At 35.0% G+C, this 60,948-nt stretch overlaps 1 protein-coding gene across 1 annotated transcript; it reads left to right on the forward strand.

The window, feature by feature from the left end:
• Nucleotides 1-6,200: 6,200 nt before the first annotated feature.
• Nucleotides 6,201-57,853, forward strand: LOC149531770 (nudix hydrolase 25-like). Its single transcript, XM_089810516.1, has 6 exons — nt 6,201-6,593; nt 6,727-6,777; nt 9,831-9,923; nt 21,974-22,068; nt 57,197-57,311; nt 57,412-57,853. The coding sequence occupies exons 1-6, from the start codon at nt 6,294-6,296 to the stop codon at nt 57,493-57,495; spliced, it is 738 nt and encodes a 245-aa protein (XP_089666642.1). The 5' UTR covers nt 6,201-6,293; the 3' UTR covers nt 57,496-57,853.
• Nucleotides 57,854-60,948: the final 3,095 nt, after the last annotated feature.

Raw genomic sequence — 60,948 nt, forward strand, 5'->3', positions numbered from 1 at the left:
TGTGTTGTGTTATGATTTTTAGAAAGCTGAGCTTTATTTTGCACGGATTATGGGTTGTTGTTACCATTTTGTCCTTCGAATGCGGTATTATTTTTGGTAGCAGTGTGTATTAGGTGTTTCAGAGAGAGAATTCTAGTGACATTAAAGGGGTGAATATGGGAGGAAAAAGGAAGAGTGGAACCTACAAGTTGCAAGGAGTGAATGAAGAAAACAGAGGTCTGGGACATTTTAAGGCACAAGAATTTCACAGGTTATATGGAAAGGCTCAGAGGTAATAATCTTGCCATTACTTAGCAATTCATTAAAACTTGGAGGGATAGTTCTATCATGGTTGGAAACCAGCATATGGAAGTGACTGAAGAGGTGATAGTAGAGGCTACGAGGTTGGATATGGATGACATCAACTTTTATCAGGATAGGAAGTTATTAGACAGGGCCATTGATGAATTTGTGGAGTCAAAAAAGGAGAGAAATCGACTGGTGAAAATAGGTAATTCTTATTTCAACACAACCTCTATTTCTTGACCTTGGAGATTCATGTTGTTTTTCATTATGGAGTACCTTACTTTGGATGGTAGGTTTACAAAGCTAAATGGGTATCATTTTATGTTAGCTAATCACTTTAGGCATGATGTGAGGATCAATTTCCCCTTTTATTTGAGGCAATCTCTGAGTGTCTCTATCTAGGGAATTCAAAATGATTTGAATGGAGAACATGTGTGTCATGAGGGCCTTATGGTTCCTATTATGAATGTGTTAAAATCTAAAAAGGCTATGAAAACCAGGGGTAGCTTGAAGGTAGTGGAATATGACATGAAGGGAAGTCTCCTAGAGAAAGGTTATGACTCGAATACTCAAGATGCTGCAGAGGGGGGTAACGAGAGTCTAAAAAGAGGTTCTGGGTGTAGCTCTCAGAAGAAGAAGAAGATTGTTGAAGGGAGTAACTTTGATTGTGAAAGTGATTTTGTGGAGGAAATGGTGAGAAATTACCAGAAGAAGAGGAGTGGTGGTAAAGGAAAGGGCTTCAAGGGTCACAATGATCTTAGGGCTTCTACTCCATCTGATGATGAACCTCTAGCTCACAAAATGGGGAGGAAGCAAAAATCTTTGAGGCTTCAAGAGGAGAAGATTCAGAATGTTGTGAAGAATGTGGAGACGAAGAAAGAGGATGAAGGGGATTAGGAGCAAAATCTAAATTCTAATGATAACACAGAGGGTGTGATTGGTTCTTCCAAAAGTTTGTTAGGAAACCCTGGGACAATTCTAAAGGAAATTGGCATCCTGAAACAACAAATGCAGTTTATTGGTAAGGAAGTGGAGCAGGTTAGCAAACTAGCTAGGGGAGAGCATACCTCAGGACAACATATTGACCTGCTCTCAGAGGTAATTGGAAATGCTGAAGAGGTTAAAAACCTTGTGCACAAGATTCTACAGCTCGAAGTTGAAAATAGGGTGATGGAGAAGGCTAATAGTGATAATCAGGGGAAGGTTACTAGATTGGAAGCCAAATTGAACAATATTGAAAAGATGATCAAGTAAATGGTTGGAAATAATAGCAAATCTCTAAAGGCTATGACAGATAATGTGGGCAATCTTCTGAAAAAGTTTGAGCAAGACAAAGGACAAGATTCCCCTTCGGTGGTAGAGAACCAAGGTCCTAGTAAATGCACTCAGGCTCACTCTAAGAAGAATGAGGAAGTGAACAAGATGGAAGAGGTGAAGGCCACTGTAGAGAATATGCACATTTTGGTAGACTAGGCTGCTGACTTGATAAAGACTATCTAGCTGGTTGGGTGCTATTCTTTTGCTATCTTTTTGCTATCCTTAACAACTCTATTTTTGGTTGGCCTACTGTTTTCTCTTTTTGGAGGCCTGTCTTATGTTGATTTGTGCTTTTATACTCTGTTGTTAGCTTTTTCCCTATCTTTTTAGACTTTTGTTATTATGTAAAAGATTTCGGGTCCTTTAAAACCTATTTTTACTTAATCAAAACAACCCATTGAGGTTCATCTCCAAAGCTTGGATTAAGTTGCACCTTGCCCAAATATGCAATCACCATATTTCTCATCCATATGTTTGTAGAATAATGGAAGAACAAGAAGTAGGGCTATGCCATGAATCAGCTTGGTAGATCTAAAAAGAGTTAATAATTTATACCATGAATGAGTCCAATCAAATAAAGCCAATCTTCATTGGGATAATCTTTACGAATGACTTCTGTTGTTTGGAGAAGATGTTCAATTTGGGGCTCGTCAAGATCAGGATTAGATTCATCAACAAACTCATTCAACAATTCACAGCATCCCCATATTCTTCATGCTTACCATATTCTTCATGCTTGCTTAAAACCTACAAAAGGTAAAACAAACAACCAACAATTATACAACAAACAATATAACAAACAACAATCTCCAATAAAACATAAATAGCAATCTCCAATGGCAAGCTCAAATGGCTCTTGTGCATGTAGAGCTCATCGAACAAACTAACTGTGAAAATGAAAATGTTTTCATTTTTTTTTTACAATTAAATCCGATTTGGTCAAAATTTTGACCAAATTGGAAAACCCTAATTTGGTCAAAATTTTGATCAAATCGAGCAAAAAAAGAAAAAAAAAGATTTCAAAAGCCAATTTAGCCTTTGGTCAAAAATCTTGGTCAAAAAATCAGTGTGAATGTACTTGTGTGTGCGTGTGTGTGTGGGGTAGAAGTATCCTCCATATAAAATGCACTTTTAGAAATACAAAAATTCACAAATTTTTATAAAAATTTCAACATATGATCTTGATTACTTGCATCCCTTGTTGTAAATCCACAAAAAAAAAAAAAATGCTAAAAAATGATGTGTTGTCAACATATGCAAATTAATCTCAAAAATTGTCATCTAATACACTTTATATGAAGCTTAGTGAGCATAAATTTTGTATGTGTACATGTGCACACACACATGCATTAAATGCAATTAATATATAATATAACTTTTCCTTTTTCCAATTGCACTTGTCTTGTTTCTATCATATTATCTATATGCTTTAATATTTAGTTGTTCATGATCTTACAATGTTGACATTAGAGAATTGGGTGGTTGACTTTTCACCTTTTCCACCTTTTCACTAAAGTGTCTACTTCCATAATCTTTATTTGCTTTGCATAGATATCTCAACCATCATAATCTATTCATTATACCATCCCAAGTGACTCCCACCCATTTCTATTCTCCATCTCATTCCAAGTGACACACACACACATAATTTATCTATAAAGACATACACTAAGTTTGCAATATTGACTCTCAAAATCAATGTCATGAACATAAATTTTACCATATACTTTTAGAACACTCTTTAAAAAAAAAATGCAAAAATATGGACATGACAATTTTGTTTTTAACAAGAGACGCAATGTGTCATAGTTCCTGCGTAATGCATAATGGTTGTAGAGGTGTAGATGAGTGAAAAAAAGGTTAAATAGTTCTAAATTAACATTGTGAATGCATTAATTTTTGCCTAGAAATGCACTTGTGATTTGATAGGATGACTCATATTTTGTTGTTAAATTCTCGTCTTAAAAATGCACTTATGATATGATAAGATGGCTCATATTTTGTTGTTAAGTTCTTGTGTTATATTATTATATCTTTGAGCATTTAAGCCCAAGAATAAGAGGCCAACCCCAATATGGCACTAAGTACTTAATATCATACTATGATCAATACATATGCTTTAGACAAATTTGCACCTTCTACATTAACAAATTAAAATATGTGCAACGAGGAAAGATATCCATACCAATATTTGAATTATAGAACTTGAAAAAGTGATGAGACATTTGGAGTATCACATTATATGTTTAAACATGTTATGCATGCTACTATAGAACCGTAAGTAGTTGGGAAAACTCCCCCAACTATGTATTATTCTCATCTTGATTATCAAATGGAAGTCACACTATTTTTAATCATTAGATAGAAATAAATAGCAGTATAGAACAATAACAACATAAACATACATGCAGAGGAAAAAATGATAGAGAATATAGAGGAGAAAGATGAAGAGAGATAAAATAGTAAGATAGAGTGGTACCAACATAAGTTGTGCATGTGTGTGTGAGAGAGAGAATTAAATATAATTATTTTTCTTAATAAAACAAATAGTCAAAATAAAATCATGGTTATAATAAAATTTTAAAATATATTATATTTTAATTAATGAAACTAAGAATTTAATTTTTATATTAAAACTCACATTTGTATAAGGAAAAATGAAATGTATTGAAATATAAAAATATTTTATAAGTAAAACTAATTGTTTAATTTTACACAATTAGAGAAGATTCACTATTTAATGTTTCATATTTCCAAAATTTTCATAAAATTAAGTAATTTTTAATTATGAAATAATATCTATATAATTTAATATGTACATTTGTAAATAATAAATAGATGTAATACATATAAATTTGATGTTGATGAATAGATACGGTGTAATAAATAAGAAATAGAATATAACTATTTAATTTTAATACATAGTTTATAAAAACTTAATAATAATTTATATATCTTTTAGAATTGAATTATTTCTTTTTTGTGGTTATTTTCTTTAGTATGTTTTTTTGATGTAAAATATAATTATTAATTTAATATTAAAATATATATTTAAGTTTTAAATATATTTAAACTAAATGATAAATTATTTAAATAAAAACTATTACTAATAATAAATAACATAATTTATAAATTGTAACACTTATTAAGTATACATATTACAAACACTATTATAAAATATAATTAGAAAATAATATTGTTTAATTTATTTTTATAAAAGTAAAATAGTAGTAATAATTTAACTACTTTTATTAAAAAATCAAAGTTCTTAAAAAATTAGAAATTCAAATACAAAGATATAACATATTAAAATTATATTGCTATTAAGAATTAATATTGATTAGACATATTGTGTGAGGTGGAAGATAAAATGATTGGAAAAAATAAAATTTTATCAACTTGTCATAAATGTATAAAAGATAAAGTTGTAATTAATGCATACATTAATGGTTAGAAAATATTTGTACTTTTGTCGAAGAAAATTATTTTTCTCTCCCACCAAAAATAATATGGACCAATAGAATGAACGAAAAATATGATTTATAAAATTATGAAAAATTAGAAAAAGATATAAACATTTGAGATTTGATATAATCTTTTAAATTTTTTGATTTGATTGGTTAGTGTTAATGTGATATTAACATGCATAAGTATTCCTGCTATGGACAAGAACTAACAAGAACACTCTAATCATTTTTTTAAAAATAAGCATAATTTACTCATTATATAATCTACAAACTATTTTTGATGAATAATTCTTTTCTATTAATAAAATATACTAAGAATAGGGATACAAGATCACCTCGCGAAAGAGTTCACACAGCCGAACCCAGACTTAACAACAGAGCCTCAGCCGAAAACACAATCTAGAAACTATTAACTAGAAGTAGAAGTTGTGATGTGAATATCAAGATTTAACTGTGTGATTTTGAGTCAAACTCGATGACCCATGTTTCATGAGTAGTGATTCAACATGAATCCATCTCTCATGAGAATAAATGGAACACTTAGCACTCATTGGATCTAGGTGATGCTCACAGGGGTGAAGCACCGGGACTTCCCGGGAGGTCACCCATCTCAGTACTACTCCAGTCTGAACGCGCTTAACTACGGAGTTTCCTCCACAGTTAAACCCAAAGCTTGCAACCCCATTTGCAAGCTCCAAATATATAAATCATCATCTCTCCAATAGATATAAATTAAATGGCAAATCATTGAAGTGGATAGAGATAAAATTCCAACTCAACTTGAGGAAAACAAATTAAATGTTTTTAAAATGTTAAAATGAACTCTCAAATCGAACCATCACATACTTATCGGTTCCGCGTACAATTGCGACTTTTCACGCATCGAATTATTCTGGATTTGCGAAAATCTCCAGACCTCTAAGGTGCCGATTCAATCCATTGAGCTCGGACTGCATACTCACCGTCCTGCACAACTTTGCCGACATGAAAATTTGCTCAAATTTAATCCGTTGTAATCTGGATTTGGATAAGCAGAATTATGAAACAAGGAAGCGTAAACCAGGTACTAGACAGGTGTCAGAGAAGAATTCCCACTAGAATTTAAAACAAAAAGGAGTTAAATTCCCACTTGTGATAAACGAATCACAAATTCGAAACACCTTGAAAAGCCGAGTTAACTTATTCTCCCACCAATTTGATAAAAATGCTGTTACTAGTGCGGCCATGGTGTCTCGCTGCACAAGCACGTTGTTTTCCGTAGCTTTGGCCCCTCCACTTCCCACTACTATCTTCCACCTATCACCCCGCTTTCAATTCTACTGCGCAATCGTCTATAAAAAAACCAATTTGAAGCATTATCGTGCACACGCTGTAAAGAGAAGCTTTGTTGCGGAAAAATTAAAGAAATCTCACTATTATGAATGCCATCTTGGTCCTGTGAAGGTCACAGCATCATCCATGGATGGTCCTCCGTCTGGTTACAGGCCTAATGTAGGAATTTGCCTTATTAATTCCAGTAATCAGGTATTCTATCGCTTTAATCTAAGATTCTCCACTAAAGATTCAATGCTTCTTCAGTCTTGGTGTTTTAAAAAAAAGCAGTGATATCAGTTTTATTTTTAGTTTTAATCGTGTAGGTCAATCCTTTCTTTTTCAGGTGTTTGTGGCATCAAGATTGGACGTGCCAGGGGCATGGCAGATGCCACAGGTATTTTAATCGTTATTTTTCATTTTTCCTGCGGCAGGGTAGGGTTTTAAGTTTTCCTTTGCTTTGACATTTTTTCTATATCTTGATATGGGTTCAAATTTGCAGGGAGGTAAAGAATTTAAATTGTTTGACAAGCGTGAACGGTAGATGAATCTATTCAGTTCAAAATAAAAAATCTATGCACTGTAGGAAAGTTATTGGCAAAATAAATAAATAAAATAGTCTTAATGTATGAAGTTTTAATTTTATATCAAAACTATCTATTCGGAAAATCATTTAAAAATAATGATATATTGTTCTGAGTATTTTTTTCTTTTCATTTTGTGACACTAGAAATCTTGAGCAGAAGTGTATTTTTTTTTTTTTTTTATAGGTAATGGGCCGAAGCCTTGATTATTTATTATTCATTATTATTTGTTAAGATTAATTATTATTATGTGTTAAGTTAGAGTGGACTTGAACCTAAGACCTCCTGAATAAGAGGCTCACAATTTGCTGTTGTGTTGTAAGCTCTTGCCTCGTGAGCAGAAACGTATTATTTAGTATTGAGTACTCTAAATTTTTATCTAATTTTTTCCACAAATTTGAATATTCTCAGTTTATTTGGATTTTTTAAAATGTCATACAAGAGTTGTTTGGCTGGCTTTCCTTTTGTAGAGAATGGTCAATGTTTCCATTTCTTGAATAAAATTATGCAAATCTTTATATTAATGACAAATTCATGTGATTTCTGTAATTTTGATATACAATCAGCTAAATTGAAAAGTGGTTAATAATTTAATCAGCTAAATTTTGTAATATTGGTTAATAATAATATAAATTTTGGAACATTTATGTTGTGAATGGTGAGTTGCAAGGCAGCCTTATCTGTTATATAAATGGGAATCTTTACAATTCAAAAACTTATAAACACTAATTTACATTATTATGATTAATGATAAAGTTCCATAATTTAATATTAGTTACTGAATTTTGTGATCTACAAGGAACCTTTTTAAATTTGTTATGAACGGAACACTTGGCACTCATTGCATCTAGGTGATGGTCATAGGGGTGAAGCATTAGACCTTCCTCGGAGGTCACCCATCCCAATATTACTGCAACTCAAGTGCACTTAATAATGGAGTATCCTCCTAGATTAATAAGCCCACTTAGCTTGCTACACTATTTGCAAAACCTTCAGCAAATGCTATGCCTTAGAACCATTCATTATAGAGCCCCTTTATTTCATCAATTGAAAAGCAGGTGATATTTTCCATAGCAAGTCAAATTCTAATATTTCTTTCAGGATTCAACCATGTAGTTTTCGAGTCAAACCCATTGACCCATGTTTTATGAGTAGTGGTTCACAAGAACCCATCTCTCATGAGAATGAGTGGAACACTTAACACTCACTGCATCTAGGTGATGCTTTCACATGGGTGAAACATTGGGCCTTTTTGGGAGGTCACCCATCCTACTATTGCTCCAACTCAAGCGCACTATGGAGTTTCTTCCATGGTTAAGCTCACTCAGCGTGCTACTCCATTTGCAATTTAGCAAGTGTTGTGCCTGATGAACCATTCATTATAGAGCTCTTTTAGCTCATCAATTGATAAGTAGGAGATTGTGGATGCGTGACCTTCTCATATGGCCCAATGCTTCACCCTTGTGAGCATCACCTAGATGCAATAAGTGCTGAGTGTTCCATTCATTCTCATGAAAGATGGTTTCTTGTGAACCACTACTCACGAAACACTGCTTATTGAGTTTGACTTGAAAATTACATACTTGAATGTAGATAGCATTATCAAAATTTTACTTGCTATGGAAAATATCTCCCACTTATCAATAACAATATTATTCACAAAAGAAGTGTGTGGTAGAAAGACACATCTACAAAGTCTTAGTGGGACAAAATATGAACAAAGGTGAAAAATATACAAACGGAAAAGCCCAACCATCATAGAAAGAAACAAAATTTCTAAGTAGAAAGAACTGCTCATGTAGGAGGTTTATGGTCATTATTTTCTGTTAGAACACATTTTTATGTTATAGATATTATTATAGTCTGCTGTTAAGCAAGAAACCGATTTAGTACATGAGACACTTTTGTGGTTGTGGGATTGTTTTTTATTCTTCTTATATATTGTTCAATGAGATTTGCATATCTGGCATACCCCCTTTGGGATTTGAATTTGTCTTTTCTCTCATGAAGTACAAAAGCTTTCATCATCATAGTCAATCAGGTTGTATATTTGTCAGTGCTCAATGATCTAATTTTATGTAAAAGTATTATTTACTACTATTTAGATCTCTATATTACCACACTAAGTATTAAATTATTAAATGTATATCAATATGAATTTTCTAAAGTTGATGGTTTGCCCCAATCAGAGTATCAGTATGTTCATCCTTATCCTTTTATTATATTTATTTGTTACAGAAAGATGATTAAAGTTGATGCTTGGTGCCAATCACAATATCAGTAAATTCACCTTCATCCTGGCACCAGAGGATTGGTATTCTTTTTGCATCTCAGATAGTGCTTCCCCCAACATGTGGTTTACCATCGGTACCTGCCTATCTTGCATGGAAAGAGGCTGGGACTGTGTTGAATATTTTTAATTAGGTTGAAATCCCTAGAAAAATACACTAACCTAAATTTCATACAAAAACTAATTAATGTTAGCAGACATAAGGTTCTCAGAGTTGGTGAGAAATAATGAAATATTTATGAGAAAGAATTGTGAGAGTTTTGTTATTATCAGTGATTTGGATCACAAACTGTGATCTGTTATGAGGATGAAGGAAAATGATGGGTGGATTGCAAATTTAGATCAATAAAAAGTACAAATAAAGCCAAAGGGGTAGACAAGTACGTGATAGAAAAAGGAAAAGAGCACACGATAATAAAATAGAAAGTATAAAAATGGTAGGGGAAGGATTTGTATATATTATTTTCTTCTTTTGTGGGAAATTTGACTACGTGAACAGTAGCTTTTCAAATTTAAGGGAAAAAATGGGCCCTAATATTTCTATTTGTAATGGATGGCTTACAATTTTGGTTGCAGGGTGGAGTTGATGAGCAGGAAGTTCCAAGAGATGCAGCCATCAGAGAATTGCGTGAAGAAACCGGAGTCACCTCGGCAGAAATCATTGCAGAGGTAAGCATTCTGCAATTTGTTCTTATAAATATCTGTGATCAATTACCTGCCATCATTTTTCTGTACAATGATTAGAAAATCAAGCATAGATTTTGACATCTGGAGTTGAAGTGGCACTGATCAATGTGCAAACGTGATCTGCTTGCTGCATCAGAGCATGCTAGAAGGGCTTAAAACCTTGTCATCATAATGGCCCTTGAAACACTTTTTGACAAGACCTTGGCCTGCTGCACCATTTAGAAGTACATCTGTTTGTTGCAAAAATGTCTAAATGAATTGAGAATTTTATCTGTGTTCTATCCTCTAATATCAAATAGGCTGTTTCTATAGCAATTTTGCGAGGTACTAGGCACTTTGTACTGACTGGGTAAAAAGAATTAAGTGAGTTTCTTCCAAACCTTACCAATAATGTTTCTCTAACCAGTGATGAAAAGCCTGAATTCGAATTGAGTTTGGAAATACTTGATTCTTGAAACTCTTAAGATTCTAGATTAGAGCTGAATATTAGTTCTCAGATATTTTTGAACATCTAAGGCTATTAAATATATCATATTCAGTGAACCAAATTGAAGACTTATTTAGTGAATATAATGGGTTGTATTGTTGTAACTTGTGAAGTGCTGAAGTGAAACATACACCCCTAGATCAATGTAAAATGCTACAATTTCAGATATCACATGGTCGTCGTTACATCAGCACCATGAATTGAATTTATTTGGACATCTGCAATGAAGTAAATGAAGACATTAAGTCACAGCTCCTCCTTGTGACAGCCTTTGCCCTTAATATAACTGGTTCTGCGTTTCCTTTAGGATTTAAGTTAAACAAATTTGGGGACACAATGGAGAACCAGGATGTGGGGGAAAAAATTTCAAGTACTTTTGATTTAGAAATATAGCAGACTTGTCTAGGTCCTTAAAGAGGCACTTCTATATCAATGATTTAAGAAATATAGAAATGCATAGAGAGAATCCCCTTCTCAGCCTTCAGTAATTAAAGGCGTTTTAGGATAAAAATATATACCCTTTTTCAACAATCTTTAGCGTAATCCTATTGAGATTGGAGCTTTTCTTCTTTCCTATCTCTGGGTTGACCTGTTTTATGTTTCATTGGGCACTTAGTGATGAATTGATTTGTGTTGTTTGGTCCTTACAGATTTTTTTCTTTCCTTTTTTCGTTTATTTCTCTTGTGATCCTTTCTTTATCATAAAATGCATGGCCTATTCTCTAGATCTACTGGTTCCTTTCCTTGTTTGTCCGTTATGTGCTTGGGCAAGTCCTTGCATCTTACCCATGATATAGCCTACTTTTCTACCCAGACTGCGAAGGGTTATCTTCTTGCTATGATTTTTTGCTTCATATGATATTCCTCTTCTTTTAATTTGTTTGAAGGGTCAGTCTTGGAATGGCCCTCCATTGGTCTTCTTTCAGTTCAAGCCCTCTGATTTATAATTAGTGCTTGGTTAACTTTTAGTTTTTGCGGCTTGCATATCTCAAATGCTCATAAATAAAACAAACCTATAACTGAAAGGAATATTTTCATGATGCGCTTGCTGCTTCAAGTATTCAAGTAGTTGTAATCTGATAGAGGATGCCAAAGGTTTGAAAAGGTCAAGATCCACACAAAATCAAGCATTCTCAAAGACTATTCTTTAATCAGTTCATGAGGCCTCATTGTTTTATATTGAAACACTTTATCGACCAAGCACCAAAGTCAACCAACACAACGATGTCAGTCATGGGACTCAAACTTGGCATCTATTGTCAGACAGCAAATTGACCTACCGGTATACCACGTATCCATCCACAAGACCAGTTTTCTAATGTCTGCAACTAATACAAAATAGCTGAAGCTTCTCCTATTTATTCCAGGATAGAATCATGCAGAAACTTCAAGGGGAGACGAAAAGTTTCACCCACATGGGATAATTGTAGAGATCTCTTCAGTTGATAAATCATTAAATCCTATTGTTTCATGAAAGATACCAAACAGCACAGTGCACTCCAAGCACACACGCAAATTAATTAAAGTTGTAACAAGTTTAGAATGCTCTTATATCTAAATAATCAAATGTACTTTCTGTCACAAATGCATTATTCCAGCTTTCATAAGATTACAAATATCATTCAGTAAATTGGAAGGCAAAGCCTTCGATTCACATGGAGAGTGTTACCTGTCCCATTCAGGGAGTTTCACGCAGCTGATAGCGATATAGTTTATGCTGCACTGCAATTTGATTTACCTTATTTTACAAGTGTCAAAGACACATTGTGCAGTTAGTGTCACTAACCTCCCCCTCTTTGCACACCTCCCATCCCTTCTTAGAAATGGATATTGAGCTTTGATTCCTGCGTTCACTAGAAATGGCAATGTGACTAGTCTTCTAGCAATTATGGTGTCTTGAAGTGGCACCAGTTGAACCTGTTAACAATTTATGGGAACACCAAACAATGAAATATGATAGATTTTGACTGATAGCATAAGATCTAAGATAACACTGCCTTACAATACATCTTATCCATAATTCCCAACCCAAACTACTTATTGAAATCCCTGCACAAGCTCTCCCAATTTGTAATTCTTATTAAGCATTTAATTGACCTATTAGATCACATCATAAACAGGAAATTACATACATCATAACAGTGCATAGAATGAGAAAATCCTTGATTCTTTTCATTCAAAATGTAGTAGAATTGTACATTGGAGAGAAATGGATCTGAATTATATTTCTATTAAGCTCAAAAGCTATCCCTGTCACAAAACAATTTACAATTCATTCATTCAAGAGCTTCATAGAGCTTGACACCAAAACCATCATCTATTTGCTCTGTATCTGACTTTACAACTTGCTCATTTCACCTAGACTTATTACTGGAACCTATACATTGATCGAGAATTTTGGAACCCGCTCTAATGGCCTTGAATTCTCTTTTATAGAAAATAAGGGAGCAAACAAGCTTCGGGCCAGAGAGACACATGTAACTAGTTCATTTGACCAAAGATGCCTTTCAACCGATTGATCAAAATAGTTTTTGTACTTTTCTTAATTTGTACATTGTTGAGGAAGAAACTGATGTGGGCCCGTGCTGATACAAGCCCGTATTCCGAAAGATGAGCGCTGCAGGATGCCAAAAATGGTTGCCAGACTATCACATCAAACAGTTAGTGAGCCAACTGCCTGTTTCCTTTATTCTTCACTTAAGTACATCCCCACCCAGTTGTTGTATTATTCATCTGATAGCCAGCTGAAATTTGTGACTTCATGAGCTTTTGTCGTGCAAGGTAAGGGGTATACTTAACTGCCACCTGATTTGCTTCTCTCTCAAAGGATTCAAAAAATGTTCCCGTGCTTATGATTTTGTCCATACTATTTTCCAGCATACCTGTGTTAAGATCTTCACAAATCACACCCAACTGAGAGTTGATGACCTGCTCTGCCTGCTTCTTCCATAACTGGAATGGCTTGACACTTCCATTTTCATCTACACTGGCGGGCAACAGTGTATCATGAAGTTCGTTGAAGCTTCTCGTTAACTCTCTTATTTTCTCTCTATATCCTCTAGCAAAACTTGAAAATCTTGTATGGACCTTACCGACAAACTAGAAGCTACAAACATCATCTTCAACTCATTAGCCCTTTGCATCCACTTAGTAAACAAAGGTGTAGCCACTTCTCTGTCTAAATAAAACCTCTGACAACTTCAAACAATAAAGGACACAAAGAATGAATGCATGCCAGTCTACTATACACCTCCTCATTCAAATGAGTCAGAACTAAGCCGATTCTCTTTCTGTTTCTATGCAGATTTTTTGTCTGTGTCCACTACTTTGCTTTCGAACTCTTTTATTTTCTCCACCATCTGAGCTTTGGTTGGATCCACTGAGCATGTTGGTTCTTCAAGAATTGGCTCCAATGCAGAACCATGAGTAGTCTCAATAGGAAACTGGGGGGCTATTTCAGTAGGGTTAGCAGGAGGTGTTCTTGATGGCGTAGATATAGTTACATGAACAGCAAGAGATGCCTCTAATAATTTTGCTCCATGAGTTGAAACTTTGACTGCAACTCAACATACATTTGATTCATCTTATTGTATCCTCCAAATGCATGCTCATACTTTCTTTGGTATTCCTGTTTCTCGTCTTTCTCCTTCCTGGTAGTTACTTGAGCCAACTTGGTTACATCTAAATTTAATTTTTCTGCCTCTACTCTTGATGTTTCTGAGGCTTTCTTTATTATGATACTTCCCCTCAAATTGGGTTTAGTGTCTCCTATATTTGGCTTTCTAGCCCCTCTGGGATAGTGACCATATAGCCATTGTAGCATAATCATGACTCCATGCTGATCCCTTCAATGCTAGTGTAGCTTCTTCTTCTGAATTATACAACTGTTTTGATTTTCTAAAAGCATCAAAAGCAATAGCATCAACAATATCACACTCTGGAAGAAGCAGGACCACTGCTTGATTAACAATTTTATTTCCTTCTTTGGGGGTGATGGTTTTGAACAATGCTCATAAGCTTTCTATAGACTATCCATGTCTCCTTCTTATCATCCTGAACATCTTCATCAAATTCATTCCTGATTATATCTTCAGGAAAATTGAATTCATGAGACAACAAGGGTCCCTTGATTCTGGCTCTGAACATGTTGTAAAAACCCTCTGGATCACTATGCCTTGATGTGCTAACCCCCAAGATGATAAGGTGTAGATACCTTCTCAAAATGAATCCAACCTCCTTTTTGACCACAAAGTAAGGGACAATTGTATAATCAGGGAAACATGTGCCCTTACCCTTTCCTCTCAAATCTTTTTCCTAGATGCGGCCGATTTGCGACATCACCTCAGCAAACCCCAACCTAGTGGTACATTATATGGCAGAACATGGGGTCTTCCTGAGAAACCATATACCCTCAAGACTGTGCTAACAGTTAACAGGGTAAGAAATGATATCTCCCCAATTGTGCTCCATGAGTTGGTGCTCTCTTCTTTTGGTCTCAGAAAATCATGCAACTGGAATGGAATTCTAGGTGGATTAAATTATCAACCTAGCTCTCAACCTTGATGCAAAGAAATTATCAAATTGCACAAAATTGGCATCTTCTCTGTACCTTGACATGTTCACACTCCAAACTTGCATTGACCACTCATTACCATCGATTGTTTTTTTTCAAATTCATAGAATCTTCAAAAAAGTTTGCATTTCGTTATAAGAAAATATGCATTAACAGGCAATACCAGTAGGAAGGTGCTTTACCCTCACCCTTCTTAACTTTTGCAACCCTTCATGTACCTTTTCTTCAAGGTATGGGGCATAGTCATATATCACTTTTAAATTTGGATGCTAAATTTGGTTTGCCATATGCATATATATGCAATTGGCATGACTGTACTTGGATGAAATTCTAGAACGTGGTATAGTGACAAAAATGTGGCTTTGAGGTGCAGAGAAAAAGCATTGATTTGGAATGGTTCAATCAAACTTGAGCCAATGTACTATTTTGTTTTCTCTGCTTTGGCTGGATGGGTAGTAAAAAGGTTTCCTCTGATAAAAAAATCATCCTTTTGTATTCTTCCTTCATCTCCTCCAAATCAATATGCTTCAAGAATGATGCAGGCTCATATAGACTAATAACCTCTTGAATCTCCCCCCTTTTGATTGATGGTAGGACTTGTCCATCATTCCCCTTAACATCCTCAAGATTGAATCAGATCTATTAGCCAATGCCCTAAGCTAGTCAACATCCATAAAACTTTTGGCAGTACTAACTTCCGTAAATCATGCTTCCATGCATCTGAGAAAGGAGTCTGAAGATCACTTTGTTTAAATCACAATCTGAATATAGAATGCTTTGTCAACTAAACCTTCACCTAGGGTTTTACCAGCTGTGAATTTCTACCCATGATATCTATCATTGGTTGACAACTTTAATTGATCCAAAAAACATCATATAGGTTCCCCTTTTGGTACTTAGTTTCTCCAAAGTGAGGTCTTTGGGGTGCCATTTTAATGGACTAGCGCTTCCGATTACCTAACTTTAAACACAAAGAGAACTAGAATTTCTGAAATTTACAATTACAAGACTATTTCTCTCAAGTTCTACTCTATTCATCAAATTACAGACCCTAGACTTGAATTGCAGTCTTTTCCCTACAATTTGAGAGCAATTCCCAATTTTAAAACATGAAAACAACCATAGAAAGCCAAGAATTGCACTTATGACCTGTTGACAACTTGACATAAGAAAACCCTAATTTTGCACTGCAACAACTCATTTCAATCTTCTTGAACTCTTGTATCAATTTCTGCTCTCGTTTGTATGCTTTGGTGAATGAAAATGGCTTGAAAATCCTCTTTAATTTAGTGTGGAAAAAGTTGCCAATGTCCTCTCCGCCGTTAATGTTTGCTTGATTTGAAAGACAAATCTTGATCTTCCTCCACGCTGGCTCATCAAACGGATTCAATCAGTCAATCTGACAATGACTTCCTACATGGCAGGTGGGCTCATCAAATAACCAGTGAAAAACATTCATCTCGTCATCCTTTACAACTTGGCTCTTGGCCCTATGAGTTGTTTTGGCTAAGCGAGTACACATGTCATCATCTCGCAATACGACAATGAGTAAGCGCCTAGCATCCCTTGATTATGGGATCCTGAGAGCTGTTGGATCTAATCTCAGTTTAATAGTTCACTACAAATAACATTTGATCTCGACCAGTTAACTTTGAGCAACTTTATTTCACCTTTAAAACATCTTCATTCTATCTTTTCACATGCAAATAATGCTCCTTAAGGAGCTTGATGTTTAACAAAAAATGGCTGGTATAAGTAATAAAACATTTCATACGGTTCCTTCAGCCGACAGACATGCGACAGATGACAACCTCCCGCGATGTCGTGATGCAAAAAAATATTTAGGAAATGGTCTTCACGACATTGCAGGGAACTTACAGAACTTTACACGTAGTAATTTATTAACAAAGCAAAGGGGACCCATCCTAATACGAGGATGATACCCTTAAGGTTCACTAAAGAGATATTTTGACCACAGGGACATTTGAGCTAGGAAAGATTTAGGGAAATAATAAAAAGGTCAACCTAACATAAGATAAAACACTAGGAAAGATATGGCCCATTTTAATGACATAATGACCTTCAATGCATTAAGCCCAAAAGTAACAACAAATTAGATCACGACTAGGGTTTAACATACTTCAATTGATAAAACCCTAAAACCCTAGACCTCAAACCCAATGATAGAGAGCAAAATTAACAGGATCGGGGCAAATTTTACTAAGACAAATCATTTTTTTGCAAGACACAATTTGAAGCACTACTGTCTTCCATTGTTTACCATGTAACAAACAAAATGGTATTGCACATCAATATGCTCCGTTCTTGTCTTTGCAAGACATATGGCATTGTAACTATCACATAGATCTCCTAGATCTAGATCTATCCCAACATCTAAAGACTATATCTTAAGTCAAATACCTTCTAAAGTGGAGAAAGTAACTACAACTTGCAAATTACTTCTCCATTTGATAGCTTCAGCAAACATTGTGAAAACATATCTATTGATGTGTCTCCTACTAACATCTCAAACCTAAATTGAATCCACAATCCTTGAATAGTCTCTTAGTGTCAACTCCTAGTAGAATAAACATGGTACTGTTGGCTATTTTGTCCCCATTCAGCCCATCACAAATAACTGATCTGAGATATTTTCAATGGGATAAAATCTGTCACATCTATGGGATACCTTTGTGTTACCCCCATTTCGCTATTTTTCAGGGTTCCCTTTTTTCTTGTTGCGAAATGAAGAAACCGGTCAAGATTTTACCATGTGGTTTCCTTAGATTCGTCCGACAGGTGTTGTGGACCCCTTGCTTGTGCCATGTTTTATCAAGTTTTATGTTGTGCATCTTTTTAATGATCAATGACCTAGGTTTCTTTCACGTTTTTGCAACATCTTTTTGGGGATCCTCGCGAAATGGTTATTGTCAACGGGTCAACATTACAAGTAGGTTAACACTTCGTGTTATCCCATATTGATAGTTTTTTATAGCGACGCAATTTGATTGTTTGCGGCTATGATACATTACAAGGAATGGTTATTTAATGTGAAATGACTTCTTCAACCCTATAATCATGACGTCGGTGCATCCCCATGCCTCTTTATGATTTGTAGGAATTTCCTTGTATCAGATTTATCCTTCCATTTGTTGGGTGTACTCATTTAGCTCTTCCTTTTCACTTCCATGAGCAAGTTGCATATAAAGATAAGATTTCATTTTGATATTCATTTATTCCTATCCTTTGTAACTTCGACTCCAGCGTGGTTGGAGTTTGAATTTCAAGTTTAGATCTGAGTTATGCCTAATCTATAAAGGCAAAGGTTGTAAATATTTTTTTGGGTTCTTCTTTGGTACATTGCCACAACTTTATGCCTTGCAACTCTAACTTTCCTTTTTGTCTTTCATGAATAGAAATCTTAGTTTTTACCTTATATTGCTAGTCTGATATATTGTGCATTTCATTGCCTGTATGGATTATTTCTTCTCTATTTTCCAAGTTCGTATGCCATGTTTAACATATTGAATGTTGTACTATGAAAATGTTTCCTTGTAACATCTCATTAGTTTTAGCCAACATGTGATGTCTTGGAAGATAGATTGGAGTCAAGATCTGTGTATTTAGGTGCTTTATTCATGTTTTGTGTAGCTCTAGGTAGATAAAGTAACCAAGTTTCAATTTGGTGCACCACCCCCTTTCACTTTCAACATTTAATTTACATGTATTCCTTCTCCTTTTTCCTTAAAACGTTAGTCTAGATGCATCCTGATTGTAAGGAAGCCAACCTTCTTCGAAGATTCAACCTCAGAGCGCAACTCCCACACTTGGAATTTGTTTCCATTTTACACAAGGTCGCCCGAGGATAACACGTCGGGCATGGGTGCAAACTTTTGTGTCAACGGAGTATTTTGAGGCACTTTCAAATATTTAAAGACCATCTTCATTGCATCCCAATACAGCCATCGAGGATTAAATATGATATCACTAAGGACTTTCACTATTTGGGCAATGTTTGGTCTTGTGTAAACCACACCATACATCAAATTTGTTGCACACTAGCATAAGATACTGGCCTTATATCCTTCCTTTTACTAAAAATTGTGCCTTACTCAATTGATAGCTTAGTACCTAACAAAATTGATGCAGTGCAAGGCAGGTCTACCTCCAAAGGAGATGACCAAGCCCCCAACAAATTGATCACAAGTTTCACAAGATACAATTGCAAATAACTCACTTTATTAACAAGAGATCTTCATATACCCAACTTGATACTTTGATTGATTACACAACTCGCATACAAAATGATAAGCAACATGTCGGGTTGTAAGGCCTTCCCGGTTTTGGCCAATACATTCTAGATTACAAACCAAACTCACTATTTTCGAGCTCCACCTCCTTGATCATGAGTAATTACCAAGATACCACTCCATGACTGCCTCCTAAGACCCTTGGATATTACATATGAATCCATCAGGACACACAGTTCAGCTTTGAGTTCACAATCCCCAATAAAAGAAACATGTTTTACAATATAGAATTGACCCTCATTGAATTAATTACTAGATACATAATACATTACAAAACATTATGCAGCCTGAGGTATAGGTACACATGTTAACCAATTGTCTAGATCCAAGAGCGTGTAAGCTAGCTCTTAAATATAGAACCTCGCCAAATCAAATACCAGGCATCGTATGATGAACAACATAGGAAATCAACACCCGAGAAGATGAAGCATAACTTCCGTCAATTGTAACATTAAATTTTCTGCACTTAGGATACAGTATGAAGCCAAGCTCGCAGGATCTAGAAAGGAAAACCAAGTGTTTGCCGAACCAAACTGTTAGATAGATAATTGGAAAACAAAAAACAAGTAAATATCTTTTTGGGTTTTGAATATCTTTTTGGGCAATGCAAGATTGTCAACAGCCCAAGGATGCTCCTACATTAGACACCCAAGGTGACAAAAAGATGTTCCATAAGGACCTATGAACATCTGAGAGAATTCAAAACATAAATTCCATGCTCATTTTTAATCTACAAATCCTCTTCATCAATCAACATAGAAGTCTGTCCAAACTTACTGCTGCAACTAATTGTTTCATCTTAGATCTCCTACTGCTGCCACAACTTCCATAATCAAATGAATCGTGCTTGACGCTTACCTTCATCTGATTAGAAGGTTTTTTTTTCTTTACCTCTACTCCTAATCATAGGTTCATATAACTTCAAGTCAGGCTATCCTTCATCAGAAATAACCTCAACTATGGGTTTTGTTGTCTTCAAACTGAAAGTCTTGAAAACGCTCAGGTTCTTTGTTTTGCCATCTTCCTCATCCTTCAATGGAATCAAAACAACTTTACTGCCATCTTTCTCAACTGTAACAGTATTCTTTCTACAATCATGTATAACTCCTCTATCAAATTGCCAAGGTCTTCCAAGTAAAACATGACAAACACTCATGTCTACTAGATCACATAAAACTTCATCCTTAAAAGGTCTAATATTGACTGACACCATAAGGAGTAGGATGCTTCATTCTTTGTAAACCAAGTTTCCCAACCATTTTTTCAGAAACAAGATTATCAGTACTACCTCCATCCATAATAACCTTACAATTACAAATAGTTCGGAATAAGTCTCTTCTTTGCACTGGTTCCACATCATGCTTAGCCAACGTGATTCTTCTCATCAAAAGAAATTCTCCAACTTTAGGTGAAGCCAAATCAATATCAAAAGATTCCACTTTTTGATCTTCTTGTACTACAAAGTTTCGTTTGTCAATCTTCACTCTAGGAAATTCAAAAGCTCAGTGTCCATCCTTACCACATTTAAAACAAGTACCTCTAAATACTAACTTCTTATCAGAAACAACTTGCTTACCTTTATCAACTTTGATCACTTGTTTACCTTGCTTCCTCCCTAACTTTTCATTAGCTTTTAATGCATACTGATAAGCATCTTCAACTTAACTAAGTTTCAACATACTCAATTCATCCTTAACATTGAATTTCAAACGATTAACATTACCTTGAAACCTTTCCCTTAGAAGATTCACAATGTCCATTATTGGGAGATATAAGGTGAATATCCAGTTAATTCATCAAGTGACTTTAAGTTAACTAAAATTAAATAAGGGGTTATGTTACTTTATTATTATTCTTATTGTAACTAAATATGAATAAAAAAACTGGGGAAATTTAAATAGGGTTTGGAAACTTCATGAGAGGATTATAAAAGGAAATTTGAGGGAGTCATTTGATAATTGGCTTATATTTATTTCTCTATGAGAAATTTGAGAGCTTTGGATTTCATCATTAGGAACTTTAAGGATAGAAGCACTTGGAGTTTGTTGGTAGTTTAGATAGAAACTCAAAACCATCTTTGGTGTGGATTCATTTATAATTCACCATTTCACATCTTTATCAGATTGTTGTTGGTTTGAATGGTTCGACAACTTGGACAGTTAGGGTTTGGAGGTGAATGCCATGTTTTGGAAGGTTTTGATGTGATTGTTGGCATCTGTTATCATTCAAATTTGTGTAGTCATGTCTTAAAGTTATTTTCCTTTCCATGACTTAAATATTAGCAAATCCTTTTTTCTGAGAAATTATACATCATTTACTAGCATTCCATGCCAATTTTTACAAAGATGCATTTTTGTTTTAGAGATAGTTTGCTGTTTGGTTAAGAAAAACTGATTAATAGTTGATAAAGAGCTAATATTGCCTTCAAAAAATCTGTTCAAACTGAGAAATCACAGCTTAGGTTTATTTTTATACTTTTTGGTGGCTTTCATAAAATATTGTAGAGGTTAAAATAGATGACAAGCTGCTTGGATGTTTGAGGCTATAGTAATTTCAATTTAGTTGATGAATTTAGATGGCAAGTTACATAATTGCAATGTGTGTTTCATGGTGTGTTCAGTTAGGTTTAATTGGTTCTTTTGTTGGTGCATTTGTTGAGCAGGTACCCCATTGGTTGACTTATGATTTTCCTCCAATAGTAAAAGAAAAAATTGATCGGCTGTGGGGAGGAGACTGGAAAGGTCAAGCTCAGAAATGGTGTGTTTTCAACATGTAGCTCTGTGAATCTTTTAAGTCACTACACTTTTCAAATATATCATTGCTTTTTTATATGGCCATTTAACATCATGTGCAATTATCAAGAATGTGAGAATGATTAAACAAAGAGCTCAAAAAGTGTAAAATCCAATAATCAGACTAAATATATTCTAAGGAATACAAAGGTAATTTTTGTTTGCTGAATTCAAGGAAACAAAAGGTTACAATGAGAAGCAGCATAAGGAGTGTGTATATCAGACTTTCTACTTTCAACTGTATTATTATTACTTGACACACTGAAGATTAGAATAACATTTAGAGAAAAACTTGGAACCTACCAAATTGAAATACAGAAGTTTGTAAGGTAGGGAATGCTTTTAAAAAATTTAATTAAATTTTATGGTCACCTTTAAGCTTACAAGAAAATAGGAAAGTGTTAAAGAGTAATGTGGCAAATCAAAAAATACTATTTTCCCTTGATTACATAAAAATGAATTACAAAGTTTCTCAGAATTTTCTTTAGTTAATCTACAATTTTGGAATAACTCATCAGAAGTGTTACCTGGGATGCGTCCCCATCCTAAAATCCCCCATCCCTTTACTGGGTACAGGTAGGGAACGTTCCCACCCCGTCCCTGATTTTCAAAAAAAGACAGAGGCTATCCTAGAAACTTGGGGACACCGGCAAAATTGGGTGGACAGCCGTATGTTCCGGGAATGGCTGGGGACACCTTGGAAGTCCCTGGGACATATAGGCTTACCCAACGGGATAGGCTGCATCTGCACTCAAAAAAACACAATTTTCTTTTATAAAACTCAAATATTAAACTGGGACACTCCTTCCAAGTCTTCCCTATCATGCTTATTACCAGTTGGTAGTTAATTCCCTCTATTTGGGATCCTCTAATGAGTATATAATAACATTACATTAAGAATCGTGGAATTGAGAACGTTGTTACAGTCACACTTAATGTTTAGAATCATATAGTAGACTATTTGCAAGGTTTTGGGAAAGTATGGAAAGTGCATTACAGACTTTAAACATGCATCTTTATGTCATTTTGTGGCAATACATCAGTGCTAGGTTGGTTTTGTGTTGATTTCGGTCTTCTGTTGAAGATTTGGTGAATATTGGAGGTTGCATCAAGGTGCCATCTTGCTGTAACAGACTTATATCATGATCGGAACTGTGTAGCAGACCTGTTTGTATTAACACCAGTCCACCTACAATGAACTGAAGTTGTAGTTTTAGGGGTGTAACGGTATAACCCCAATTTAGATAATTGTTCAATATTGTCTAGAGTGAGGAGAGCATTGGGACACATATTGATCCATCTGTAGCAGCCCTTTCTAGAGTCAATGTCAAACCTGCAATAGTCAAATCCAACAGAGTTTCCAAGGTTTTTCATGTTAGTATTTCATAGGAATATTATTTCATATACATGCACTAATGTGCAAATGGTTGTCTTCAAAAGCAATTGTAATGCTATACCTATAAAGTACAGTGAATTATATAAGACTAAAATGATAGTAGTGTGCTTCAATTGGAAGGTGGGTTATTGTTTTGTCTTTTGACAATGAATTCTGAATTATTGTTCTGTGCATTTCAATCATGTTTGTTATTATTGTAATATTACATGCATATTGACAATGAATTCTGAATTATGAATGCATATTAACTCGAGTATTGAGTTTGACTATTGAATTGTTGTATGTCGAGGTTCTATATTGTTTAAATGGCTGCCCAGCTCTTGGCTGAACAACCTTGTGGGAGTGCCAAAGGTTTACTTACATGCATTAGATTCCACCAAATAGATTTTTCACCATACAATACACCATCATCTGCAATGACCCTATTATTAGAGATTAGATCAGTGTTATGAGACTCGGACTCGCCTCTGACTCGGAAAGTCAAAATTGGGCTCGGACTCGACTCGGCAAGGACTTGGAAAATAAAAAAACCCCATGAAATTCAAAGATTTTTAAGGATTTAAAGATTTTTTAATGCATTTTTTACTCAATTAACATCAAATACACAATAATTGAGATAAATAGAAGTTACTTAACACTTGTAAACAATTTTGCATAGATCACATCAGTATAAAAGCGAATTTGTGAAGGAAAAAAACCAAGGTTGCACGGGTACGTGGGTACGGGAACGGGTACGGGTACAGGAACGGGTACGGGTACGCATATTTTTCAAAATAGGGGACGGGGGTACGTGTGTATGCCTATTTTTTCTATATAATTAATATTTTATAGAAAATATAAAAATAAAAATATATGTCATGAGTCATGACATTGAGCATTCAAAACAATAAATTTGAAATATATATATATATATATATGCTATTGCTGAATGTTTAATGTTTAAAGTATTTTTCATAATAAGGGACGGAGGTACTTGGGTATGTCAAACTTATTTAAAAATTATACCTTTATATTTATAAAACATCTGAAATTATGAGTCATGACAATGGTTTTTCAAAACAAGAACAGTGATAAAGTTTGCAAATGTAATGTATTGTTTTCAGTTTAATATTTGCTATATGTTTGAAATAATAATACATGATAAATGCTTAGATGCATAACAAAGAAGGCAGACTTTAAACATGAACAAGAGGATCCTAAATCATATAACAATGACAAATTGCAAATGATAAACTTATGACTTGAACAGTGATAAAGTTTATTGTTAATGAGTATCAAAGTTTCAAACTGATTTGGTATTGAATTACGTTTGATAACAACAAGCTAATACACAAAAAAAAAAAAATAAAAAAAAATCAGAATCTTAATCAAGGTCCTTAGCTATAATGCTCTCCACCGAGTACCCGGTACGTGGGATACGTGTACCCGGTACTTGGGTACGTGGGTACGAGTACCAGGGGTGTGGGTACGAGTACCCATGCAACCTTGAAAAAAACTGAATAACATAATATAAAGTTAAACATAATATAAAGTTAAACATAGTGTCATTGTCAAATGTCTACAATATATGAAATCCATGGAATCAAAAATTCAAAACATATATCAAAATATCAACTAGAGTGTAGAAGACTAAGGCTCATAGTAGCCTATGTCCTCCTACGAATACGCCTAAGATAAGTCATGGAAGACTCTAGAGCCATCCTCTCTCCTTGTGTTTGAGGCTGAACCTCAGGGGCATCCTCATCTTCATCCACACCCTCATAATCTCTGTCATTAGACTTGGATCCATCACTCTTAGCCTCAGGGTCCTGCACTCGGTCTCCTTGCGCTATAGCCTCCTCGACTGCCATTGTTGCTGCCTCCGCCTCCCAATCCACCTAATCAACCCTCTCAACCTCTTCATCCCTAAAGGATCAACAATCTTTGTGTTCCACTCTACATGTGGATCAACAATCTCTAATACAATTGGTGATATATTGGTGCCCTAGGTCTGTCTATGGAGAAGGCGAAGGTTGTAGTGAACAAACTACAAAGACAAGATCATTCAATTTTTGCACAAACAATGGAAATGCAAGTAAGTTTGTAGAAGCCTCCTCCAATGCTTCCTTTAGCTCCTCTCAGTACTTAAGTGCAAGCTACAAAGTTGCACAAACAATAAACAATCGAAATTGGAGAGCCAACCGGTTTGTTGATTTCTCTCTCAAAACCCCAATACACTTCTCTAACACATTTCTCTCTATCACAAGCATTATCAAAGGATGGAGCCTTTTTAGGTATAATAGATGTTATACAAAGCACAAACAATTCATTTAACCCTTTATTTTATTATTTTTTGCACTTTATGAGTCATGCTGTCAATGAGAGTCCAAAGCCCAAGACTCCGCGAGTCAGGAGAGTCCTTGGACTTGGCGAGTCCATGCTAACTTTGCCAGGACTCTGCTGAGTCCGAGTCCAAAGGCCGTTTGCATCAAAAATGTGGACTCTAGCTCGGACTCGCAGAGTCTCGTAACTATGGATTAGATGTCCAATCCTTTCCCATCCTCACCGTATGGCTTTGAACACATTGGAGCCTAATATTTTGATTGGAGAGGGACCAATCAATATGGAGCGCTTTCCAAGTAGTCTTTCACTGGTACAACTTTAGAAATATTATGTCTAACAAGGACTTTCTAGGGCTCATCCCCTTGTATATTTTTAATGATCCACTTGATTGCAAGCTTTTGTCCTTGATTCCTTAAGTGTGAGCTACTACATCCCAATTTTTGGCTCAATTTAAAAATGTTCATATAGCTGTTGAGGTTTCACGTGAAGTCAGTTGACATGTAAAATTAGTTATGATCATGTAAAATGGAAAGATGGTTACTCGTTATAATTCCATATGAAGATGACATGTTGGTTAATCGTTATGATGCTATTATATTGTTAAATTGAAATCTTGGAAAGTGGGTTATTCATCTTGGGAAATGAAATGATGGTTAGCCGTTATGATGGTTAATGAACAATAACTTATTATGGTAATTGTGACTATATTGAGGAATATGATATAATCGTGGAGAATTTCTTTTCTACTGGAGCACATTAAAGTGGGGAAGCATGGTCAAAAAGGAATTGAGCATGGGGGGCACCACCATCACTGGGCAAATAGGTACGAGTCGCGAACCACTACGGCTAAGGAAAATGGCTAGCCAGGCAAGAGTATACGTTGGACAACCATGAGCTAACCAGTTAAATTAAATTATATATCACTTAATAATAAAAATCACTAAGCATAAGTTGAGCTATGAACAAGTTGGTGCCTTTATAATTGTGTTATTTGGCTGGAGCCTCCTAATGTTTAAGGCATGTCCTAACATATCAAAACCACGATACCTAAATATCTATACATGAACATACTTGTATATATGTATATGCGCAAACCAATTAAGATATATAAGAACTTATACACATACTTGATATTTGACCTATACTTAGGAAATATAAGTTTGGGGTTTACGCATGTTCATGTATATGTGTACATACATATATAGGTATTCATGGATACCATGATGTTATATATTAAGACTATACTTTTTATTTCTTTCATCCTTGGCCAAAGACTTATTTATTTTTCATGAGTAGTCACTTTGTTAACTATCTCATCGGGCCTTATGTCACCATGGTGGCCAAATTTTATTATTATATGTTTACCACTTAAGCCGATGTCTCATTGTTTTCCTTTGCAACTCTCTCGACCACCCCTCTTCTTGTTCTTGCCATAACCGAGCATAGGGAGGAAGCAAGCATATAACCCAGGACACACACGCAACTCCCCCCCTTGATAACATATTTTCTTTACCAAATATTGTAGCATAGGATGCAGAGCTACTGTTTTATTTGAAGCTGCAACCTGTCCATTTATCTCAGGAGAATTGAGAGTGATTATTGATATATTTCTAATGCTCGATACCAGGACAGGGCCATTTTTCTTGCACAAGATTGCTGGGAGCATAGCTGGCTTGGCTATTACAGATTTGTGCTTGACTGAGCTTACCACATTCAGGTCATGTATTATATATATACACACTTTATCATGCTTCTTCAAATTTGAGCATAATGATCTAGTTACGGTCAATCAAATGAAGGAAATAATACCATTATTGATTGAAATGATTTATAGTCCTGCACATATCTTTCTTATTTCCTTTTATCTATGTTGTTATAAGAAACTGAAATATCCCCTCTAGTAATAAGGAATATTGATATTTCTATATGTAATTGACTAAAAGTATATGTATATAATAATTTACTAATCATTAGATCAATAGAATAAATTTACATTCGATGTATTAAGACAAATGACAAGGCTTATTAGATAAATATTGGGGTTTAAGATAGAGGGTAGAATTTTATACTAAGATTTTTTATTAGTATGATTCTAACAATTGTTTTGTAGGTATAACTTGTCCCTAACTAACCCTAATAGTGGGGACATTACAGTGGTATGAGAGCACGATCTTGCCATCCTGTAGGGCAAATACAATTATAAACATTTCAAACTATTGAATATAGGTGATAAAGAACCCTAGATTCCAAAATCCTTGAGGAAAGAATCCAAGATGGGTATGAATATGCAGTCCAAATACCTTGCGAGAGCCTACTCGTAGATGAATATCGAGCACCTTGAGACTATGGAATTTCTCTACTCTAATGAAGTCATCTAAGAAGAAGAAATGACTAAGTCTATTTCATTTGAATGAATGATAATGATCATGAAGAGACCATTAGAATGAATTACTAAGTATAACATTGAAACTATTAGTCATACATTCAACTTTGATTATGAAATCTATCAATTGTTTTATGTCATTCCATCATCAAACTCAAAATGATGATCAATCATTCACCAACTATTAAGCATATGGAATCATTTATATCACTCAAGATAAAATGCACTAATTTAATTCCTTAAACTCTTGATTATATCATTAAATTCAAACTGAAACTTGAATGAGAGCAACACATTAATTGTGAAAATTGTAATTGCTTGAGGACAAGCAATTTTGGAGGGTAGGACTGTAATATCCCCTCTAGTAACAAGAAATATTGATATTTCTATATGTAATTGACTAAAAGTATATGTATATAATAATTCACTAATTATTAAATCCATAGTTTGCAAACTCTCTGAGTACTCTCAGAGTTGCCGAGTACTCTGAAGTTTTTTTAACTGGGCGAGTACTCTCAAGTTTAACTCTTGCGTCTTTTCACATCATTTTAGTGCTATAAAACTACACATTTTCTCTAATAAAATGTCAATAACTAATTTAATACATTTTATAATTGTATTCTACAAAAAATATATGTTTCTTGAAGAGATTTTAGAGATTAGTACTTTTTGAGTTGCCGAGTTTTTCTCGAGTTTTTGTTGAGTATTTGCTGAGTTTTTTCCGAGTTGAAAATTTTGGGCTTGCCGAGTACTCTCCGAGTCCGAGTCTACAAACTATGATTAAATCAATAGAATAAATATACATTAAATGTATTAAGACGAATTACAAGGTTTATTAGATAAATAAGTATATTATTAAAATACATCTTATCAAATAATATCAACTAAAGACTATATAACATATTAACATATGAATATTATAACGAAAATAGCTAAATATATTATTGCTGCTCATAAAGGCCAGATCTAGGGATGCTACCTACCCCCATAGGTCATGTCAACATATAAAGATGGTGGGGAGGACACTATTTGAACACAGACAAGAATACAACGTAAGAATGGAGGATCGAAGAAATAAAAGCAACATATATATTTATACCGGAGAGGTAAGGTAGCGATATGACATGGAAAATATATAATAAAATATTCTAACACATTATATAACAAAGTTAAACGTACACATGATTGGAGAAATCGCATGACATGGAGCTATGATAGGGACCATCGAATGTGATATGTAGTCAAGACAAAGACGTATTGTAAAGGTTGATACATTATTAAAATGGCACTTACCATATATTGACAGAGATGTAAATCAATACCAAGCAGCGACCACAGGGATAATAATTTACAAGTCAGAAGCCAATCCCACACAATTGACGTAGACCCCTCTCCTAGGCACGTAACAAGTATGACATGGATGAATTAGTAGCTTGAGTGGTAAAACAAGCAATGCAAGAGTATAAGCATTGGACAAGAAGAACCATTCAATACGATGAACCAATCAAGGGCAAAGGAAAAAAAAAACGTAAAGGATATAAAGTGTTAGATAATGAAAAGTGGGCAATTGAACTCCCACAGAAATCAATGCAAATAGTACTGCTAACCAACATCAATCAAGGGTACTAAGGACCCACCACATGACAAAGATGACGTTTGTTCTATGATTCAAACTATAGATCTAATTGATATGGTCAATCTCAGGGGCATTCAATGTCAGACATAATGAATATAATACATACGAGCTTCTCAAAAAAATAATCTTTTCGCTCTATGAACTCTGAGGTGTATGAAGTCTCATATTCTTATTTTAGGAGGTAAGTTGAATGTCAGTAGATAATAATATATGTAAAGCAATACAATTATATAATACTAATTTAGGTTCATCATCATATTAAATAGATGATATGAAAATTAGTTTATTGTAATTTTTTTATCTAAATAAATAATCTAACCTTATTATTATATTAGAAAATAAATGATTTGGAAATGTATATGCAACATGTTTGTGTATAGAAAGGAATGTTATGATTTAAATTAGATGAATAATTAAATTTTGATATTGTGAATAATCTTCGTAGTGCCAATGCTAGAAAAGAGATCCTTGTATAAATGGTTATCGTGTCAGTGCTAGAGATGAGTAACCTTGTATGAATGACTAGATGTGTTAGTCCATGGAGATTAATGGGACCCAAAGCATGGGCTATGTGAGATGTGAAGATCTCCATTTGATTGCCATGGCCAAGAACCAATACATAATTTCCATCTACCAGAATATTCTAATGATATCAACTATGCATATGTGATTGGCCTTGGATAGAGGATGTCCCATCCAAGAAGAAATTTAAGGGCTGCGCTCCTGGGAAGACGACGAGGTAGCTATGAGCTAGGAAGCCTGATCTGGAGACATCCTTAAGATTGGGGTTTAAGATAGAGGGTAGAATAGTATTCTAAGATTTTTTATTAATATGATTCTAACAATTGTTTTGCAGGTATAACTTGTCCCTAACTAACCCTAATAGTGGGGACATTGCAATGTTCTTGCGAGTATGTAGGAGTAATTTTAATCTTTGTTAAGAATTGCCGACTTATACAGACGTATTGCCAATATTACCTCTGAGACAAGTATGATTGCCATATGATCTTGAACCTATTGGAAAGAACAACTTTTCACATCAGATATGCCTATGCTGGCCATAATTGAGATGACAGTATTTTTATGATTAATAATCAAATTCCACGTATGAAACCATCCAGGAATTCATCCATGAGGACCAACATGGTCGAGATGAAGGGTGAGAATGGGAATACCCTGCACAATGAAGTAAGCATAAATCAGTAACAAATAATGATATCTAATAACTAAATCAGCTCATGGTAGACCAACGTTTAGATCTTGTTGCCTAGTCGAGCAATGGGTTGATACTCTATTACCAAGATGCTCAGTGGTCGAACAAGGTGTCTCATGTCTATTCCAAGGTAGGGTGGGCCTTTCTTGATTGAGATTGTGTGGTTATATTTAAGGGTCCGCTATTGGGAGGTTAGGCCTTTGATGATGTTTCTCCTGTCCACTAGATGCCAAGACATGCACAAGACTGGGATAAGATATGCATTCAAAAATCTGCTAGTAACATGTATTTTACTAACTTGAATTTGAAATTACAAGTTGAAGATATGTTAGATTGATTAATATTGTTTAATCAACTATTTCCTTCAATGCTTAGAAATCAGTTCCTCTTTAATGTATTCAAGAAACAGTTAAATCAGTTGATTTTCCAATTGAACATGAAATGTAGCTGTATGCATAAGATAGGCTTACTTGATGGTTGTTATAATTGTCCTTCATTTATTTGAATAGTGAATATAAACATATCTTTTAATTATATGTTATTGCCATAGTTAACAATAGGAAAGAAAAAAGGATCATACATTGGTATTTGATGCCCTAAATGGTATTAGTCATTATGATATAGTGGTATAATAATTTGTGCCCTAAGTGGTATATGTGGACTAACTTGGGTTTTGCAGATGTTGTCTTAGGCGGACTCCGGTTTCGGAATTTAGGATATGGAAAACTTAAATCCTTTATTTAGATTTATTAATGATGCCTTCAATTGTTGGTTATGATATTTTAGTTAAACTGATTGTTACTGTTAATCTCTTTCGCATGAACATAACTGTTATAATTGCCTTCTCATGAATGTGAAGTAGAATTTGTATTTCGATGTTATGTTGGTCATTAACTAAGACCTGAAAAAAGGGGATGTTTCATGAGCTCCAAGCCTCCTTTACTTTTGCTCATTGTCCACTATCTCCAATTAATTAATTGCCTCTTCTCATTCCCTTTCCCATCTGACCACAAACTAATCTACTTTTGAATGTAATTGAACTAGTAGTGACAAAATAGCCATTTAAATGTATAATAAACAATGTTTGAGGACCAAATCTTCTCACTGACCAGAAATCTACCAGCCAAGGACAAATAATGATCATTTCATGTTTTGAATTTTTTTGTCAATCTTTCCTTTTGTCCATCCCTCATCTCCTTCAAATTTGGGTTAATAGAGAACAAGATACCCATATACCTGACTTCATGCTTGGGTCGTCCCCATGAAAATGAATGTTTGCTACACTATGTCGGTGGAAGATCATTCTCTCCCAACAATGGACTTCAAGAGAGACACTTTGCCTTCTAAAGTTGCACACACTATTTCCAACTTCCTCATCAAGTAGCCAACGTCATTATCTTTTAATTCAATTAAAATGGTTGATTCATCTTCAAATTGTATAAAATCAATACTTCCCCATTTGGAAGACTGATACCTCTAACTCTGGGGGATAGATTATGATATTATAGTGCACATCTACAACAATTACAAACAGTGTTGGTCCAGGGGGCAGCCTTGCTAGATAAATCAAAAGACTCAAACCTCTTACCATTAACTTCTACCCAAGCTTTGGCATCACTCATCATCGTCTGGACCATCGGACAAAAGTGCTTGGGAAATCCTAAACTCTTCATCACCATGAACAATAATTTCCACTATGTTCTATCTTATACCTTTTCATAATCCAACAACATCATATAGACTTGCTGGCCAGACTCCTTGGCCTAATTCATGGCTTTGCAATAGGTGATAAGATTTTCCAAGATATATTTGCCCTTAGAAATCTTATTTGTGTGGGATTGATCACCCGAGGAAGAATTTTTTTGTAGCCTCTTTGGGAAAACCTTAGCCAAGATTTAATAGGAGAGTTGTCAAGAGTTATTGGTCTACAATTCTTGATTAGGGATCTATCTCTATCCTTGGGAATGAGTTTTAAGTTTTAACAGTTCACTGTTTATTTTAGTGCCTCGAGACCACCTATCTATGGCCTCTATGTAAACTTGAAGCAATTCCTCACCAATCCAACCAACATTGTTTTTATAGAATTCAATTGGAGACCATCTAATCCTGGGGCCTCGTCATTGTTAAGGGAGGCAATAGCCTTTTGACTTCCTCCACAGAAATTTCTTTATCCAGAAATATAGCCTCCTCATTGTTAGCATGAATGCTGATGACACTACTTTGGAGGAGTATCCTAAGCATTGGAGAGTATTGAAATGTTGCATTCAAGATTGTGTTTGTCATTGATGTCAACATAGCATGGTTTCTATAAAGAGTGGCTGAGTAGCAAACAGAGATCTTAATGATACAGACGATGGTTTGATTGTCTGGTGATGCGTAGTTATGGATATGTTCGACACTTTGTCTTGATGACGTGGTTAAGTGCACAAAGTCTAAATTGAAGACATACTGAAGATGTACCTGATTTACAAAGAGAATTCCGGAGAAATATTATTGGGAATGTAGTTCTTGATGTTTGTTCGCTATTTTACATATGAGATGCAATGAGAAGATGCGCAATCAGGTAGCGACAGAGAACAATAACTGATGACGTCAACGAGTGCGCAAGCCCTAGTATAGACTGTGTGCCGACAATGCTATTGTAATTGTAATTAATTAATTATCTTATTATATTTAATTGGGAAAGCCTCAAGGCCGACTCAAGGAATTATGATGAAGATGTGGTATAAAGGAAATATTTTTTCCTTGTTTGTATGTATCCATTGTTGTATGAAGTGTGAAATGCAAAAAGAAGCAGAGTGCTTACTGAATGCGTGTAAGCGATCCAAGTGATTATTGGATGTGAGATTTGTGATCTAGTTACAAGATCAAAAGGAGCAAAGGTCCGGTTGACAGGACAGAGAAAGAGGAAAAAACAATACAATACAATTCTATTATTCTGCACGGAATAATACAAAAATCATTTGGATAGTGGGTTCATTGGTCTTACCCCTTGAAGTTGTTTGGGCAGTGGGTCCAGCTATCTTCCACAACTCCTAATAGGGTTAGAATCTCTTAACAGGGAGTCATATGTACTGAATGTATTTATAGACTCCTAACAGGGTCCATTCTCTAACAAGGAACATTTATATTAGTACATCATCTTGTGGGTACCATCCCCATCGGGGTTTTTCCTCTGATCAAGGGTTTCTCTAGTTAACATATCTAGTGTTATTGTGTATGAGTATCTTGTTGTGACTTCAGTTTATATTACTCATATGGTTAAGTTTGTTTAAGTTTGATAATAGTGATAATAGTTGTCTAAGTGATTCACCCCTCCTCCTCAGTTATATCAGTGGACTATATATTCTAACAATTGGTATTAGAGCATCAGGTCCTTGAAGGATAAGCTTAATAGCTTTGGGAGATCGATGACAAATCTTTTCAGAAAGGATAGTCCTAGATTTGACGGGGCCAACTATGACAGTTGGAAGGAGAAGATGAAGACTCATCTATTGTGCATGGGTCCGGGATATTGGATCTTGACAAAGAGTAAGAAGACGATCGTTGAAGAAGAAAAGCTATAAGGATGCAATGCAGATGAAAGAGATCTATTCATGTGTAGCATGAGAGCAAGAAAAGCTCTACTAATAGCTCTTCTAGAGAATGAATACAGTTAGCTAAAGTCACTTGAAACATTATATGAAATTTGGAAAGCATTAGAATCTACTTTTGAAGGTGATAAATATGCGAAGAGAATGAGATTATAGAATTGGATATGTGCATTTCAAGATGCTAAAATGATGGAAGATGAATTTGTAAGAAGTTATATTGGCAAAATATCAAAAATTGTTGTAGGAATTTGGTCTCATGGTGGAACCAAGGGAGATGATGAATTAATATGGAAGATGTTGAAAAGTTTGGCACCACCATTTAAACAAGTAGCTCAGATGATTCAGCTAGTAATGCCTTGCACTAAGGATTTCGCAAAGGAAACATTGCTTGGAAGATTAGAATTTGCAGAAATAGATCTGAGACAATCTAGAGATACAACTAGAGTGGAAACAACTTTCAGTGCCCTGAACATTCAACCTAATCTGACAAGGAGTGCAAGCACACGTGGGGATTTTGCTAGCAGCAGCAAATCTGATGAAGACAAGAAGATTGAGGAAGGAATAGCCCTTCTTGTGAGAAGAGAGAAAGATGGTAAGAAAATCTTTAATGTTGGACTTGTGATGAATTTGGTCATTATGCATCTAAATGTCCTAAAAGAGAGAAAAAGTATAAAAGGAAAGTTTAAGCCTAGAAGAGATAGAGATGGAAATTGTTCGTATGCAAATGAAAATGAAGAATCTGATGAGAAAGGTCAAAGTGAAAGTGATGATGAATTGGGATTTGTGGCTATCAAGGAAGATGATCTTGATAGAGAAATTAGAGAAGAAAGTGTTGGAAATATTCAAGACTAAGCTAGGTTATTGAGAGGGGAGGGGTGAATCAGTAACCTCAAAAACTTTATCTTATTTAGATCTTAATTGCAATAATCCAATTATCATTTAGTTCATCAAATCTAATCTACTTGCATGCAACAGAAATTGAAAACATAAAACATTCATAACACTTGAACACGATGATTTGTTGACCCAAAAACCTTCCAAATAGAAAGTAAAACTGCAGTGGGGATGATACCCACAAAACTTCAATACTGTAGCATAAAGTTGGCCGTTTAAGGCTTACATTGACCACTTCTGATGATCTGCCCTGTTAGGAGCAATTATGACTGCTAGGTCCACCTTGTTAGAGGTTTTACAAACATAAAATGAAGTATGCACTCGGTAAAGAGATTTGAGAAAAGACTGTTAAGTCTACCTTGTTAAAAGGATTTGGATTGGTTCACCTATTAGGATGAAACAGTAGATCTTTGACTTACAACTGAATCGTTGATAGAGAATCTTTGAAGTACTGATCACCTTTATGTGATGGATATGTCTCTATTACTTCTTTACTGATATGGCCTTATAATACACTTTGTCTACTGCTGATTCACATTTGCATTCTTACTTGCATTCTTCATGAATTACACCTTATTCCATACTTGGATATGATACAATACATTACATATATATCAATCCAATTTACATAATTACAAAGTCGGCCATTATATAAGTTAATACTAATATTACAAAGTTGACTTGTATGTAGATACTCGGGTTCTGAAGACTGACTTGGTGAAGTTCTGATACTCGGCGTCCACTGTCATTACTCGGCATCATCATGCACTTGGTAGGAGCTTGGTCCGTACTAATCACTTCAATGTAGTCTTGAACTCAATTTGCACTGGTGATTCGGTAGAGACGATGTAACTCGGTATAAACTGGATTACATGTTTACCATGACTGCACTTGGTAAACACTAACCATCAAACACCTTGGTTAACACTAACTTCGCTTTACATGAACTGCTAGCTCGGTAGAAACTATAAAGCTTGGTAACCACTGAAGTGCTCGGGTCAAACTGCTAGACTTCACATTGACTTGGTAACCATTGGAATGCTCGGTAGGAATTGTAGTGCTCAGTGGCTACTGAATTATATGGCAAACACTGTAGACTGTTCAATGAGCTTGGTAGCCATATAGAATTTGAATAAGTGTTGTCACTAATAACAAACCTGACTAAATGTCAATGGAAAGAGCTCTAATTTTCCAAGTGCAAAAGAAATTTGATTGGATAATTGACAGTGGTTGTTCATATTACATGATCTGGCGATAAGAATAAGTTTGTTAAGTTCAAAAATCATGATGAAGGTATTGTTAGAGTTGGTAACAATGCAGTCTGTCATATAACAGGAATTAGATCCATTACTCTTCATTGTAAAACTAACACTGATGATATTTATTTTGTTGATGGATTGAAGCATAATTTGTTGAGTGTTGGACAGTTGGTGGACAAGGGTTATCAATTGCAGTTCACTGAGAATACTTGCATTATCAAAGATAGAGATGGTAAGCTAATTGGAACTGGCACTAGATCTAGAGGTAATATATTTCAATTTAATCTTACTGAAATGACATATTTGGTAGCTAAAGTGGATAACAGTTGGTTGTGGCATAGAAGATTCTGTCACATAAACTTTGGTAATATTGTGAAGGTTAGTAGCACTTTTGCTATTAGAGACTTGCCTAAGATTACAAAGACTACTAATGTTGTGTGTAAAGAATGTATTTTGGCTAAGCAGAAGAAAATATCATTTCTTAGCAAGAAGTTCACTACTATAGAGAAGTTGGAGATCGTTCGCACTGATCTGAAAGGTCCCGCTAGTACAAGAGGACTCTATGGTGAAAGACTTAATGATTTTTGTTGATGATTTCACTAGAATGATGTGGGTAGCATTTCTTAAAGAGAAATCTGAAGCTTTTGAGAAATTAAAGATATTTAAGAATAGAGTTGAGAATGAATTGAGTGTTAAGATAAAGTGTTTGAGGTCTGATAGAGGAGGAGAATTCACCTCTAGAGAATTAAAGATATTTAAGAATAGAGTTGAGAATGAATTTGATGTTAAGATAAAGTGTTTGAGGTCTGATAGAGGAGGAGAATTCACCTTTAGAGAGTTTAACATATTTTATGAAGAGAATGGAATCAAAAGACAACTATCTTCACCGAAAACACTTGAGCAGAATGGGATTGCTGAAAGAAGGAATAAGTGAGTAGCAGAAGCAATGAGAGCAATGTTGTTTGAGAATGATGTTTCTAAGACATTTTGGAGAAAAGCAGTCAATACAACAGTATGCACTTTGAACAGAGTATAGATCAAAAAAGGTATACACAAGACATCTTATGAACTATGGTTTGGTCATTCACCATTAGTTAAGTTTTTTAGAATATTTGGGAGCAAATGTTAGATAAGAGAGATGATGACATTGGTGAGTTTGATCCAAGAAGTGATGAAGGTATGTTTCTTGGCTATTCATTGAAAAGCAAGGCATACAGATGTTTTAACTATAGATAAGATAAGATAAGATAATAATATTGATGTCCAACAAAAAACCATAAAGGTTTATGGGACTAAGCATACAAACAAAAGAGTTGACCACACCAAAAACACCAAAACGGTGTTGGAAAATAAACAAAACAAGACAAAAGACCAAGAAACACAAGGTAAGAACTATGAGTCCTTCCTTGGTACAAAGTAATTGGAGACAAGGGTATAACTGTGGACAATTCAAAGTCTTTGATCTTCATTGAGATCCACTGGAGGATTGTCGCTGCCTGAAAAGACTAGTACAGTGCCTGATTGATCTAGTTGAATGCGCAAATGTAAGGATTGATGAAAAGTTTGGAACTAAGGAAAAGATGGTAGATTATAACTCAAATGAAGAAGAAGATAATTCTAGAATTGTTAAACAGAATGCTCAAGTTTTCTTTGAGACTAACAATGATTTACAGAATGATGTGTTAACTGTTGAACAAAGAGGAGAACAAAGATTTGAACCTAGAGAAGTGATAAGAGTTGAGATGTTAACTCCTATCTCTAACAAAAATTTGACAAAGAATTACCCTCTTGAGCAAATAATTGGAAGCAAAGACAAAGGTGTGATGATAAGGAACAAAGTAAATGAGGAGAGATGTTTGATATCTCAAGTTGAGCCTAAAAGCGCAGATGAAGCATGTAAAGATAATCATTGGATTCAAGCAATGAAGAAAGAATCATATCAAATTATGAAGAATGATACATGGGAGTTAGTTCCTAGATCTAAAGACAAGAATGTGATAGGAACCAAATGGGTATTCAGAAACAAGATGAATGAGCAAGGTGAAGTTGTGAGGAACAAGGCTAGACTTGTATGCAAGGGATATTCACAGCAAGAAGGCATAGACTATGAGGAGACATATGCACCTGTAGGCAGAATGGAAGTAGTAAGGATGTTTTTCGCTCATGCAGCGAACAAGAAGTTCAAGGTTTATCAGATGGATGTTAAATCAGCCTTCTTGAATGAAAAACTTGAAAAAGAGATATATATTGATCAGCCTGCAGGTTTTCCTTTATCAGAAGACAAAGACATGGTATGCAGACTAAAGAAAGCTCTATATGGTCTGAAGCAAGCACCTAGAACCTAGTATGCAAGGTTGGACAGTTATTTGGCAAAGCTTGGATCTGCTAAAGGTATGAGAGATAGTAACTTGTATTTGAAAGAAGTTGAGAATGGTTTGTTGATTATTGTAATAGTTGTTGATGACATCATTTTTGGAGGTAATGATGAAGCAAGTGATAAGTTTGTAGAAGAGATGAATGAGTTCGAAACTTTGAAATGAGCATGATAGGAGAAATGAAGTTTTTCCTAGGATTGTGTAAAAACCCTCAACAAGCTATATCCTTAACAAACATCAATTTGGTTTTGCTAATCAACAGTTTGACATTTTGTCAAACATTTGGTAGACAAATTATTATCACTCAATAAATAATGCTTTAAATTCACAGCCAACTGTTCAAAATTTTAATTTATCAAGTCTTTATCAATTTGGACAAATGAACACCACTAAACAATTCAGAAACAATTCTATAATTGATGGCAATGCTACTAATATCCAATTTAAAAATTGACTTCTAAAAATTTACAAGAATGCAAAATGAACCTGAAAATTGACTTCTAACAGATGAAATATGGATTGCAACTCTTAAGAAATAATCCAATTTACTTGCAGGTTCAGAAATACATGCTCCTCGCTTATAATCGCAAGTGCTCTAAAACCTGATTGCTGCCCTCCAATAATTGATTGCAGCCTTTCCAAAGTCTCAAATTGCTGCCAAATACAGGGACAACAGCCACAATACTTTCCTCTTTAACTATGCCAAACAGTAGACAATAATGACATTCCAAATCACAAATTCTCCAGCCATAATGCCATTCCTAGGTACAACGCATAATAGTTGGGAAATATTATAATTTAATTAAGACAATTCTCAGAAATAATTCACAATACCTTAGTTGTGAATTACCAAGCACTTCTTAATTCCAAACCCTTATACTTCAGCAAGGGCAAAAAAATGGGCAAACTCAAAACCTCTTCATAGGCAACAAAAGAAAATAATCAATTGGATGCTTCACTCATCAAATGGGCTCATATTTATAATCTCCAAATGGCACAAAGTTTCTCAAATAAACTTCACTTAAGAAGCTTCCCACACACAACATTAAAACATAATACACTGCCATTATAAACTAATTTATCAATTGCTTTTGGCTCCGAAAATGACCTTTTCCATCATAACTTCAAATTCTAACACATAAGGCCACTATTTCTTGTTCCCATTATTTATATTTTTCTTTCTCGGTTCCAACGAGCTATGATACTGAGGTGACCAACCAACAACACTATCAAAAATAACAACCTCAATGTATTTATATGAATAATAATAATTCGCTTGTCTTGCGAAAACAACTGAAGAGGCATCAGAATCAAAATCTGACAAAACTAAAGTATTCTTGATGATGAAAGATGATGAATGAATCTAACGGTGTGACTTACTATAAATAGGCGCTCCCTCCAAGATTCTTGGAGCTCAAATCGAAAGCCCAAAATAAAAACTGAGAGCATCCTCCAAATCCTCTAACTCAACTGAGCTCATCTGAACCAACAAATTATAGTATGTCCCTCAAATGGAGCCAAAACATACCATAGGCTGCTGGAAAGCCTATAACCACAGAAGTGAGACCCTCAAATCCCACTATCAGCACACGAGGGTCGCGATGGTGAACTGACCTGGCCAACTGCTGAAACCTGCTTAAAAAGGGGAGATTATAGATTGCAGATTGTACAGAATAGTGATGGCATTTATATTTCACAAACTAAGTACTTGACTGATTTGTTGAAAAGGTTTGGTTTGGAAAGTTGTAAACTTGTTGGTACACCAATGATAATTGTCCACAAGTTATCCAACAAAGATGAGACACTTGCAGTAGAGCAGAAGAAGTACAGATCCATGATTGGAAGTTTGTAGTATTTGACTCACACCAGACCAGATATAACAAATGCAATTGGGATTGTAGCTAGATTTCAAGTTGATACTAAGGAGTATCATTTTGCAACAGGGAAGAGAATATTTAGATATTTAAAAGGAACATCTAACTATGGAATTTGGTATAATAGATTAAGTGATTTCACTCTATGTGCATATACTGATGTGGATTGGCAGGCAGTATGGATGACAAAAAAAGCACTAGTGGTGGAGCATTCGTTCTTGGAGGAAGATTGCTTTCTTGGTTAAGCAAGAAGCAAGATTGTATTTTGCAGAGTACTGCTGAGGCAGAGTATGTTGTAGCAGCAAATAACTGTAACCAAGTTATGTGGATGAGGCAAATTTTGAAGGATATCAGAATTGAGTTTGAAAAACTTGTTATCATTTACTGTGATAACACAAGTACAGTGAGTATGTCCAAGAATCCTGTATTGCATTCTAAGACTAAGCATATATTTATTAAGTATCATGTGCTAAGAGAGAAAGTGGCAGAAAAAGAAATCAGATTGGAGTATGTGAATACTAAATATCAAATAACAGATATCTTTATGAAGCCTTTGCCTAAAGATACATTTGAGTACTTGAGAGGTATGCTTGGGGTTATGCCCCTGCCTACTTCTGAGTAGATGATGTAGAGAGTGCATTAGTCGAGTAGTATAGAGCACTATTGTTAGCCTGGACTGAATGCTAATGCTTCCCATATGGGGGAGTATTTGTAATGATCTGAGTCACTGAGGACTCTTGGTATTTGGTTTTGAATAGTGTCTTTGGACACTCGAGCTAGTTGAAGACTTGGTGCAGCATATTAGCAATTAGTATGTAACAATTGGTATGTTGTAATATTGAGATTGAGGCCTTTGACATTGATGTCAATGGGGGAGAATATGCATGAAAGAAACATCTCCTAAGTATGGGGGAGAGAAGAACTCCTGTGTATGGGGGAGAGAATATGCATGAAGGAGAGATATCTCTATGCATCTGATGTATTGTGAACTGATCAATGTGAAGTAAACAATTGATGTCTAAGAAGCAGGAGTATGCACCTGTTGTGCACCTGTTGTATTGAGATCCTTTTAAGTGTGTGGACAACTGATGCTGGTCAGTAGCAGCAGAATATTGTTTGGTATTCTTGGAACTTAGATGTTTTTCATCTATGTTTCCATCAATGACAAAGGGGGAGATTGTTAGCATGAGTGCTGATGATACTATTTTGGAGGAGTATCCTAAGCATTGGAGAGTATTGACATGTTGCATTCATGACTTTGTTTGTCATTGATGTCAATAGAGGATGGTTTTTGTAAAGACTGGCTAAGCAGCGGACAAAGATCTTAATGGTACGGACAATGGTTTGATTGTCCGGTGATACACAGTTATGGACATGTTCGACACTGTGTCATGATGACGTGGTTAAGTGTGCAGAGTCTAAGTTGAAAATGTATGAAAGATGTGCCTAATTTACAGAGAGCAGTTCAGAGACAAAGTATTGAGAAAGTAGTTCCTGATGTTTGTTTGCTATCTTACATCTGAGATGCAATGAGAAGATGCGCAATTAGGTAGTGACAAATGACAGTCAGTTGATGATGTCAGCAAGTGCGCAAGCCCTATTATCACATGTGTGAAGTTTTGTATACATTGTGAGCCGACAATGCTATTGTAATTGTAATTAATTAATTAGCTTATTATAATTAATTGGGAAAGCCTCAAGGCCGACTTAAGGAATTATTATGAAGATATGGTATAAAGGAAAAATGTTTCCTTGTTTGTATGTATCTATTGTTGTATGAAGTGCGAAGTGCGAAAAGAAGCAGAGTGCTTACTAAATGCGTGTAAGCCATCCAAGGGATTATTGGATGCAAGATTTGTGATCTGGTTACAAAATTAGAAGGAGTAGAGGTCACAAAATTATTCTGCAAGGAATAATACAAAAATAATTTAGACAATGGGTTCATTAGTCTTACCCCTTGAAGTTGTTTGGGTAGTGGGTCCAGCTGTTTTCCACAACTCCTAACAGGGTTGGAAACTCCTAACAAGGATTCAAAGTCTCCTAACAGGGACTCATGTATTGAATGTATTTATAGACTCTTGACAGGGTCCATCCTCTAACAAGGAACATTTAGATTAGTATATCATCTTGTGGGTACCATCCCCACCGGGGTTTTCCCTGTGATCAAGGGTTCCCTAGTTAACATATCTAGTGTTATTGTGTATGAGTATCTTGTTGTGGTTTAAGTTTATATTACTCATATGGTTAAGTTCGCTTAAGGTTGATAATAGTGATAATAGTTGTATAAATGATTCACCCCCCCACCTCTCAGTTATATCAGTGGACTATATATTCTAACACTCATTTCCTTTGTTAAGAATAATATTCCCGATTTGGTCTCTAGCTCTATCGGTTAGTTTTAGCCTAGAAATAAATAATAATTGTTATATTATAGTGATCAGATTAATTAACTTTGAGGGATCAAATAGTAGAAACTTAAATGAAGATGATAAGAAACATAATGACACAGTATGTACCCTAGAAATCCAGCAATCAATCTAGATCTCTTATAATTGCCTTTCAAGCTAAAGTTACAGACCTTTTAGAATATCAGATTTGATTAATGAAACATGCCCAATCGGTATTATTTGTCTTCCTTCAATTTAGATCAAATTCGCTGTCATAAATAGCAGAATGACGACTTGTATTAGTTCAAATCAAGTTCTTTGTCATAGCAGGATGGTGACTAGTCTTCTTGCTGCCCACAATTAGCACTTCTTGCCAATTCCTTCAATTCACAGTTCTCAATAATTTGCACTTCTCAAATAATCAGATCGAATGTCCAAAAATGAATATGTTTAACATGAGGATGAGCTTCAAGATATATGAGGTGTTTAACTCTTTGGTCAAGTCGGCCTCGATATATATGTATTTACAAGTACAATTTACATAGAGAGTGAATTGAACTTGGGCCCAACCCAAAAAAAATTTAACGTTGAAAGGTGATATTTTTTCTAAATTGATTTGCTAGAATTCGATCTAGCTATTAGCAATTAACACTCCCTCTTAGCTAGGAGGATTTCTAGAACATCATGAGATTACCTTGCATTGCGTGCAGAGGGTAGGCCTACCTTGCATTGCCAGCAGGGGGTAGGAGAATGATACCACCTTGCATTGCCCACAGAGGGTGGATAGATATCTCAATCCGTTGAAGACATTACTTTGCATTGCCCATAGAAGGTGGACCCACCTTGATATCTCAATTCGTTGAAGACACAACGACTTTGTATTGCCCGCAGAAGGTGGACCCACCTTGTGTTACTCGCAGAGGGTGGGAAATATTCAGATTGAATCATTGATGCTAAGACTCCTCAGCAAGAGACATATTCTCCACGATTCCAAGCTTCTCTTTGAAATACTCAAACTTTACCTAAGTAAGTGGCTTGGTGAGAATATCTGCAACTTGCTCTTCAGAGCTGATATAATTTAACTGAATGGTGCATCTCTGTACCATGTCTGGAATAAAGTGATAATAAGTTTCCACATGTTTTGATCTATCGTGAAAAATAGGATTGACAGACATCTTTACAAAACTTTGATTCTCACTGTGATTAAATGTGGGATGTAGAGGTTGTCCGAACAACCTAGAGAGAAGTTTGTGAAGCCACATTGCCTCTTTTGAAGCAATGCTCGAAGCAATATACTCTTCTTCAGTTGAACTCATTACAATTGAGGATTATTTCCAACTAACCCAAGAAATCATAAGAGATCTTAAATTGAAGCATAATTCGGAAGTGCTCTTCTTGTCAGTCACACTGCCCACCAAATTAGAGTCACAAAAGCCTTCCAAGGTGATGATGGAGTTGAGAGCATCTCTCAATCCATAGCCATGGAGTTGAGAGCATCTCTCAATCCATAGCCAATAGTGTCATGCAGGTATCTCAAAATATGCTTAGCTGCAATAAGATGAACATGTCTTGATTCATTCATGAATTGACTCAGGGTGTTGACTGCGTAGCATATGTTTGGTCTAGTGTTAACTAGGTATGTCAAGGATCCAATCAATTGTCTATACTTAGTTGAATCTGCAAGTTTAGAATTAATAGCATATATACTCTACTTTTTGAAGTTGGTTTCCATGGGGGTTAGCATAGTTTCACAATCCATCATTCCAAAACGATTCAAAATATCAATAGTATACTTTCCTTGACTTAAGATAATCTCATTTGTATTTTGCCATACTTCTAAACCAAGAAAGTAATGCATAAGTCCTAAGTCCTTCATTTCAAATTTACTAGTCAATTCATTCTTGCATCTAAGGATAAGATTCTCATTTCTAGTTAGAAACAAATCATCTACATATAAGACCAGAATTAGCATTTCATCATTAAACATCTTAAAATAAAGGTTAGGATCAACATTATTTTTACAAAAACCTAAGGTAGCCAAATATTTGTGAATTCTTTCATACCATGCACAAGGGGCTTGTTTGAGTCCATATAAGGCCTTCTTAGGTTGCATACATGAGACTCTCTTTCATGAATCTCATACCCTTTAGGTTGCTCGATGTAGACTTCCTCGATGACACCATTGAGGAAAGCAATCTTTATGTCCATTTGATGTAGTTTCCAACTTTTAGCTGCAGCAATGGCCATAATGGATCTAATAGAAGTGTATCTAGCTATAGGTGCAAATGTTTCTTTGTAATTTATGCCTTTTGAGAAAAACCACAAGCTGCAAATTTAGCCTTATATTTTTTAATGCTACCATCAGCTGAGTGCTTAATTTTAAATAACCATTTAGAGGAAATGACAAATTTACATTTGGGTCTTGGCACGATTTCCCATACATCATTTTTTATTATGGACTTATATTCTTCATCCGTAGCATCCTTCCATGCTTTTTGATTCAGGGCTACACTAGCCCTAGATGGTTTTGTCTCAATGAGGTTGTACATTAATGCAACATAGTTGAAGAATTCTTGAGATCTTCTACTTTCCTCGAAGGTTCCTTTAGGAGCATGTAATGTCCCCACTTGGGATATGTTTTTATCAAATTCTTATTACCAAATTAGTTGATAATTCAAATAAATATTTTTGATATTTCCTCCTATTTAAATAGAAGAAAACTATTTCTCAAATACAACAATTCTTTCCTTCTATCCTTTCACTTCACCTATCCTTATTTTTAAACTTCTCTTACCCAATTTCCATTAAACCACTTTATTTTATATGCTTCTCACTAATATCTTCTTTATTAAAATTAGTTTAATTATTAATTCAAATTCTCATCTGAATCTCTCTATATAATAATAATTTCATCCAAATCATCTTACATTAGTCACTCTTATTTGGTTTCCACTTTATTCTCCTAAAAGTTGGGCATATCCCTATTAATTTGGTTACTTTTTAGTTGTCCCCTTCTTACTTTATTATTCAAATAGAAATATGACTTTTCGTGTTCTTCTAAATTAATTTTTTGTTGTTTTTTAATCCTCCTATATCCTTTCTTATTAATGGGACTGTTTATCTTATTTTTTATTCCATTCCACATATCCAAAATGCGAAATGTGCTTTTGTTCTTTCTTTAAAAAAATACTCAAATGGTAACCTAATAGTAATTTGGCTTTTTCCAATGCTGTTCGATGGACTATACCACATAATGAATGCATGTTTATCCTTTTTGAAGATTGAATTTTTAGATATTTTTCGATGTCTAGGTAACTTCCATCTGACCCACTTAAATAGGGTGGGCTTTCCATGTTAGAATGGTCATGTCTGGTTGCCATCCTTTAATTATTTATTGCCATCCTTTAATTATTTATTTTCACTAAGGGTGTTCATAATCAATGACATTAATATATTTATATGTTTTGATTATATATATCAAGTCTTTTATTAACATTTATCATGCTAGTTATTTTGAAGATTATATATTTGTTTAGTCTACCCTCGTAAGATTGATTTTAATATTTAATAATTAATAATGGTCATATTATTTAATATTTATGCTTAGTAGTATTAATTGTGTTTTCCATTTATACTAGAATGATATCGTTTACAATTGTTAGGTATATTAACTTTTTATTATAACTTATCATTCGATTGCCTTGATCTGTTTAATATTTATTTATCTAGTAATCAATATACATCTTTTAGTTAATTACAAATATGAATATCAATATTAGATTCTATTGTTAGAGGGGATATTACAGAGCAGCAAATCTTTTTGCTTCCTGGACCGTGTTTCTTACCCAAAGAGGTTGTTTCTTGCTCACAGTAATGTCTCTTGGTCCGTCTGTGGGATCCATGGGTGTATTGCTATCAGAAGGTTCTGAAGGACCTGTAGATTCCTTCTGAAACTCAACATCATGATCAATATTCATATCTAGATTATCGTTAGCATTATGATCAATATTCATATCTTGATTATTGCTAGTTTCTTCTTCTATTGTAGAACCTTAAGATTTCTTTAAAGCAATATTTTCTTCAAAAATAACATCTCTACTTACCTTGATGTATGTTTGTCCTAGAATGTAGATTCTGAAGGCTTTGGATTTTTCACTGTAACCTACAAGTATGCCTTTCTTACGTGAAGGCTCTAATTTAGTTCTTTTCTCCTTGGTAATGTGAATGTAGACTGGGCTTCCAAAAATTCTCAAGTTGCCAATGTTGGGTTTTTATCCCAGTGAATGCTTCTTCCGGAGTTAATGTCTTTCAAGTCACTGTGTGGACACCTGTTCTGAATATACACAGCAGTTTTTAGCTGCTTGAGCCCATAGGAACATCTGGATATCTTGATCATGGATCATGGTCTTTGCTGCCTCAATAATGGATCTGTTCTTCCTTTCACCAACACCATTTTGCTGAGGGTTGTACAGGACACAAAACTCCCTCTTGACCCCTGCTGTTGTAAAAAAAAACCACGAATGCTACTAGAGGTGTACTCAACACCATTGTTAGAGTAATCGTCTATAAAACTTACATGGTACAAATATCCGCTAGAGGATGCAATGGGCATTGGACCACATAAATCTGAATGCAAAAGAGCTAGTTTTTCATTTGACCTAGAGTTACCTTTACGAAATAAACTTTTAATGTTTTTACCAATTGCACATCCTTTGCATACATCAACATTTTCATGACTGAGATTAGGCATACCTTTGACCATTTTTTCAGGAATAGGGAGAGCTTGAAAATGAAGATGTCCAAGCCTTCTATGCTACAAATCACTGGACTTGCATGATGAATGGATAAGAGCTTGGAGTGGTTTGACTGAGAGCTTGTATAGGCTTTCGAACTTGTTGGTGATTACCCAAGCTAATTCGATGTTGGATTTCTTAGGCCATGCAAGCACCCTTCCTTCAGAAAATGCTAATTGATAACCTTTAACTTCTAGGGCAGAAATAGAGATTAGATTCTTTTTGATTCCCGGTATAAATAAGACATTAGATAGATGTAAGGAGATTCCAAAATCTAATATAATAGAGGTGTTACCAAAACCTCTTACAAAATATGAGCACCATCACCTATAATGACATGAAGGTTAGATTCCTTTTCAATTAGATCTAGGAATTTATCTTTATAACCAACAATATGTCTAGATGCACCACTATCTCTTAACCAAGTATCACTATCCGTAGGAACATTGCTAGATAAGGCAGAAATAAGGTGAAAATCTTCCTTATCTTCTTTGCTGGTGATATCATTTAGGCTAAGTTACCAGTGCGCTCAGGTTTGCCCTGTATGCTAGTGCTGGTGCACACAGATTCGCGGATGCGCCTGGGTTCTGGACGGATGCCCTCTTGATCCAATAAGCATTAAAAAACAATCTCTTGATCCAATAAGAATTCAGGTTTAACAAGTTACCAACATATTTAACAAGTTATAATTGGGCTTATGCATTGTCATATCAAGGTTACAAAAGTTATAAGATAAATCATAATATCTGTAGTATGAAAAACCAATTCTTTTGCAGGAAATCGTTTCCTTCTTGGACCTTGAGTAAAGATGTAAAAATTCTACTTATACAGGATGCTTTAACACTTTTGATCGCAGGCAAAATTCTAGGTATATTAGAGGAACTAACATTAAGCACTCCACATATAAATGAGCTAATAACTTGGTCCAGATGCTTTCCATATTGCTATGGAATCTGAATTCTAACCCATATTAAAGCCAGGTAGCCATACTAGTCCAGCTACTGACCATATATATTTTAAAAAAAAATTAAAATTAAAAAAAAAAAAATATATATATATATATATATAGACGCATCCAAAATCTCTAAAAAAAAAATCATGCATCCACGCATCAGAACCCCACACTAGCATCAGAACCAGAACCAGAATTGTTAACTTAGCATTTAGGTTTGCCTCTTGTTGATTGAGTTGCGCTTGACATTCCTTTTGGCATAGTGACCAAACTTATTGCATCTGAAGCATTGGATGTGAGAGAGATCCCTTGGCTTCTTCCTTGAGGTGCCAGCATCCGGAGATCTGAAGTTGTTGTTTCTCTTGAAGTCGTTCTTCTTCTAGAATCCACCTTTTCTGATTGATTGAGCAGCAAGGACTTGGTTTTCTTCATTAGACGAGGATTTGATTCCTCTTGCTGTGAGTCTAGATTCCTATTGAATACAATCAGCACAAAGACAGTCCAAAGTGGGTAGTGTACCTGTTCCGCTTATGCTTTGAATGAAGGGTTCCCAAGAAGATGATAGGCCATTTAGAGCAAGCATAACAAGATCCTTTTCAACAACTTCACCATCAATGGTATTACATTGGTCTTTCAATTTTGAGATTTTCATGAAGAATGCCATCACAGATTCTCCCTTTTCCATCTTGACTTGAAGTAGTTGTCTTCTTAGTGTAAGTGTCCTGCTTAAGTTATTGATCTCATATGTCCCTTCAAGTTGTTTGTGTTTGAATCACCATTGCTGTTACACCAAAAGCTCGAGCTATCAATGAACGTCACAATAGCCAGAGACAAGGATCTATGGGAGGCGGTTAAGCACATGTCACAAATCCATTGGTCTATGTTGAATAGTACCTTCACCAAGAGGGGATAGAGGCACCAACCTCCCAACAATCCCCCCCAGCATGACCTTAGGGATTTGAACCCGTAATCCAGTGCTCTGATACCACTTGTTGGAATCACCATTGCTGTTACACCAAAAAATCGAGCTATCAATGAACGTCACAACAGCCAGAGATAAGGATCTACGGGAGGCGGTTAAGCACATGTCACAAATTCATCGGTCTATGTTGAATAGTACCTTCACCAAGAGGGGACGGAGGCTCCAACCTCCCAACAGTTTGAACATCTCTCCAACTGAAGTCAACCTAGAAATGATAGGGAGCAAATGGTCTTTTATAGAATCAATTATGATCTTCTTCGCCTTAATAACATTCTTTTTGATTTGACGAGCACAAATAGGAGCATATACCAAACCAACACCAAAGGCCAACCCATCAAAATTGAATAAAACCCACACCATCCTATTGTAAGGTGGGCTGCCCCATTTGGTAATATGTTTGGCCTATTTGGGGCCAAACAGCACTGTAGTCTCTCCTCTACCTCTCTCATGATTGGTGGGGAGTATCTAACTTCCCTCCAAATACACTTCATATTTATGTCCAGATTGAATTAAAAAACGTCGATTTCTTGTAACAAAAGAAGATCAATATATTTATTCATTATTAGGAATCTCTTGATGATATATTTTCTGTCAGGGGATTCTAGTCCCCTAACATTCCATGAAACACATTTGCACTCCCTTTAATATCAAGATTTAGAGTTCCTAGGAGCCCTAGAGCTCTTGTAACAATCAGGTAACTGAATCCTAGGCACCTTGGTGCCTTTTTACCAGCAATGGACTCTTTATGTCTTCCTCTCTTCTTTTTGACTTCAACTTTTGTGGTTTGTTCACCCCCATCAAGGGGTGTACACTTCCTGTCTCCAACCTCCTCCTTCATCCTAGTTTTCCTCCTTGTCTAACGAGCTGCCAATTCTTTGACTTCATTCACCACCTGATTGTCCTTGTATGGATCAATGACCCCTTCATTAATCTCCCCTTCCTCCAAATGCACATTCAACTTACCTTCCTTCATCTCATATTCAACACCCACAAAGAAAAGAATATTGTCCTCGGTAGTGGGGTCAATAACCCTCCTAGGGCCTTGAATAGGAGTAGGAGGGAGTGGAAGGCAGTAGCTATCACAACCAAAGAGTAATTGTAGAGACAAACCTCTGAATCATAGGCCAATTTCAGGGCATTGAGAGCATCATCATCAATATCAAATTCTGGTGGAAAATCTCCAAAAAGATCCCCACTGCCAACTCCACTCTCAAACACCTTCAAGTCACTGCTAGAGGCAGGGGCCTGGCTACTAGGGTCCTCATTACTGTCCTTTAGGTTCATAAGAACAATAGAATCCTTTCTTGGGATTATATCGGGCTTAGTACCAAATTTGAATACATCTTTACTCCTTTGGCTATTAGCTGGGGGCTTTCTAAGTTTCTCCAAGACAAGATGTTTGTGCATTGAGTTTTCTGTGCTTAGGGCAAGCAAATTGTACGTCAAGCCCAGAATTAATGGCGTCAATATTAGGTAGTTCACCCAGATTGGAAAGAGAGCCTCCCTTAACAGTCACAGTGGGGATTGATGGGCCAAGAATAGGGCCATGTTTTTATATGTTTTTCTGCTATGTTTTAAGACTTTATTTGTTAAGTGTGGTGTCTCATGGTAGTCACCAGACACTCTTTTTCATGCTTTGGGGTCAAGACTTTTAAACATGGTAGTACCTGTATGATGGTTTAGACTTTACTTGGTTTGATGATAAACTTGGTTTAATGGAACTATAATACCTCTATGAAATTCATTATGAATGGATGAGGTGTGATATAAGTTCCTGCAGCCAAGTGATTCATTTTCCTGTAGCCATGTGGTATATGCATGATTAATTGTGATTGATATAATGAATAGATGGATGTGAGATAAATGAGCTGGCCGTTGTATATCTTGTGCTGGTAACTGCTCTGTGCAGGAATGAGTCAATAGGGAAGGAGCGGATTCAACAGATATGTGGGGAGTATGCAACAACCTTGGAGACTAGTTCAAGATATTATAAAGAAATTAATGGTTGGAGTGCAGTTCCAACTAGGTTGCCCGCTTCCTTGGGTGACTTGGTTATGCTGTCTTTACTAACAAAAGATCTAGGAACGCAAAGTTAGCTATATTTTCTTGTACGGTCATGCATGGCAGACTTATTCTTCCTTATTTCTCATGCTTCTTAATGTAAATAACTGCCACCATTAATGAAACAGAGTGGTCTGTAGTAGCTATATGTAGTCAGTCAGGTTTATAAATAAGTTGTACTCTTCTACAAGTTAGCAAGTAGAGAGAAATCGGACAGTTATATTGTTATGTTGTTCTACTTTGTTATGAACAATATAGATTGATTTCAGTTCCAATGTGTAATCAGTACATTTGTTATGAATAAAAGAGAAAAGCTCAAGTTCATAGATTGTTAGTAATTCGGCTTCACTCACCCAAGGGGGCCCAATTGGTGAATGAACCTTAGCATTTTCCCTGCTTTCCTAGTTAGTCTTCAGAATCTCATCTGTTCCTGCGGCCACCTAGAAACTAATCCAGTGACTATTCCCTCAGCTGAGGCTGGTAGAGTAGTTCCTGGCTTTGAATTCTAAATTTATTATTCTTGCAGTTTGTTCCTTATGTTGATAGGTTAAGAATTCAATTCTAGCATTTACTTTCTGCAATTTTATTTATAAATTGCCAAAGCTTCAATGAGAAATAGTGCATATACCTTTTTGCACCATTTCATGTCCCTGGTCTGACATGTAAATGCACTGTGGAATAGGCAATTGGCTGCAAAGGGGATGTCTAATCCTTTTGTATGGGAAGTTCTTCTAGTTATTAAGCTGCTCTTGAGGCCAACAAGGATCGAGGTCCTGTCCTTTGGTTGATTGGCTATATTGATGGCTTCATTTAGACTATCACACAATTGCTCAATGTGTGCATTTCTAGAGGAGGAATCAAGGCCAGTAGGTTGGGCGATTGATTCAAATACAACTTCAGGTTGGTCCTGCCCCTTCTAGGTAGCCAATGGTTTGCTTTGAGGTTTATAAGGTGGTTGCTTGTTTTTGCTCCTAAGGAGTGGGAAACGACGCCTTTTATGGCCCTCCTTTCTACACAAAAATTAGACATCAGTGCCTCCTAAAAACACAATGGGGCAAAGAATAAGATTGTCATCCAAGTCAAACTTAATCTCATTAGGAATATCCTTTTCGGGGTTAAGAGAAATCAAAACCCTAGAATATCAGATTCATCCATCTTAATAACATTACCAAGGGGTTTCAATCCCTCAGGTATGAGCTTCTAGAGGAAGGGGTGCACATTGCAACTAGTAAGCCATCTTGAGCACGAGTGCCAAAATTTCATCATGAATGGCCTTGGGAGACCATGAGATTGCCTTGAAACAACAAGCTCCTATATTTCAAAATTGTATTTTAGTAATCTTTTTTCTGATTGTTAGGGTTAATTTTTTTAGGAATAACCCTTTTTGTAACATTTTGCAATACAAAAGTAAGAATCGTAGTTCTTTGCCCCAAAAATTATGAAGCCAATCATTAAGAAAATTACGGGACGACAATTAAGACACATCTTGAGCCACAAGAAATATTGCTACATATCTAAGTCTACATTTTCGTCATCAATAGCCATGACTATATGGGGATTAGGCTTAACAACAATAGACGTGACAGAGCGGTCCTTACCTCCTAGTTCTCCATCTCTAGTGTTGATAGCAGGCAATCCCTCCTTTTGAATTATGAAACTGGGCCCTTTTAGCAATAGATGGACATTCTCCAATACCTGCTCGAAGGATTTAACCCTAGCGTCTGCTGCTAGGGAATCTCTCAAATTTGAATGTAAGACATTTGCAAGCGAGGAACCACCCATCAAATGAGCGAAGACAGAGGAGGTGCTAATACCAAGAGGGGTATCTGGAGGAGGATGGCCTCCCTTGTACAGGGAAGGCCTCCTCGGGGGCTGACCTAGGTCTGGTTTGGAGAATGCAAGTTACAAACCGCTCTTCGAAGTCTGCTTGCCTTTAGATCTAACATCAGGAATCTCTAATTTATTATTATTTTATATTCTAGTTTATTATTATCTTTTTATTTGATCATTATTTTTTAATATTTATTTATTTACATTTCATATTTGATTTATTATTATTATTTATTAATTCCTTCTTTTTTAAGAAATTCTTACATTCTTTATTTGCTTATCACTTTAACAATTAGGGCTTCAAATAGAGGGACATGACAGGCCCCTTCTTCCAAAATAATGAGAAATATTAAGCAAGAACTATGAAGTTTCTCAACTGATTGGCTTGGCAGGTTACCAGGTAGAGAGGTATATTTAACAAGTTCCCCAGAAGTTCTGTTTTCAAGGAGAGAACTAAACTTTAAGAAGCACACACATAAAGGGAATGTGGGAGAGGATAGCCTTGTTTGATAGGCCTAAAATGACAAATGTTTTAAATTGATTCGTTGTGACAGAAATGCAAGCAGAGGCATATACAAAAAAGCACAGTATAGACTTGACATAGAATCGATCTTCATAACATCAAAGCAAAGATAAGAATATCTGGCAAAATTCAACAGTAATACATGGGGCTTTGTCTCTACCTACGCTTCATTTTGGCTGTGCTCATTATTATCTTTTGGCATTCTTAGGCTCTCTCATCCTGATGATGGATCATTGATTATGATTCGAAACATTGATGATAAAAAATGCGCACAATCCCATCCAAAAGCATAATATATAAGACTATGGATTGTGTTAATCTAGTATCGCCAATTCTTTATGTCAATTTAGTGATTCAGGCAACATAAAAGTCATTCTGAGTACCTGGTGCTTATTATCAATTAGAGGTTGGTCACTCTTTTGAATGGTTCCCATCCTACTTGAGGTGCTTGCTACCTTTGATTACGGGGCTTGAATAGACAAGGTTTATTTGTAGATGGTTCATCTTGTACATCATAAATGAGTTCACACCTTATAGGTCTTGTTAATCAAAATTGACTTTGAGGTAGATGCAATTTTAAAATAAATATACGAAGAAGATTGCCTTAAGTTACTTGACTTTGATATGATGTATAAGGAGCTACAATGATTTGCTTGAGACATAAAGGGAACACCACTCACAAGGGTGGATGCATGCCACTAAACGATGATAATGAGAACTCCATATCAAATGTTAATAGACATTAACATGCTTTCAAACTCCTTTGCATGTTACAGTGGTGTTTCAAGGACTGTTGCAATCTTCATGCCTCATCAAGTCATTATACCCTTTTCTGTTATATTTATTCAAAAAATATAGTTATATTTATCATAACTTGAATTAATTCTAATCTTTAATGCCTAAATGATTGTTTTGCCTCGTCAGCAACAAGTCCATTGATAATAAAATTGGAAGAGAATCATGGTATTCGGTGGTGGTGTGACAGCAATGTTATGCTACAGCTTTCGAGATTCTGCCGCTTGGCTTGGCTTCATAAGTTGCTATAATGTTGAAAGATTTAGGATTGATTCCTGACATGCAGACAACATCTTAATTATAATGATTGCTTGAGGTGTTACATTATAGGACGACCATTTTGTCAGATATGTCATAACTTCAACCAAATAGCCTACAGTTCCTTGTCAACTCTCAAAATGTGGGAGCAAATGCACATACCATTAAAAAAGGGGTACTAATACTTTTTGAAGAAGTGACAAGGAAATCTTGTTTGTATACCATGTAAGCTGTAATAGACTTGTATATATCAATGATAATAATACCCTTGAACATGTGATGAGGAATCTTGCTTGTATACCATGTAATCTATAAAAGACTTGGGTATGTCAAAATGCAATTCCTCAACAACAATTTACATTTACTTACTAGTGGGTTCAGTGCAATCTGCTACTGAAACCAATTTGGATAAGCTGGAGAAGTAATGTTTGTTGAAACTTATAGCATTTGATTGCCATCTACATCCTTAATTCATTTTGCAATGTGTACATAAGTCAATATATATCTAGATTGCTGCTATCAAAATATGAATTCCAATCTACAAAATTAATGATCTAACCAAGAAGTATGCAAAAGTTGCATGTGATTGCTTCTTCTTCTAGTTGTAAAAAGAACTATTTGTAATGACTGCTTAAGTGCCAAAAATTTTTAAGTACTTTTATGGAATGATATTAAACTAGTAAAAAGATTGAAATGAATGTAGAATGACAGCATTGACACAGAAAATTTGAGGAGGGCTGTGCTACCTTTCTCCACTATCATCATGCAAGATTTATAAGCCAGTTGCTCAGTTCAGCCTTTAAGAACACAATGAGACTTTTGTAGCACTACAACAATGCTCCACGAGCTTCCCTTGCTTGCAAAAATTGCTCAAACACCATGATGCATTACTTGACCTAGTTGCTAAATCATTCCATGACATTGAAATGGTATAGATATTTAGCTTTTGACTGATATGCATCACTTAGGTATATATTTATATTTTATGAAACAAGCAATCCTGTTGCACAGAGACTCCAAGTGGGGAATTTCAACATGTGCAGAATCTGTGTGTCTATGTACCCTTTGGTGAATGTACCAGTCTTTGGACATACACAGTATGACTGCATCTTAAAGGGATTCCTGAATTGACATGTTGAAGATATCATAAATGGTTTGCTCATATTATGCATTGTCTAGTTCATCCTTTACCCCTTTTACTTATGCATTGCCCTAATGATCTTCTACGTTCTCTGTTTGTCTGGTGCGGTGTTGTTTCCTCAGTGGAAACATGTTGTGAAGCACCTAGTCATAGAAAGCTATGGAGAAATTCAAATCATCTCAGACAGTAAAATTATTACACATTTTAACAACCTAATTCAAATTATGGTTTACTGTTGCAGTTATGGTATCAATTGTTTAATTATTTCTTAGTGCTAGTCTCTTTGAAAGTTTGAAGTATGAATTTACTAGTGGTAGCAATTGCTATTCAAAAAGACAGTTTTGATATTCAATTTTATTTCTACTCAGTTTAAGGGTGTGAAATTCTAGTCTTCCAGATTTTTATACTCTCAAAAGATATTTTCAGGTTCCTTCTAAAATTTACTGGAGATGAAAAAGAGATTAACCTAGCAGGTGATGGGACTGAAGCAGCTGAATTTTCAGAGTGGACATGGATGCCACCACAGCAAGTTATCGAACAGGTGAAGCTATAATTATAATTTTAATGCTTTTGCTAAGAATAATATGTGAGATCTTCGTTACATCTAAAGGCATACTAACATCATTGAGAAATTTGAGCAGGCTGTGGATTTCAAAACACCTGTCTATGAGCAGGTTTTTAGGTTCTTTGCTCCACATTTAGCTACAGGATCAACTGTTACATGAGATAAAAAAAATCATAAGATCCTTCTCGCAGGTAATTATCATTGCGACATGATATGTGGATGACTGTTCTTGTGGTTCATATTCGTGAGCAAGATGTTAATATTGTCAAACTGAACAATTATGGAATATATGTTCATAATTGTTTTCTTTTACAGGGAGAAGTTCCTCTTTTATGAATGCCTATATAGGAGGACTGCTTAAAATTTAGTTTTATTTTATTTTATTGCGCAAGCATAATCCCTAACGAGTAACAGTATCCACTGAATTTCCCATAATCAGTTCTGCTTCTCATGACTTGAAGATGTACTAGAAGTGTTTAAATTTGATATTGAAAATAATAAATTTGATTTGTATAAAAGCAATCTGAGTCGACTAAATTGCAGTTCTCTTTCATAATTGATGGCATAGCTATAAAAGCACTTCATATTGAAGGGAAATAAATCTTTTTGAGTTTTTTATTTTCTTTTTTTAAGGGTAGGAAAGTATTTGTTTTTCTGGTTCATGTTCGCATGTTCAAGCTGCTAAAAATTAACCTTTATTTTCAGTTTGATGTTTGTATATATCATGACCTTTTTTTTCATGCTAATTGGATCAGCTAGTTTCTCTTTGGACTGGTTTCGGCTGTTTTATTTTCTGGGTAGTCGTTTTCGACTGCTTTATCTCTTATTTGTGATTATCTGTTGCTCTGGTCAATACAAAATAATAATTTGTAACTAGTAATTTTGTGAACCATTCTTCCTCCGAATTATGCTGACATACAATTTTGATCTTCTCAAGCTTAATAATAAATATGCATGAGGATAACATAGTTTGAGTCCATTGTAGTATTGTACAACACAGTGTTTGCCGTCTTAATATGTCTACTTGATAGTTTTAACGTCACCTTACTCCAAGCAATTAAGTGCAGATATCTCCCGTGTGTGTTCAGTTCCAAAATATTTTCAATTTGAAAAACAATCAAATCAAAATCTTTATTCTAAATTATAAAGTTACGTAAATATCTCTAATTTCTATTATACGAATACTATCCATGCATCAAAATCTTTATTCTAAATTATATAGTTATGTAAATACCTCCAATTTCTATTATACGAATACTATCCATGCATACTATTTGCAAATGATAGCAGCTCATTGGCAATATTAACAATGAAAATGCAAGAACCGAGATGAACACCAATACACTCACACGGTAGCATGACAACTTAGTAGGACAACCAAACATCAATAGGACAAGAGGACAACACTAAGATGTATCATTCTACAAATATTTACAACATAAGAACTTTTTTGTTCCAATAGTTGTGTATCCTATCCCTAAATTTACTAATTTTAAAGGAGCCAAAAAAATGATAGTTGAAATTCTATTAAAAAATTAAATATATATCAGTAAGCTATAATTCTTAATCTTTTTGGTTCATAATTGGCTCAATTGTGGACTATTGGAACATTTTTCCATAAGTACTAACAATTTTAAGTGTGATTTTTGGGGTGTCTTTGAAACATAGTAACACGGGGACGCTTCCCCCCTAGTTTGCCCCACATCCTGGAGACAGGGACACATCGGGGACTTGGGGACTTTGTTCCCTTGTCTCTAGCGGTGACATCAAATTCTGCCACCTCTTCCGAGGTTGGGGGGATGTCCTAATGTTGACTATTTGTTGATTTGATTATTATGTTCAATATTTGATGTTCCAATTCAATGCAATGTTCAAGTCTCTACTTTTTTGCATCTTTATAAATCATATTGCAATAAATCTTTTCATAACTAGCATTTTGAGTACCATATGTATAGTATATACAACCCCTTGTGTCCCCTGCCACCGTCCCCCCAATGTCCCTTCACTGTCTCCAAATTAAGACTCCTCCATCCCCCGTCCTAGAAACATGTCCCCCAAGGCAATGTAACTATGCTTTGAAATGACCACTTTTAAACCCTTGAACACTTAATAAATTCTACACAAAATACTTATCATTAATACTTAGAAGTAAAAAAAAAAAATTAAGTAGCTAAGACACATGGAGACAACTAAAACAATATCGTCAAAATCCAACTCATAGGTTAGACTCCACGTGTATGAAGTTAGTTATAATGGCTATTGGTACACTTATCAATCACAATATCATGTAAATATATAATTAACTTGTCAATTGTAATATCATATAAATATTTAATTAACCAAAAACAATAATAGTAATATATTAATTTCACATTTAAATATCATATCAATTTCATCCAACATAATCAAATTTGGCATTCATTTTTTGTATATCATGTATAAAACAAAATGATAATATCATAAATGTCCTTGAATCAAATTTTGTCAATATGTACAATACATTTTAATATATTCAAATAATTATTACCTTGAATTTATATTTTCTAATTGTCCAAAAGCACAGACGTGGCAAGGATTCATGGTGACCCCCAAGTACTACTTTCTATCACATGAGTATAAGAAATATTCCCACTGTATGAGAGATTAAATATAGTCTATGGAGATATCATAAGTTGAGTCTTGCAATGTTGAGGAAGAAGAATGAAAAATGTGATCCTTGAATGTTGGGTAATAAGGACATGTAGTGCTTGCTCTTAGTTGGCATTTTTGTTATCATTGTTGAACACTTTTAGGCCAGTTTTACGCTTATGATTAGTAGCATTGTTTTGAGTTTATCAGTTATTGTTTCACATTCAATTTATTATATGATGAGATTACTTGGTACTCTATATTTTATGTATGTATGATGATTATTCAGTGTTTTTAGTTATTGATGATGATTAGTTAGATGGATTATTATGTGTTTTCTTATGGATACTTACCCCATACTTGCATGTGTATGATGTGTGTGTTTGTTTTCTTTATGTAATGGCGTTTTTGATGTGGTTAAAGAAGGAAGTTGTAGTCACCTGCTAGTCGGGATCTACATGATGCACCACTTCCTACCATTGTCTGTTTAGCTCAGAATAATGTGTTTGTACATGCGTGGATTTTATGTAGGTTGCAAGTACCAGGTATTGACTTTTATGAATTGCCAGGATGAGCGTACCCTATCGCATTAACTCAATGGTAAGAGGGGAGATAAATTCTTAAGTCCAAATCCCAACTTTTTAAGCCATTTGTCCTAATTGAAAATTAGGACGAGTATTTGAGTCGAGTACCCTTCGAATGCGTTGGATGATGTTAATTTGTGATTGTAACCCTTTAGTTTGATTTTGTATGTGTTTTGCTATGCTGGGTTTTCATATGTTGTTTTATGAGTATTTGGTAATTTTTTATTAATTAAGTTTAATTAAAAGATTAAATTAATGATTTAATTTAATGAAAAATTAATATGATATCTTTAATATTTAATTAATTAAAAAATTAATTAAATAAAAAGAATTAAATTTGAAGATAAAATTTAAGGATAAATTTAGAACGTGATAATATTTATTTAATGTGATAATATTAA

Source organism: Cupressus sempervirens, chromosome 11 (genome assembly GCF_028749045.1).
Source record: "Cupressus sempervirens isolate cs-2001-9-10 chromosome 11, ASM2874904v1, whole genome shotgun sequence".
Lineage (NCBI taxonomy): Eukaryota > Viridiplantae > Streptophyta > Pinopsida > Cupressales > Cupressaceae > Cupressus > Cupressus sempervirens.

Bases quoted from the DNA above. Each gene is read 5' to 3' on its own strand.
- LOC149531770 (XM_089810516.1), top strand. From the start codon at position 6,294: ATGGTGTCTCGCTGCACAAGCACGTTGTTTTCCGTAGCTTTGGCCCCT. The intron at 6,594-6,726 runs GTATTCTATCGC...TTTCTTTTTCAG, and splicing joins TTATTAATTCCAGTAATCAG to GTGTTTGTGGCATCAAGATT. The intron at 57,312-57,411 runs GTGAAGCTATAA...AAATTTGAGCAG, and splicing joins CACAGCAAGTTATCGAACAG to GCTGTGGATTTCAAAACACC.